Raw genomic sequence first — 72,089 nt, 5'->3', positions numbered from 1 at the left:
GAAGTTTTGGTCTTAGGAGACTCGGACCTTCTGGTGCACTAGATTCAAGGAGAATGGGAGACACAGGATTTAAAGCTTATACCGTATCAACAATGTTTGCATAATCTTTGTCGACGGTTTCGATCAACAGAATTCAGGCATATTCCAAGGATCCATAATGAGGTTGTCGATGCTTTGGCTACCTTGGCGTCAATGTTGCACCATTCGGACAAAGCTTATGTTGACCCTCCGCATATTCAAGTTCATGATCAGCATGCTTACTGTAATATGGTTGAGGAAGAACTTGATGGTGAACCATGGTTCCATGATATCAGGGAGTACATTAGAATGGGGGTATATCCGATACAAGCCACAGGTGATCAGAAAAGAACAATTCGACGTTTGGCTAGTGGATTTTTCTTGAGCGGGGGAATTTTGTACAAAAGAACTCCAGATCTTGGGCTGCTGAGGTGCATCGATGCGAAGCAAGCCACGACTATCATGACCGAGGTACATTCCCGAGTTTGTGGGCCGTATATGAGTGAGTATGTTTTGGCAAAGAAGATTCTTTGAGCAGGGTATTATTGGCTTGCCATGGAATGAAATTGCATCAGCTTTGTGCGCAAGTATAATCAATGCCATGTACATAGAGACTTGATTCATTCTCTGCCATCTGAGTTGCACACAATGTCCGCGTCGTGGACCTTTGTTGCTTAGGGCATGGATGTCATTAGACCAATTGAGCTTGTGGCATCAAACGGACACAGGTTCATTCTAGTGGCCATTGACTATTTCACTAAGTGGGTTGAAGCTAAAACTTACAAATCTGTGACCAAGAAGGCAGTGGTCGACTTTGTTTATTCAAATATCATTTGTCAGTTCGGGATCCCAAAGGTAATCATCACAGATAATGGTGCTAATCTTAACAGTCATTTGATGAAAGAAATGCCAACAGTTCAAGATTACGCGTCGAAATTCCACTCCGTATCACCCCCAAAGCGAATGGAGCAATCGAGGCAGCCAATAAGAACATAAAGAAGATACTTCAGAAAATGGTGCAAGGTTCCAGGCAATGGCATGAGAAGTTTCCCTTTGCTTTGCTGGGTTATCGCACTAGTGTTCGCACTTTAGTAGGTGCAACCCCTTATTTATTGGTATATGGCAATGAAGCAGTGATACCCGCAGAAGTTGAAATCACATCTCTTCGGATTGTTGTTGATAGGTCAAAACCTGCTTGGAGCAATTAAGTCTGATTGACGAGAAAAGGCTGGCAGCAGTGTGTCATGGCCAGTTGTATCAAAAAAGAATGGCAAGAGCATACAACAAGAAGGTGCGTCATCGGAAATTTGAAGTGGGTCAGCAAGTATTGAAATGCATCCTTCCACATCAGGCTAAAGCAAAAGGCAAGTTCGCCCCAAATTGGCTGGGGCCGTTCATCGTAATAAGAGTGTTGTCCAATGGTGCTTTGTATTTAACAGATATAGAGGGCAAATGTGTAGATATGACTATCAATTCTGATTCAGTCAAAAGATATTATGTATGATTTCTTTGGTTTAAATTGTGTTTGTTTGTACTTGGCATGTTGTGAAGATTAGAATGACAAAGCCATTTTATTTTGCTATCTAAACACTTTACCCTTTGTTACCCCTTTGAGCCTTATTTTTTTTCTTTCATACCCCTCTTTTAGAATCAGTACCAAAGTTTAGAAACACGGACACAAAAGGTAAATAAAGAAGGAAAAGAGGAAAATATAAGAGAAAAAGAGAAAGAAAAGAATGAAAAGAGAAAAAAAAGAAAAAAAAAAGAAAAGAAAAAAAGAAAGAAAGAGAAAAGATAAAAGTAACAACAATAAAGCAATTCCTATGACATGAACTACGTTCGACCTGATTCCTTTTAAGGATACGTAGGCAGCCTCACAGTTCGATCCCATCTAAATAAAAATTCAAAAGCCCCGAGGCAAAGAAACTGGGGCAGAAGTTGTGGTTATGTAAAAGATCTGATTCCAAAAGTTGTAATTGTAAACCCACTCAATTTGTTTTGAGCCTTTATCCTTTCTTTTTAACCCCATCCAATAGCCCACATTACGGTCCAAAAAAATATCTTCCGACCAATATTTGAGAGTGCCAAGTCAAGCGAGACAGAGGTATGATTCACACCAGGGGCAACACTCTGTGCTGCACAAAGGAAAATGAATAAATGAGAGAGTCTTATTGGTGAAAAACCTCATGGGAACCCTAGGGCGACAGAAAGATGAGAGAAGTCAAAATGAGAGAGTCTTATTGGTGAAAACCTTCACGGGCACCGTAAGGCGACAGTGAGTTGAGAGTTGAACAAATGAGAGAGGTTTGTTGGTGAAAACCCTTCAGGGCACCGCAAGCCGAACAAGGTTAGTGACTTCGCGAAGAGATTGGGTTATGAAGATCCCGGGGCATAAAGTATGACAACTGAAAGGTGATTGGCTGAACGGGCTGGGTTGATTAATCTGAAATGCATGTCATGATCATTGGTGTCAGCCGCCTCACTCAGATAAGTTTCTTTTTCTTTTCTCCCTCAAACCGTCATCTTGTTTCAAGTTCTCTTATTTATTTCTTTACCCTCGAAGTCATTGCATTTCATTTCTTTTGGGCTTATTTATCTAAGGCTTTTCCAATGTCAGCCTTGTTTAAGCAAGTAAGAAGGGATTTCAAAGCTTACTACTAACTTCCAAATTGCACAAAGCGAAGTGCGGCCAAAGCATACCAGAAATAGCATGATGCAAAAGTGAAAAATAAGGTGTTAATGAGAGTTCAAGTGGTCGAGTGGTTTGTGAATTTTGTGGAAGATACAAAGGTTCAAATTGGAAGGACAGAAATGTAAAATACCAGGTTGGGTGTAGAGCACCCGGGTCATTCAGGGTCCTGTGGTTAAGATTCAGTCAGAAAGTCAAACAATTCTTGGCTAGTTCAAAGCAGCCAGTTAGAACAAAGCACGTCAATGGAAAGGCCCCCTAGCTTCAGCAAGAATGCCACAAACTAACCACCATATTTTTGAAACTGATAAGTTTTCTTTGATTGAAACAGGGGCAAGAAATCTCGGTTGTTCCGGAGGAACCCTTCGTAAGGAAAGCATGTACAGGAAAGGTTCGACCGTAAATTCTCAAGGCCCTCCTGTATAATGGGATTTAATTTAAAAAGTTCTCAGGACCCTCATGGATAATGGGACCTAGTTAAATTTCAAGACCTTCATAGATAATAAGATTTAGCGTAAGTTCTACCTTTAGAAAATATAATTTAGCTTTAAAGTTGTCACTCTTAAGATGAGATTTAATTTGAAATTTTCAGGGCCCTCCTGGATGATGGGATTTGGCTTTTGAATTCTTAGAGCTCTTTTGGGTAACATGATTCGATTAACACTCACAGACGTGCCCAGATACCAAACTAGGGTAGAAAAGTTTCTTTTGTTTTGTCTATTTTGCTGTAATCAGGTGCCCACCTAGAGAACAAGGGAATACAGTTCGAGTTTTGGCAATCAGGTGCCCATTTGGGGAATAAGAGAATACAGTTCATATTTTGGCAATCAAGCGCCCACCTGGAGAACAAGGGAATACAGTTCAAGTTTTTGGCAATCAGGCGCCCACCTGGAGAACAAGGGAATACAGTTCGAGTTTTGGCAATCAGGCGCCCACCTGGAGAACAAGAAAATATAGTTCAAGTTTTGGCAATCAGGCGCCCACCTGGAGAACAAGGGAATGTAGTTCAAGTTTTGGCAATCAGGCGCCCACCTGGAGAACAAGGGAATAAAGTACAAGTTTAGGCAATCAGGCGCCCACTTGGAGAACAAGGGAATACAGTTAAAGTTTTAGTAATCAATTGCCCACCTAGAGAACAAGGGAATACAATTAAAGTTTTGGTAATCAGGCGCCCACCTGGAGAACAAGGGAATACAGTAGAGTTTTGGCAATCAGGTGCCTACCTGGTGAACAGGGGAATACAGTTCAAGTTTTGGCAATCAGGCGCCCACCTGGAGAACAAGGGAATGTAGTTCAAGTTTTGGCAATCAGGCGCCCACCTGGAGAACAAGGGAATAAAGTACAAGTTTAGGCAATCAGGCGCCCACTTGGAGAACAAGGGAATACAGTTAAAGTTTTGGTAATCAGGCTCCCACCTGGAGAACAAGGGAATACGGTTAAAGTTTTGGCAATCAGGCACCTACTTGGAGAACAAGGGAATACAGTTAAAGTCTTGGTAATCAGGCACCCACCTGGAGAATAAGGGAATACAGTTCAAGTTTTGGTAATCAGGTACCCACCAGGAAAATAAGGGAACTCATTTCAGAACTCAATTCGCATTAGCAACAACAGAGATTCGCCTTGAGAGTGCAGGTCAACAGCAAGATGCACAACAAAATTGTAGAAGCAGCAAGACCAAGTTTGAAGATGGTAGATAGGATTCTTGTAATTCATAGATCATAGTTTAGCCTAGCTTTTTTTCATTTTTGACTTGGTGTAATAAGGAGCTCAGCAAGCAGTAGCATCAGCAGCAACAGTGAAATCACAGCTTTCCAGTAGTCCCAGCTACCGAAACTTCCCGAACTACACTGACATAACTCCTTTATAGCCAAGGATATGCAGGCAACCTCAGAAGCAAGGTTCGGCCAGATCTTTCAAAAATGCTTCCCACAAAGTATTCAAGCGGGAAAAAATCACTCATATCCGCTCACTTTATCTTTGCCAGAAAACCCTTTGTGTTTTCGAGCAAAGAGGGGCTGTTGTGAGCACGTGATTTTTGCTCTATATGAAATACTCCTACAAATTAAAAAATAATTCCCAATTATTTGCAATTTTGTAGGATTTTGTGTTAATTGTTTGCATTTTGTGCATGTTTACTTTTATTAAAAGCATGAAAAATATAAAAAAAATATTATGTATTGCATTTAGGTTTTGTCTTTACATTTTTTAGGATTAATTAGTTAATTATTTGTTCTATCAAAATTGAAATTACAAAAAATAGTCCATCGTTGCATTTTTATCTTAATTTTAGAATAATAGTTTTTCTCTTTGATTTAGGATTAAGGAATTTTTATAATTGTTTTATGAAATTGATTAGTTTTACAACCTAGATTAATTCTGGAAAAGCTGTGGTTGCTTTATTGTTACTGTTTTTGCTCATATATTGGCTGATCTCCTCACGTTTGGTCTTGCTTTGGTGTCCAAGTATCTCTTGGACCTTAAATGGCATGTAATTGCCCTTAAAATGTGTAACCAAATGTGGAAATTGAATGGCATATTGTTGTCGGATGAGATTTGTTCACATGTTCTCTTTTAAGTTTATGTAGTCTTTGTAGTAGTATTAACTTTATTTTATGCGTTTCTTCTTTTCTTTGTCACTATTTTCTTCTTCTGAATTCTGTCTTTAGATCTATTTAGAGTCTCAGATCCAGTATGACAGTTTGTGACTTGGCTAAGGGTCTTCATGCTTGTGTAGTAGTTCTAGTTTTTTTTTATGTTGAAGTGCCATGGTGATGAGTATATTCTTTTGTGTCTGATTTTCATCTTTTCATTTAATTGATCTAAAATGCTAAGCTAAGGTTCTGTTCTTAGTTAGAATCATGTCTTTCATGAAAAGGATTGTATGGCTAAGTATTATGCGACTAGTTGGGGACTTCAATTAATATGGTGTTAATACTGCCTATTAATTAGCATTTGTAATATGTAGTTAAGCATCTTGATTTCCCAGAATTTGTGTAAAGGTTTTTTTTTTTATTTTTAGTTATAGTCACAAGGCCAACTAGCTCTAGAAATGAATTGGGCCAGGAGTTGGGCTTAGACGGATGGCCTAGCCAGGATCACCTTTGGCGTGATTTTTGGGCCTTTGTATTGCACGCTGGGCTCGATTTCAGGGCCCAAACCATGTTAGCAATTATGTTTTCTTTAAGCTTTACAATGTTCATGATCAAACAGTTCATTGGTCCTCCCACAGATTTAATTAACAATAGCGTGGAATTGGGCTTGGCACTTAGCGGTCCACTGGGGGCTGAGCAACATTCTGCCTCAGTTTCGTTCTTGGGCTTATTTTCTTTAAATAGTTATGGGCCCAAGGCCAGCCTTAATTCTAGCATGATTAAATTCTGAACTTTCTTTTAGGCTGCTTTAGTTAAACATAACTCCTAAAAATAAAGTGAAGCGAGCCATCCTAATTAAATCACTTATGGCCCTCACAAATATTATAACTTAGGTACTAAAATAAATCTCGTAGTCTGCTTTAGGCACGCAATTAAATTATTACAACTACGGGTACAGTTCCCGTGACGTGGTTGTGATACCTAATTTCAAATTAGATTAAAGTAGGAGCATCTTTAGTTGGCCTTCTAAAAAATACAAATCTTTTCCTTTAAAAAATAAATTTGAGGTGCGCCATACACAAATAAAATCCTATAATTTATGGCCCTCACGTAAATACAAGAATAGTATGAAAAATGCCTCGTACTCTCGTAGTTTGCTTTAGGCCCGTTAATTAAATAACTGTCATAGCTACGGGTACGATTCCCGTGACGCAGTCGTGATGCTTAATTTCTAAAAACTGGGGTAGATTTATGTGACCCGGCCACCATATATTTTTAATAAAATAAACACGTTGTGGATCGTGGGTACGGTTCCCGTGACATGATTCGCAAACGTGTAATCAATAATTAGTTGTATAACAATTGGATTATTAAAAGCGATTTTAAAAAAGAGTTTTAAAATGCACATAGGTTTCAAATATGTTTTAAAATCAAATAAATAGGCCAATAATAATAGTTGAGCGACCGTGCTAAAACCACAGAACCCGGGAATACCTAACACCTTCTCCCGGGTTAACAGAATTCCTTACCCGGATTTTTGTATTCGCAGATTGTAAAACAGAGTCAAACTTTCCTCGATTCGGAATTTTAAACCGGTGACTTGGGACACCAATAAACTATCTCAAGTGGCGACTCTGAATTTTAAATAAAATAATCTCATTTCGATTGTCACTTAAATTGGGAAAAACTCCTTTAAACCCTCCCCGGGGTGTGGAAAATCAAGTGATTTGGAGCTTTGAAGCCTGAGTAAAAGCCTAAGGAATTAAGCCGGGATCGTATTCGGGGATCAGTGGATGATAGTTAAAAACGAAACGAAGAATCGAGGGGGCATACGGTACATTGTCTAGTAAAATATACATAACTTTTCGCTCAGAATTCCGTTTGGGCTTCACAGTATATTGTTGGAAAGCTATTTGAAAGAACTACAACTTTCATGTTTTGCATTTTTGCAAATTCTCAATAACGTGCCGTATGGGATGCCGCAGGGTGCAGCGCAGCAGTGTAAAAACTGGTCTGACAAGAAAAATGCAAGGTTGCTGATAATCTTCACTAGCACGTCGCAGGATGCGGCGCGCCTATACAAATTTTACAGAGCCGGAGTCCTATTTTGTGTAGGAAAGGGTGTTTCGTCTGGGCCTGACCCTACTTGGTATAAATACAAATAAAAACACTATTTTGAGGATTTTTTGGACGGAGCTTAGACCTAGGGACGCCACTTTTGAGAGAGTATACACACAAGATCCATCGGGGAGTAAGAATATCTCAGATTTCTTCATCTTCACATAGTATTTTCAATTATCCAAACTTATGAAATTGTTTGCTAATATCATGAGTGGCTAAAAAACCCATTGTTCTGGGGTTATGATTGAGCCATGAATATTGTTATTTAACGTTGACTTAAACTTGATTACAATTCACTAATATATGGTTGTTTCTTCAATTCTGTGATTAATTGCTTAATTGTCTGACCAGCAGTTAGGTTCTATTTACTATCTATGCTATGCTTGGGAAAGCCATGTTTAGATTAAAGAAGAATTGAAGAGAGAACTCTTTGAGGGGGGGAGGGGGTTGTGGTTAGGATAGGAATATACCTAGTCACGGTGCTTAATTAAATATCATAGTCTTAATGCATTCTTGATAGATTAATTTTATAGGAATATAGGCGTTAATCTATTTTAAATAGGCGAGTAGTACTTCGGGAGAAGGCTATGAGAGCAATTATCGATTAATTAGCAACCATGAGTGAATTATATGATAAGAAGAGTTAACGAGAATACAATAAGATTGGTGAATCGATCACAACCCTAGAATATTTGTCTCCATTGAATACATAACAATCATTCTACTGTTTGTGAATTTAGTCATTACTTAGAATTATAATTTAGTATAATCACATTCTTGAACTTGATTTTGGCTTGACTAAATAACAATTTTGGTAATTTAGTGTGTAGTTGATACAAGTCTCTGTGGGTTCGACACTTGACTTATCATTTTATTACTTGTACGACCACGTATACTTGCGTGTGCGTTAGGGAGAAACAAGTTTTTGGCGCCGTTGCCGGGGACTTGAATATTAACTACTTTCTAGTTTTTTCTTTAATTGTTTATTTCGTCGATTCTAACATTACTTGATTGTTGCTCGGATCTCAGGAACTTTGATTGAATGCGCAGGGTCAAAAGCCAGGACCGACTTCAAGGCTTTGATCCTGAACCTGAGAGAACATTTCAAAGGAGATTGAGGGAAGCAAGGGACACGAATAATATTCAAGCACTTGTTCAATTTCCTGGGAACATGGCAGAGGAGTAACACATGGTTGTTCAGGAGGTGGTGATGCCCAGCATTGTCAATGTCACCTCTAGTATTGTGAAGCCTAGAATCACTGGGCACTTTGTGCTGAAACAAAGCATGATCCAGCTACTTCATGCAAATGGGCAGTTTATGGGTCTTCCACACGAGGATCCACAATAGCTCCAAATCACTTGAATTCCTTAGGCTAATTCCTTAGGCTTTTACTCAGACTTCAAAGCTCCAAATCACTTGAATTCATTCCATAACGCCTACATAGATCGGAATCACTCCTACAAGGCATAAAACACATATTTAATGCAAACACTAGCGATTAAACTCAAACTCAATTAAAGTGCAGTAAATTAAAGTGTAATAAGCGACTAAAATAAATAATCATAGCCTATCATCACACTGCGTTCGCGGGCCTTGATTCTCCTCTTTTATCATTTGATGTACTTTTAGTTGTTTTCCTTTAGACCTTGTAGTGATTTGTATTTCGAGTAGACGCTCATGTATTGTATCACTTTGGGATTTTCTATATTTCAAACAGTTTTTTTTCTTTTATGTTAAATGCTTTCTGTTAATGTTTTCAAACTTATTGCTATTGTGTTGAGTTTTGTTGAGTGAGGCTTGCCTAGTTCCACGATAGGCGTCATCACGATGGTTGAGTTTGGATCGTGACAATATATCCCAAATTAAATTGAGAATGACATAAAATGTCATTGTTCATAAACTTACATTAATTTGTACAACCTGAATTTGGCACATTAAAAGAGGAAGGGACCGGAGGAGGAAAAAAGAGAGGTCAAGTTTATATGAAGTTCTAGTCTAGGAAATGAATTTACAGAATCTTGAATCAATTTACTGAATAAAAGGGACACAGTAAATTGAGAAAAAAAACATGAACAAGGAGGAAAGATTGAAGAATTATGTGGATAAAACTTACAGATGGAAATGAAGTAGGCTAAAAAGAAGGGAAGATTTGGAGCAATGGTAAAGCTGTTTCCGTCTAATCTATAGGTCACAGGTTCGAGCCGTAGAAACAGCAATTACTGCTTGCATTAGAATAGGCTGTCTACATTACACCCCTAAGGGTGCGGCCCGACCCTATGTGAATGCGGGATGCCTTATGCATTTGACTGCCCTAATAAAAACTAGAATACTCAGACAAGAGTTCATCCAATAAATCTGTTCCCAAATCTTCAAATATGAATACAATATTATCTTCCTTATTTACTTGTTTCTTTTTCCCTTTCTTGATTGAAGCAGTTGTACTACCACTACTACTACTTCTCTTTTTGTGTTTCTCCTTTAAGGCTGCTGCTGGTGACAATCCATTTTTCAAGAAATTACATTCTGTTTCTTGTAACATTTTCCTAACTCTTTCAACAGGGAAATTTAGGCAAGTTGATGGACCTCTCATTGACAAAGCAACTTGGTCATAAGCCATTGCTGCTTCTTCTGCACTATTGAATGTCCCAAGCCAAACCCTAATTCCATTTCTTGTTGAATCCCTAATTTCAGCTGCATATTTTCCCCATGGCCTTGTTCTAACACCTATGTAGTGTTTTTCGGCATTTTGAGGTCGTTTTGAACTGAAGTCATTTTTCTTAATTTCCTTCAAGGAAATTTTACTCGAGGAAGCATCCTCGAGTGACGATAATTCAACTTCAACTTCCCCAGCGACGCAAATATTTGAAGCATGTTTTTCGTCTTGAATCTTCACATCCATTTTTTTAAGAGCTTTTTGTGCTATTATTTGATCTCTTTGTTGTTGATATTTACAAGATGTATTAAAGAATATGAGTGGAGATACTATATACTTATATATGTGTGTCTTCCCATGATTACCAACCTAAAAGGGAAGTGTACATTTACAAACTTAATTAAAAGAATTGTTATAATGGGAGAGGCAATTATTGGATTAAACAAGAGAGCAAGTTGGGGGAAATTATTTGACAAGTTGGGATAATTCAATGGCAAAAGTACAATTAGATTGAGGAGCTTTTGGGGATATGTTGTCCGCAAGCAAGATCATGAAAAAGATTTGCAATTGGTCGCTTTTATTAATCAAAAAAGAAATATATTCGCAGCCGATATATGCACCTCTCGTTCTACGTATATACGGTTCAACAGTTTAACTCACAAAGAAATAAAATTGGAAATAACATATATGATCGATAATTACACATGAAAGTCAAAATAGTATTGAAATGTTCTTGAAAACTAAAATCATTCTTTTATCTAAATTCCTACTCTTTAACTATATATATATATATATATATATATATATATATATATATATATATATATATATATATATATATATATATATATATATATATATATATATATATATATATATATATATATATATATATATATATATATATATATATATATATATATATATATATATATATATATATATATATATATATATATATATATATATCCCCAATTTTCATTTCCCCCTAATTATATTTATATTATTTAATTAGAAATGCAAACAATTAAATGTTCTGCTTAAGCTCCAAACACTAACAGTATAGGTCACTGGAAGATTCAATGCTGAAAACAAATATATATGTGTTGAAATTCATTAAAATTGCAACAAATATTTGATATGAACTTTCTGTTTTAAAAATATAATAAATTCACTGCTAAGTAATTTAAAGATTGAACCATAAAATTTAAATCTTGAATTACCTATGTATATCACCCAATTAATTTTGTCACTATCGATACAAGAATATCTAGTACAAATAACAGTTGAAACAGTTTATTGTCGTTAAGTGCATGAACCAGATATTCTGTAATTGTTTTATGTTCCGTAGTATACTCCAATTAAGAAATCTGGGTAAATAAAAACATTAACTCAAGTGTGCATATTTTCTATTTCCGTTATGACTTTTGACATTTTAATTATTAGTTTGTCCTTTCATTATCGATCAAAAGTAAGCGAAAAATTTAATAATAATAATATTATTACAAGGAAACATTTGGTGGGGGACCTCACATCTGGGTTTTGTCTTTTTCCGTCGGCTGGAAACCCCACTTAGAATAAACATAAATTAAAATGGATAAGCTACAAGTTTAGGGGTGTACAAAGAAACCGATAAATCGCATCAACCCGATAATTCGAGTCAAATCGAGAAAAAAAACCCGACTATGATTTGGTTTGATTTGGTTTAGTGTTGGAAAAAAAATCCCGACCATAATTGATTTGGTTTGGTTTTAACTAAATAAAGTCAAACCGAAACCAAACCAATCCGACATTACATATATAGAAATTTTAAATATATTTAATATATAAATATACTTATTGTGATGTAATTATAAATATTTCTTAAAAATTTTCATAATTTTATCTTTTAAGGTATTATTTCAAGGTTGAACTTAGAACATTTGAATGTTCCAATAAGTTTATAGACAGTAACATTAGTAAACTAAATAATGCTAATAAAAGCCTAAACCAAAATCAAATCAATACTAATGCTAACAAAAGACATTCAATTCAATACTATGAACGGGAATGTATTGAATATCTATATTTTGTTTTGCAATAATTTAGATAAAAATGCATAACCTATTTTTATTTTTTCTTTGGCATTTAGTCATGTAATTAATACTCTCTTATTAGTCTACTTATTTTGTCATGACTTAGTACTTTTAGATTATGTTTATTTTTATTATGGTTTTTTAATTAGCAATATTTATATTACATAATTTTATTGTCTTTATTGTTGAATATTCTAGGATAATGCCATGACACATCTCATATTTTGTATTATTTTCTTGGAAAATACTTTATATAGTTGTATCTTACTAGAATTAAAGAAATATTTTGAGCACAATTTATATGTTTTGTTCTACGAAGATTTTACCGGAAAAAAACCCGAAAAAACCCGAATAACCTAAAAACCCGAGAAAACCCGAGAGTGAAAAACCCGAGTTTTATTGGTTTGGTTTGGTTTGGTCTTTAGATTTAATAATCTGACACAATTGGTTTGGTTTGGTAATTGTAAAATCCGAACCAACCCGACCTACGTACACCTCTAGCTACAACTAGCTTCTAATTTTCTTTTTCTTTTTTCCCGTTGCCATTTTTTATAAAATTTCTTATTATAGGAGACAATGAGAACTAAAACATCGTACGCCATGATGATTTTTCGTAGTCTTTTATTATTATTTTCCTTTAGATGGCCAGCCTCATATTCTTTTGTTTGCGATCTCATCCTCTTCTGTTGGTAGTAGCAGAACTTCTGTTAAACCACTCAGGACAGTCACCTACAATAATAAGTCTATCTATGTAACATTATAGAGAAACATTCGACTTTACGTGTCTGCTGAACGGTCCCGTAGTAGCTAGACGAATGACTGAAGTAGTGGCGGATCCAACAATGTTGCAGAGAGTGTTTAGGGTTTAATATATTTTTATGAAAAAGTAATTTTTAGTTTATTTACATTATATAATTTTTTATATACTCTTTCTGATAAAATGTATTCAACTAAATGTCCTTCTTTCTATGTGGCTACGCCATTGGAATGAAGGCGGTGATGAATATTTTTTTCCCTTCTAATTCTGAGAAACTATACAGGGTTAAAAGTATCGACTTTGCATTGTAAGGAGGTAATAATATAATTTGAGAGCGAGTTGTATTGGAGTTGTTTTATTACACTGTGAAATTGAGTCATGCAAATGAGATCTGAACCTAATTTCTTAGAGAAGAAGAAAGAAGAGAAGAAGCTCTGCTATTCGTTATAGAAGAATTGAGCTGAAACCCAGCTATATACAATGTAAGCACGTGATTTTTGCTCCACGAACAATCACTCCAAAAGAAATCAAAAATAATAAATGGCATTGCGGTACAATTTTAACGTGACATGTGCTGGTAGTCATTTGTGTTTCTGTCCATTTTTTCATTGAATCTTAACAAACAAAATACAAAATATGTATGTCATGGTAATTAAGCCATAGTTCGGTCATTAAAAGAAAATTCACAAAATATGCATCTTTTATTCTAGGATGTGATTTAACCTATTTAAATATTTTAATATGTGTGTGATAAATGTGTTAAGTGTTAATTAATGGGTGTTTTAAATTTTGTTTTATTTTTAATTGTGTTTAAAATTAGAAAACAAAAGAATTAGTGCAAATTGTTTAGAAATCGGAGTGGGCCTATTTTTATTCTGAATTTTGAGGCCCAAAATCAATTGCATCTGACCCAGTCCAAACCAGGCCTCAGGCAAACCCCCCCAAACGACGCTGTATAAAGGCGTTTGATCTGAGCCGTCCGTCCAGGCCAATCCAACGGCCCAGGACCCCCTTCAGCAACCCGTTTCCAAACCCGACCCAGTAACCGGTTCAACCTAAGCCCTCACTTAAACCAAACGACCCCGTTTCTACACCAAACGACCCCGTCTCGTCCATCACCAGTAGATCCAAGTCGTTGAGATCACTTGATCTAACGGCCCTGATCTATCTCCCCCTTCCATATATAAACCCTCCATCACACCCCACGCCCCCTATCCAAACACCCCCGGTTCCATCGTCCCCAAGAGCCCAACCCTAATGTCCCAAACCCTAGCCGCCCCCCTTCACCTTCCCCGTAAAGCCGGCGGCAAGGACGCCGGTGACCACCCCCTTAACACCCCTGATGCATCTCACCACCCCAAACCCAAATCTGCTACCCCTAGCCTCGAATCACCCTCCATCATCTCGAATCTTGATTTAAAGATTCGAGACCAAACCCCGATCTACACCAAACCAACCCAAACTCACACTGGACAACCCCCTGACCTCCCTCGTGACCAAACCAAGCTTGGTTTGGTTCGATTCTACCCACAAATCCTAAAATCCCAAATCTGAAGATTCAAACTCTGGGATACAAGAACCTGGGGAATCTGGTCAGTTTCATGGGGATTTTGGGACCTAATAGGCCTTAATCAAGGTGTTCTCGGTCGAGAACACCCCGATTAAGGTTTGTTCGGCCTCAAATGGTCAAAACTGGTTCAGGTCTGGTCCGTTCTTGGTTAAAGCTCCAACAGTAAGTTTTCCTTTTCCTTTTAGTTTTGTTTGAGTATTGTCTAAATTTGTTAGCATGTTTTGTTGTAGTTGTTTGTTGTTTCTGGTATTTTTGTTTAATTTTCTTCCGTCTTTGTAAAGACCTTTTATTTGGTCATTTGTTCTTCTGTGTATATGTGAATACGTCTTGTGATATATATACTCGATGAGATTAGTCGTCGAATAGATAGTTCGCATGGCCTCCCAGTGATTGTGCGAAGTTGTCTGAAGCCATTCGGGACCCTGTACGTGTTGTTTATGTGATCGACTAGTTATTTCTTGTCATAATTAGTATAGTCGATTTGATAAACGTCGTCGATTAGTTTCTTATAACTGAAGGTTCAAATATTCTAATTCATACAACTTCACATGAGTGAACGAACCTGTTGTTGTTAATTGATTGCTTGACATTGTTTGAAAGTAGTTTGTAACTGCATTATAAACAATTAAAAGACTCAGGCTAGGGCAGTTTTGAATTTGAACTTTCAGAAGTTCAAAATGCCCTGATGCTGCAATGGTTTAGGACAGTAATAATCAGGGCTTAACAAGGGTAGTTTGGGTGTAAAAAAGAACATAAATGATTAGTTTAAATAAGCTGACAAATAGGGTACTGGATTAGGATTAAAATAACGTAATAGTGGGGAGCCAAACTTGTTAGCATGGGGCTGATTGAATAAAAAAGGGGTTGCCCATTCTTTTGGGTAGAAAATACAGGCTGAAGGCCTGTCGAATGGATGGGCATAGGGAATACTTTTAGTTTAAAAAGAAGTTATGGGCAGGAAGGAGGAAAAGGGTTCAAGGCAGCTTAATGCTTGCCATTTCTGCCTATAAATAGGACGGTTTCAGAACATGAAAGGGGCTGGATATTTTTTCTTCAGAGAGGTTTTGTGAGTTACAAAAACTGAAGAGAAAGAAAGAAACAAAAAGAAATTTTCAGAATATTGTAACCAAACACTGTCTGAAAACTGCTTAGGAGTTCAAGTTGGCCAAGCTGTCTTTGCTAATTGTTGTTGGTTATTTGCCGAGCTGTTTGTGATTGTTGAACTGCTGGTGCTGTTACATTGAATATTCTGGTTCTCTGTTGGTTCATCATTCTGTTTCTGGGACTGCTTGTTTGTTGCTCGATCACTTGTGAGCTTCATCATTGTTGGGCTGGTTGTTTTTGCTGTGTTGTTGTTATGTATCTGCTGTTGCTGTGTTTGTTGCATACTACTCAGTTGATCATTCTCCTTCTTCTTTTGTTTTCCTATCAGGTACACAACTAATACACTACCAATGTAGTTTGAAAGTCGAGCATGAATACAAAAGAGAAGAGTTGAAGATGTTATTTTATACATAGCCTGTTATATTAAATACCATGTGATGTATAATAGTTTACGTTTTGCCTAGATACTGGAGTTAGCCTTCCTATATAATGAATGCAAATGTGGGGTAACTTAATGTCGTATTGTGCGTGTAGGCTGATAGTCAGCAGGATTGACAGTATAGTAGGCTATATTTTAGAAGTTAGCTATGTTTGTGATTAGCATGTCCTTTAATGCATGTCAAGTATGAAACTATCCATTGTTAGTTAATTTCATTTCCTTTTGATAAATTGCCTCCTTATAATTGGCAAACCATTGCTTTAAAACAAACAGCGCAAGTCTGCACTTCTCAACCTCACGAAGGTTGAGCCCCAAATCGAACGAACCCAGCAGGCTTTCATCGGAAAAGCAGTGTCCCAGGCCCAGCCGATATTGTGTGGGTTGGGTTTGGGCCCATAATGTTCGATCAGTTGTCTGTGTGCATAGCCATGTTTTATTATTCTGCAAAGGCATTCGGAATCTCGTTATAAATAACCTGCAAGCATGTAATTGAGTAAGGTCATTTTACTTTCAATTAGTAGAGACAAATGCGACAAGAAACATAGCCGCTATAGGATATCCTTCTAAAAAATAAAGATGAGATGAGCCTCGACAAATAAAAATGCACAAGCTGCGGGGCCCTCGTTAAATGTATATATAAAAGTACTTAGTTTCCAGGACGGGCCGTTTAGAAAATCTCACGGCCTTCCTAGAAATAATAATACGCTAATCTTTAGGCGCGTGTTTAATAATTTACTTTCTTAAACATGGGTGTGCATTTCATGCGACCCAAATCCAAATCCCAAAACGTCGAATAAAAATATGTTCCGGATTGTGGGTGCATTTCATGTGACGCAGTCCAAAGACATGTTTTAAGCGATGTTCACATTCTTAATAATAATAATAATTATGAAAGCGGTAAAAAGTTAAAATTTGCACATAAGTTCATATTTGTATAAAATCAGATAATCAAGCCGAATATAACAGTTGAGCGACCGTGCTAGAACCACGAAACTCGGGAATGCCTAACACCTTCTCCCGGGTTAACAGAATTCTTTATCCGGATTTTTGGTATGCAGACTGTAATATAGAGTCATTCTTTTCCTCGATTCGAGATTAAAATTGGTGACTTGGGACACCCTAAATCTCCCAAGTGGCGACTCTAAAATAAACTAATCCCGTTTCGATTGTCCTTTAATTGGAAAAAACTCCCTTGTACCCTCGCGGGTATGTAAAAAGGAGGTGTGACAGCTCTGGCGACTCCGCTGGGGACTTAATGACCCAGAACCACTGGTTCATGGTTAGAAATTCGAGCTTAAATAAATTGTTATATTCAGCTTTATCTGATTTTGTTACATGATCTATGCTCAATATGCTAACTAACTGCTTTTACCGCTTTGATATTTTGTGAACTGTATATAAATTGTGCCGAAACCCATATCCTCTCTGAGTCTTCTAAATCATGAAGAAGGGTGTACTTCGTACGACTTCTTTTCTGTATAGTGTCAAATCCCAATTTAGAACGAGGTTCGGACAAGTTGCTAAGCCGTTGAAGCTTCTGTATTCCCAGTACACTGCCCCCCTCGGCTCGAGCTGTCTGCTCGGGTAAGCCAGGTCTAGAACAAACACCCAGGTTCTGAACCTAGAATAACTCAACTTCATGATGGATTCCTAGTAGGAACGCTTATTTGCATCATGTGCATTTTTGACTTAGGGGACTCAACACAGGGGTTGGGTCCGTCTAGGAATAGCAACCTGAAACAGAAAAGGCCATCCTGAGGCATCCTGCTCACTGCTTGTGCATTTATTTGCTTCGAACATGCATGATGACCGGTTTTGAATGTTGGGAAATAATAATAAAAAATGACAAAGTTCAAATAGAAGAGAAAATGGGTATATTTATTTTAATAGTTTGTTTTACTAAAAACAAAGGAAAAGAGAAAAGAGAAAAATAGCAAGCTGAGAATGAGGAATGAGTTTTTATTTTAATTTTCTTTATTTTCAAAAAAAAAACTATTTAGTTTATTACCCAAACTACGTCGGTTTGATTCTCACCGGATGTGGGATACGTAGGCAACCCTCATCGGGTCCAACTCCCTTTTTCATTTTACCAATAATGATATATAATAAAGTATATATGTATATATATATATATATATATACACATGTATATATATACATATATTGTTTTTTTTTTCAAAGATTTTTTGTTTGGAATCAAAATAAAGATTTTTGCTTTCGCCTAAAAAACACCTTAATAAATGTGCAGGATGAGCACAGAGCAAAATGAACCGTTCTCTGCCCTCAGCGAGTCCCTCTACAACTCCACATGTGGTGGAATGACTTGGAAGCCGATAGCAAAGGGATAGTGGGAAGAGTATTGGGAGGTTTTGTCAATTTGTTGAGTGTTAGGCCGAGGACAGATATTCTTGATGCTCTAATACCATTTTGGGACCCAACCCGCAATGTATTCCTCTTTGTTGACTTTGAACTTTCACCAACACTTGAGGAAGTCGCCGGATATGTGGGATTGAATGAGAGGTTAAGAGGGCAATATTTACTTTCGCCGAGGCCAGTATCTCCGCATGCGTTTCTGGATATACTAAGCATCAGTCGGAAGATACAACATGATGATTTATCGAGAGGATGTTGTGATCTCCATTTCTTGTATCAGCGGTACGGAGCTCCGCAAGGTTTCGAGGAACCAAACCTTGGACTAACTCATGGCGGGAACAGAAACAAATGGGAAGCAAGACGTACTTTGGCTTTCATCACAGCGTTCTTGGGAGTCATGGTCTGTCCAAGGAAGGATAAAAAGATAGAGATAGGCCTTATAGGGATGGCCGACATTGCAATCAAAAGAACCGACAGTACTGTGGTTCCTTTGATTTTGTCCGAAATCTACCGAGCTTTGACTATATGCCGAGAAGGAGGCACGTTCTTCCAAGGTTGCAATCTGTTACTTCAGTTATGGATGCAAGAACACCTCCATCACTGAGTAGGATACATGAACCACAGGTTGACCGAGAGGAATTGTATCATCGGCTTCGAGAAGCGCATGACAGGCGCCAGATTTCCTGAAGGTGTCGAAGCATGGTTTACACGGTTAAGGTCAACAACAGCTGACCAAATTGAATGGGCATTCGGTTGGTTGATTGATACTGAGGTGATCTACATGTCGGCTGAAGAATGTCATGTTCTCTTAATGGGACTTCGCAGCATCCAGCCATATGCTCCTCATCGGGTATTACGACAGCTGGGCAGGTTTCAAGTAATCCCTACTGATGAAGATCTGAGCAAGCATGCCTTGGAGATGAGCCTGGGAGTCATATTTCCCGAGGGGAAGATTAGAAAGCTGTGGCACGAATGTAGATTCTTGGAACCTAAGACCATGGTGCGAGAACTAGCTAAAGGTGAGGTAGACCCAAAGTACGATGCTTGGTCCGAAAGAAGGTTTCAGATTCGGCAAAGACCTGCTAAAAGAGCCCACGTCCAACAATTCACAGATGATTCACAGGAGCAATGGGGATGGTTAAAAAGGGAGGAAGGTTACCGGGTTGAAATCGGGAAGCTAAAGCAACAAGTTGAAAGGCTTGTATTTGAGAACAACATGCAAGTCGCCTCGGAGCAGGCTGAAAGAAACAAGCTAGCCCAAGAGAACCAAACCCTGAAGGCCCGCCTTCGCCAAGCCAGTAAGAGTAACGTTGACCGATAGAAGCGTCGCTCCGACGAAAGATTGATAGCAAGTTTGAGAAATCAGGTCGTCCAAAGCCAAGAAGAATTAGAACAATTAGAAGCTTGCATAGCAAGGATGAAGGTCAGATGGGCAAAATACACAATGGCCCGGAAGCAGCGTCTGCAACAGGTCATAAGGGATTATGAAATGAGCATCGGGATATTAAGGGAAACGAACTCCACTCTACATGATCGGATCGTCAAACAAGCACGAGACGCTCAGACCGACAGGAGACATTGTTACGATGCAATGGCCTGCATGGAAAGGCAAATGGAGCTGTTCCAGGATAGACTTGCCAACAATGCTCAAGCACTGGGATTAAAGAACCGGCAAATAGAGCAATTATTCGCTGAAAGGGACAACATTCGAGGAAGGATCGACGAGATTGGGCACTACATCTACATGAGATGCCTAGCATGCGAGCAAATGCCTCGGAAATCCCTCCTTGATTCCATCATGGGCTGCGTCCACCGGATCATGAATGAATTGAAAAGCTTGCAGAGAGACCTCACACCTAGAGCCGCGAAAAGGCCGTATGATGCCTCGCGGGCCCTTAAGTTGGAAAATTAATCTTTGGTCAAGTCCTATTTATTTGGCTTTGTTGCTTTCCCATATGTTGTTTTCTTTTCTTTTAGTCAAACCAAGTTAAAAACTGTGGGGTCTGTACTGTTGCTACTTTTGTTTGAAGTAATGTGTAATAGCAAATTTTGATAATGAAATTAAGTGACTCCAGAAGAATTTTTTGTGTCTTTACTTTGTGGCAGAACTACGCCTGGTCTGATTCGCGCGGGGACGTGATACGTAGGCAATCCCCATAAGATTCGACCGCTTTTAATAAAGAAAGAAAGAAAAAGAGAAAAGGAAAATACAAAAATAAAATAAAATACAGGGTTTCCCAAAGTACTTTAAAAAAGTACAAATGAGCAAGTCGGGATGACGCATGTTGTTCGAAGCAAAGCATGTAGAAACGGTTAACTGCCTAGGAGAATTACATCCTCTATGCGTTATGATCAAATCTGTTAAGCTCTAACGCTAACAAAGTTTGTTGTTGTCTGAATCCAGACAGTTAGTTGTTAAAGAATTCTGGCAACACACCCTTACCAAACCAGATCCAAAGGACCGGTAGCAATAAGCATGACTACTTCAGAGAATAGTAACGAGGAAGAAAGGCCGATGAGCCAATTGTTAAAAGAAGCAATGGAAAGGATTGAAAGGATGGGACTAGAGATGAATGCAATGCAGCTGGATTTAGCCAAAGCACAAAAGAGCCCTAAGCCACTGGGGCACATGCCGGAATACTCTCACTCCGGCCCTTCCACAAGCCTCCCAAATCCCCGTTATCATCAAGAAAGGATCCCTCATGATTCCCAAGCTCCACCACCCCATCAACCTCTCCCAACACCAAAGAACGACCAGTGAGCCATTGTTTCAGGCTCACGATACGCAATACTATCCCCTTGAGCCTACCTTTCACGCCCCCGAACCACAGGCCTACAATCTGCACCTGGAGATACCAGCAGAGATTGAAAATCCGGTTAAAGCCCCTGAACAGGATGAGGTATTGAGGAAGTTCAAAAGCCTGGAGCAGTCCTTCAAGAACCTGCATGGATTGGGCAACCAAGTCAGCGTGGCTTACAAAGATCTATGCCCTTTCCTCGGACGTCCAACTCCCGGCTGGGTTCAAGATGCCTAAGTTTGATTATATGAAGGGCACGGTGATCCCATGGCACATTTGCGGGGATTCTGTAGCAAAATGAGAGGGGCAGGTGGCAAAGATGAGCTGCTGATAGCTTATTTCGGCCAAAGTCTGAGCGGATCTGCACTAGAATGGTATACCAGGAAGGATTCCAGTAGATGGTACACTTGGGATGATCTGGCGCAGGCTTTCGCGGGTCATTTCCAATACAATCTCGAGATAGTCCCCGACCGTCTCACATTGTTGAGGACCGGGAAGAAGCCCAGGGAATGTTTTCGCTAGTACGGGTTCCGTTAAAGAGAGCAAGCAGCCAGAGTCGATCCTCCCATGAGAGAGGGAGAGATGGTGGACTACTTCTTGCAAACATTGGATCCAACCTACTTTGGTCACTTGGTGACGACAGTTGGAAAATCCTTCAACGAGGTAGTGAAGATAGGGGTCATGATAGAAGAAGGTCTGAGGTCTGACAAAATCTTGAATTATTCGGCACTCAAGGACACGACCCAGGCTATTCAGAGTGGCACGGGAGGTGCGCTGGGAAGAAGAAAGAAAGAAGAAATTGCCACGATCGAGGCAGGCAGTTGGTCCAGGGCTGGCAAGCCACACTACAACCAACCCAGACCTCATAGGCCAAACTACCCATACAACCCACCACAACATTGCTATCCACCTCGAGAACCACATTATTCCGTACACCAGGCCCAGACATACACTCAGCCTCCGGTTCGCCTGCAATGGCGCGCGCCGGCTCCCCAGAACATATATGCACCACCACAAAACACCTATCCTCTACCGAGGGCGTATAGAAACCCTTCAGGGGCAGGCTTTCGGGGAAATCCAGATGCTAGGAATGACAGGCTGCGGAAACACAGAACTTTCACGGAGTTGGGAGAAACCTACACCGCTTTGTTCCACAAATTGAGGCAACTGGGTTTGGTTAGTCCTGTCCAGACTCGAGAACCAAATCCCCCACCCCAGAATTTGGATCGATCAATAAGTTGTGAATACTGCTCAGGGATGTTGGGGCATGATACCGAAAAGTGTTGGAAATTGAGGCATGCCATACAGGATCTTATTGACACCAATAAGATCGAGGTCCAGACACCGTAGGCTCCTAACATCAACCAGAACCCACTGCCAGCGCACCATGAAGCTCACATGATCGAGTTGGTGTATGAGGGAAGAGAGTTGAGAAAACCTTCACAGACAGTTATGATGATCCAGGCCGCTCCAAAAGAAGGATCGACCAGTGAAGGAACCGGGGTACAGTCGCAGAAAGAAGGCGTCAAGCCAGTAGTGATATTGGGAAAGAGCCCGTCCGCCGTAACAAGCAAACCCGAGCCAAACAAGTTGGTAATATCAGGGACTCCACCTACCCCTGCAGTTGTGTTAAAAGGGGTATACAGGGAAATGGTCACCATAAAGCCTGTAATTCAGTTACCGATGATTGATAGCAAGGCTGTGCCTTGGAAATACGAGAAGGCAGTGGTGATGTACAAAGGAAAACAGGTGGAGGAAGTTAGTTGTGAAGCGCAAGGGCTGACTCGATCAGGTCGGTGTTTTGCTCCGATGGAGCTAAGAAGAACCAACCCAGCTGCAACCAAGAAACCTATGTCCGAAGAAGAGGCTGAGGAGTTCCTGAGGAAGATGAAAGTGCAGGACTACTCCGTGGTCGAACAGCTGAGGAAAACACCTGCCCAGATCTCGCTGCTGTCATTACTAATCCATTCTGAGGAGCATCGTCGGGCCTTGATGAAGATATTAAACGAAGCTCACGTGCCCAATGAGATTTCGGTAAACCACCTGGAAACCATTGCCAACAAGATTTTCGAGGTGAATAGGGTAACATTCTCAGATGATGACCTGCCGATGGAAGGTACGGAGCATAATAAAGCTCTCTACCTAACTGTTAAATGTGAAAACTCGGTAGTTACTCGGGTATTGGTGGATAACGGTTCAAGTGCCAATATTTGTCCATTATCCACCCTGAACCAGTTAAAGATCGACCACGGAAGAATCCACAAGAATAGCATCTGTGTCCGAGGATTTGACGGAAATGGAACATCCACTGTAGGGGATGTTGTACTTGAATTGACCATCGGTCCAGTCCTGTTCACCATGGAGTTCCAGGTGTTAGATGCCACAGTTTCTTACAATCTTCTGTTAGGAAGACCGTGAATTCATGCAGCCAAAGCAGTGCCCTCCACCCTACATCAGATGGTGAAGTTCGAGTGGGATAGGCAGGAGGTCGTACTACACGGCGAGGACACGACATGCACCATGGGTGGCGCCATTGTGCCTTTCATAGAGACCGATGATGACAAAGGTCCTTGGGTCTACCAGATTTTCGATACAGGGTCGGCAAACAAAATTGCTGAAGGAGAAATCATCCCGCACCCTAGGGTAGCTGCCGCGACAGTCATGATGGTCTCGGAAATGCTGGGTAATGGATTTGTGCCGGGAAAGGGCCTGGGAGTCGAGCTTCAGGGGATTATCCAACCTGTCTCCCTGCCTAAAAATCTGGAAACTTTCGGATTGGGGTTCAAACCAACCGCAGCAGATGTAAAGCAAGCGCGGAAAATGAAGAAGAAAGTCTGGTATTTTCCCAAACCCATGCCACGTCTTTCAAGATCGTTTGTTAGAGCAAGTGCCAAGGGGCCGCTAGTCCCAAAGATTCTAGGACCATTAATTGGTATGGATGGGGACCTAAATCAGAGTTTCAAGAGGTTATTCGCTGATGTCAGTATGGTAGAAGCTGGAGAAGGTTCCAGCAGAGCAGAGATACAGTTTGTGGGGCCTGAGGCCAAAACCAACAATTGGACGGTTACTCCTCTTCCTGTCCGAGGGGAGTCTTGGTAGTAGGCTTTGATTTATGTTTTGTTTGTTTTGTTTTGTTCGGATTATTCCAGGGTGTAATCCAAATTTTACTTTTGTTTTGTAAAAGTGTGAACCCTTTTATCCCGCAAGTTTAATAAAGTTCTCTTCTTTGGTCCCATTTTAATTTTGTTTTGTTCTTTTTCTTTCTGAACAGTTCTCTTTTTACTGGTTCTAATGACATGGCATGCACAGCGGATCTTCGACCTAGTCTAATAAATCAATCTGAATCCGACTCAATGATACAAGAGGTCGTTTGTGACGATGAATTCTGAATATGACGAAGATAAAGCCTTCGAAGAGATAAACCGAGAACTATGCCAATTTGAAGAAAAACCCAAACCTAACCTAAATGACACTGAGGTTGTGAATCTAGGAGACGCTGATAATGTCCGAGAAACTAAAATCAGCATCCATATTGAGCCAAATGTTAGGGAAGAGTTGATCAAAACACTCGTGGAATTCAAAGATGTTTTTGCATGGTCATATGATGATATGCCGGGATTAAGCACCAATCTAGTGGTTCACAAATTGCCCACTGACCCGGCATACCCTCCGATCAAGCAAAAGCTAAGGAAATTTAAAACAGAAATGAGTGTAAAGATCAAAGAAGAGGTGATTAAGCAGTTGCAGGCGAAGGTCATTCGGGTCACTCGATATCCCGAGTGGTTGGCCAATGTGGTACCAGTTCCAAAGAAGGACGGGAAAATCAGGGTGTGCGTCGACTACCGCAACCTCAACAAAGCAAGTCCCAAGGACAACTTTCCATTACCCAACATCCATATCTTGATCTATAATTGCGCTGGGCACGAGATCAGATCATTTGTGGATTGCTATGCGGGTTATCATCAGATCCTAATGGACGAAGAAGATGCGGAAAAGACAGCATTTATCACGCCATGGGGAACTTACTGCTATCGGGTAATGCCGTTCGGACTGAAGAATGTCGGGGCAACGTACATGCGAGCAATGACTGCTGTGTTTCATGACATGATACACAAAGAAATTGAGGTGTACGTCGATGATGTGATCATAAAGTCTTGGCGTCAGGAAGACCATGTAGCAGACCTAAGAAGATTCTTCCAAAGACTCCGAAGGTATGATATCAAGCTTAATCCGGCCAAATGCGCATTCGGGGTTCCATCAGGAAAGTTGTTAGGATTCATCGTCAGTCGACGGGGGATTGAGTTAGACCCATCCAAAATCGAATCCATCCGAGATTTGCCACCGCCAAAGAACAAAATATAAGTAATGAGTTTGCTGGGTAGACTCAATTACATCAGCAGGTTCATCGCTCAACTCACAGCAACTTGTGAGCCCATATTTCGGCTGCTGAAAAAGGATGTTGCGGTAAGTTGGACGGTAGAGTGTCAAGAGGCTTTCGACCAAATCAAAGGGTATCTGTCTAATCCACCCGTATTGGTCCCGCCTAAGCCAGGGAAGCCCTTAATTCTTTATCTGACGGTCCTGGAAAATTCATTTGGTTGTGTACTGGGGCAACATGATGACACAGGAAGGAAGGAGCAGGCCATCTACTATCTTAGCAAGAAATTCACAGTATATGAAGTCAAGTACACTCAACTCGAGAAAACATGTTGTGCCCTAACTTGGGTAGCTCAGAAGTTGAAACACTACCTGTCCTCGTATACTGCTTATCTCATATCCCGTTTGGACCCATTGAAGTATATCTTTCAGAAACCTATGCCCACAGGGAGGTTGGCAAAATGGCAAATTCTGCTCACAGAGTTCGATATCATCTATGTGACAAGGACAGCCATGAAAGCCCAAGCACTGGCCGACCATCTGGCAGAGAATCCCGTTGATGAAAAATACGAACCTTTAAGAACGTATTTTCCTGACGAAGAAGTGATGCATACAAGTGAGCTGGAGTTACCCGAGGAACCAGGTTGGAAGCTTTTCTTCGATGGAGCCGCAAACGCGAAGGGGGTTGGAATAGGAGCAGTACTCATTTCTGAAACAGGACGCCATTATCCTGTTATGGCTCAACTACGCTTCTATTGCACCAATAATATGGCCGAGTATGAAGCTTGCATTTTGGGTCTGCGATTGGCTGCGGACATGGATGTCCAAGACGTTTTGGTCTTGGGAGACTCGGACCTCTTGGTACATCAGATTAAGGGTGAATGGGAAACACGGGATTTGAAACTCATACCATATCGACAATGCTTGTACGATCTGAGCAAGCGATTTCGATCGGTGAAGTTCAAACATATCCCGAGAGTTCATAACGAGGTTGCGGATGCGTTGGCCACCTTAGCATCAATGATGCATCACCCTGACAAAATGTATGTTGACCCTCTGCACATCCAGGTTCATGATCAGCACGCTTATTGCAACGCGGTGGAAAAAGAGGCAGATGGCGAGCCCTGGTTTCATGATATCAAGGAATACCTCAGAATGGGGATATATCCGGAACAGGCCACTGGAGACCAAAAAAGAGCCCTTCGGCATTTGTCGAATGGTTTCTTCCTCAGCGGAGGAGTTTTGTACAAAAGAACCCTGAATTTGGGATTGTTGAGATGTATAGATACCGGTCAAGCCACGACGTTATGGCAGAGGTACATGCCGGAGTTTGCGGGCCACATATGAGCGGATATGTATTGGCAAGGAAGATCCTTCGAGCAGGGTATTATTGGCTCACCATGGAGCATGACTGTATCTCTTTCGTGAGAAAATGCCATCAGTGTCAGATACATGGAGATCTGATTCATTCTCCGCCAACAAAGTTACATACGATGTTGGCACCCTGGCCGTTTGTGGCATGGGGCATGGATGTCATTGGACCTATCGAGCCGGCAGCATCCAACGGTCATAGGTTCATTCTAGTAACCATTGACTACTTCACCAAATGGGTTGAGGCTAAAACCTTCAAGTCGGTAACTAAAAAGGCAGTGGTGGATTTTGTGCACTCCCATATCATCTGCAGATTTGGGATCCCAAAAGTAATCATCACGGATAACGGTGCGAATCTTAACAGCAGCCTGATGAGAGAGGTATGCCAACAATTCAAGATTACACACCGCAATTCCACCCCATATCGTCCCAAGGCGAATGGAGCGGTCGAAGCAGCCAATAAGAACATCAAGAAGATACTGCGAAAGATGGTGGAAGGGTCCAGACAATGGCACGAGAGATTACCCTTTGCTTTGTTGGGTTACCGCACTACCGTCCGGACTTCCATAGGTGCAACTCCTTATTTGTTGGTGTACGGAACTGAGGCCGTAATACCAGCAGAAGTCGAAATTCCGTCCCTCCGGATTGTCGCTGAAGCCGAGATTGATGATAATGAATGGGTTAGAGCTCGATTGGAATAGTTGAGCTTGATAGACGAGAAAAGATTGGCAGCAGTATGCCATGGCCAGCTGTATCAGAAGAGAATGGCAAGAACATATAATAAGAAGGTACGCCCCAGGAAGTTTGAAGTAGGGCAGCAGGTATTAAAGAGGATCCTCCCGCATCAGGTCGAAGCAAAAGGCAAGTTCGCCCCAAATTGGCAAGGGCCTTATATCGTGACCAGAGTGTTGTCCAATGGTGCGTTGTGTTTGACGGATATCGAGGGAAGATGTGTTGACATGGCTATCAATTCAGATGCAGTCAAGAGATATTATGCGTAATTTCTTTGATTATGGCAATTATTGGTTCGTTTGTTTGTACTTGGTACTTATTGGATAATGAAATGACGGAGGCAGTTCTTTCTTCTATCCAAATACTTTTTACCCTTGTTTCCCCATTTTGAGCCTTAAATTATTCTTTCATACCCCTCTTTTGGAATCACTAACGGAAAAGATATGAAAAAGAGAAAGAAGAAGAAAAGAAAATTTTTAAAAGAAAAAAAAAGAGATAAAAATCACAAGAAAAACAAAACCGTGGAAACTACGTTCGACCTGATTCCTCAAAGAGGATACGTAGGCGCCTCACGGCTCGGTCATAGTGTGTATCATAGTGTACATAGTGTACGTAGTGTGCATAGTATACACAAGTACGCATAATAGGCACAGTGTGCGAACGCACATAGTTCAACATAGAGTAGAAATAAAATCCCCCAAGCAAGAAAACTGGGGCAGAGGTTATGTTTTAAAAAGTCCAACAAAAGGTTTGATTCCAAAAGTTATAGATGATCACCCATCAAAGTTATTTCATTTTTGATAGCCTTTCTTTAGCCCCACACCAAAACCAACATCGACGTCCAAAAGACCTCCCGATCAATATCCAAGAGGTGCCAAGTCAGGAAAATAAAGCCGAGAATAATACACTGATCCCCGGCGAAGAAGAGGATCATAAAACTGGAAATGAATTGATAGTCCAAAGGAATCTCCAAAGAGAGGGTCATATCAACAGCACTCCAATTCCCCGCTGGAAGAAATAAAATGAGAGAGTCTTATCGGTGAAAACCTTCACAGGCACCATAAGGCGACGAAAGATGAGAGATATAAAACGAGAGAGTCTTATCGGTGAAAACCTTCACAGGAACCATAAGGCGCCGGGAGCCGAGAGAAAAGAAAGAGTCTCATTAGTGAAAACCCCTCAAAGGGCACTATAAGGCGACAAGGCAGATTAGCAAAAGGGTCCGCGTTCGCAAAGAAATGGACGCTCATTTATCCCCAGCAAGTAAGACCATCAGGCAAGATGATTGATACAAATAGACTAGGTCGGGAATCTATGGTGCACGTCATGATCATAAGGACCAGTCATGTCATCCAGATAAGTTTTTGGTTCAGAAAGATTTTTCTCCTTTTCTACCTTTTTCTTTCTAAAAAATTGGTTTTGAAAAAGATCTTTCAAAGTTTACTACCAGAGACTGAAGGGGTCCAAAATCAAAATACGAAAGGGATAGGCCAAAAACCAAGAATAAGACAAAAGGCGTCGAATTGCATCGAAAGAAGGGGGACGTAAAAAGAGCGAAAAATGACGGGTGAAGGACTCGTGGACCAAGTTCCGAGAAGGTTTCCCCGCAGAACGTCGATAAATCACGGACCCAAGTCCGAAGTGGTCAAACTCCACAGGAAAGGGAAATTGATCTGATGCAAGATAACAGTCCCAAAGGTTATCCCCAGGCAGTAAAGTTCTATGCCTTGCAATTCCGGAAGGAAGTAAACTCTTAAGGGAGTGGTTTCGGGAGGGAAGCAGACTCCCACAGATGGTTCTGTAAAGAGAAAAGCAAAAAGGGGGATAAATGGAAGACCATCCCCATCAGACGGGTCATCCCCAGCAAGCAACTTTGTCCGCCAACCAGTTGTGGGGGCACAAAGCCAGAAAAGAGAAAGAGAGAAAAAATCATCTCCCAGCGGAAAGACAACGCTGCCCACCATGATTAAAACTAACTAAATCCTTTTGTCTGTTGCAGGAATATAAAGGTTGATGATGGCAGCAAGACGCAACGCCAGGGAAATCACCAAAACCGAGGCAGAAAATTTTCTGCCGTTGTCAAAATTTTCTCGGAAGGACGAGGAAAAAATTCAATACATTTCTGTTCTAGGTCTCCCACCAGTAAAATGCGGGAATACATTCTGTTCTAGGTCGCCCACCAGTAAAATGCGGGAATACATTCTGTTCTAGGTCAGCCACCAGTAAAATGCGGGAATACTTTCTGTTCTAGGTCGCCCACCAGTAAAATGCGGGAATACATTCTGTTCTAGGTCGCCCACCAGTAAAATGCGGGAATACATTCTGTTCTAGGTCGCCCACCAGTAAAATGCGGGAATACATTCTGTTCTAGGTCGCCCACCAGTAAAATGCGGGAATACATTCTGTTCTAGGTCGCCCACCAGTAAAATGCGGGAATACATTCTGTTCTAGGTCGCCCACCAGTAAAATGCGGGAATACTTTCTGTTCTAGGTCGCCCACCAGTAAAATACGGGAATACATTCTGTTCTAGGTCGCCCACCAGTAAAATGCGGGAATACTTTCTGTTCTAGGTCGCCCACCAGTAAAATGCGGGAATACTTTATGTTCTAGGTCGCCCACCAGTAAAATGCGGGAATACATTTATGTTCTAGGTCGCCCACCAGTAAAATGCGGGAATACTTTCTGTTCTAGGTCGCCCACCAGTAAAATGCGGGAATACTTTCTGTTCTAGGTCGCCCACCAGTAAAATGCGGGAATACTTTCTGTTCTAGGTCGCCCACCAGTAAAATGCGGGAATACTTTCTGTTCTAGGTCGCCCACCAGTAAAATGCGGGAATACTTTCTGTTCTAGGTCGCCCACCAGTAAAATGCGGGAATACTTTCTGTTCTAGGTCGCCCACCAGTAAAATGCGGGAATACATTCATGTTCTAGGTCGCCCACCAGTAAAATGCGGGAATACTTTCTGTTCTAGGTCGCCCACCAGTAAAATGCGGGAATACTTTCTGTTCTAGGTCGCCCACCAGTAAAATGCGGGAATACATTCTGTTCTAGGTCGCCCACCAGTAAAATGCGGGAATACTTTCTGTTCTAGGTCGCCCACCAGTAAAATGCGGGAATACTTTCTGTTCTAGGTCGCCCACCAGTAAAATGCGGGAATACATTTATGTTCTAGGTCGCACACCAGTAAAATGCGGGAATATTTCATGTTCTAGGTCGCCCACCAGTATAATGCGGGCATACATTTCATAATTTTGCATTCAGACACCCACCTGTATAACAAGAGGAATACTTTTTAGTCTTATACTGCAGATTTTGGAATCAGTAACCCCATCAGAAGGCGGAAGGTTACAGCAGGAATGCCCAGCAGGAAATAATAAAAACCCCCAGCACCGGAAGCAGAAGGTTGTAAACTCAAGTGCATGCGTCAAAAGGAAGAAAGGACGCGTTTTGAAATAAGCGGCTTGTGAGCATTAGACCATGCCCAGCATAATAAATTTGATGAAGAGAGCCGTACCACCAGAGGAACCATTGAAAAGCTTAAATGAAGAAGGCCATGTCCCCAGCGGACCAAGCAAAATGATGAAAACTGGTACTCAGAAGAGCAAAGGGCCAGTACCATCCCTCAAGTTCACAAAATAAAAGCATCGGAGGAAAACGCAAGCCGACAAGAAAGCAAGGCGATAAGAAAAAGTTAAAGATAGATGAGATCTTATGATCCATAGTCTAGCCTAGCTTCTTGTTTTTCCTTTTAGAACAATGTAACAAGGAGATCGGTAAGCGGTAACATCCTACAGCAGCATGTAACAGCACACAACAACAGCGAGCATGACAATTACCCGGTAGTCCCAGCTACCAAAGCTTCCCGAACTACATTGACCTGATTCCTGTTCAGCCCAAGATATGTAGGAAACATCGGAAGCAAAGGTTCGGTCAAATCTTTTTCAAAAAATGCTTCACACGGAGTACTCGGACGAGCAAAAATCGCCCGCTTTGTCTTTGCGCAAAAACCCTTCGTGTCTTCGGGCAAAGAGGGGCAGCTGTAAGCACGTGATTTTTGCTCCATGAACAATCACTCCAAAAGAAATCAAAAATAATAAATGGCATCGCGGTACAATTTTCACGTGACATGTGGTGGTAGTCATTTATGTTTCTGTCTATTTTTTCATTGAATCTTAACAAACAAAATACAAAATATGTATGTCATGGTAATTAAGCCATAGTTCGGTCATTAAAAGAAAATTCACAAAATATGCATCTTTTATTCTAGGATGTGATTTAACCTTTTTAAATATTTTAATATGTGTGTGATAAATGTGTTAAGTGTTAATTAATGGGTGTTTTAAATTTTGTTTTATTTTTAATTGTGTTTAAAATTAGAAAACAAAAGAATTAGTGCAAATTGTTTAGAAATCGGAGTGGGCCTATTTTTATTCTGAATTTTGAGGCCCAAAATCAATTGCATCTGACCCAGTCCAAACCAGGCCTCAGGCAAACCCCCCCAAACGACGCCGTATAAAGGCGTTTGATCTGAGCCGTCCATCCAGGCCAATCCAACGGCCCAGGACCCCCTTCAGCAACCTATTTCCAAACCCGACCCAGTAACCGGTTCAACCCAACCCCTCACTTAAACTAAACGACCCCGTTTCTATACCAAACGACCCCGTCTCGTCCATCACTAGTAGATCCAAGCCGTTGAGATCACTTGATCTAACGGCCCTGATCTATCTCCCCCTTCCGTATATAAACCCTCCATCACACCCCACGCCCCCCTATCCAAACACCCCCGGTTCCATCGTCCCCAAGAGCCCAACCTTAATGTCCCAAACCCTAGCCGCCCCCCTTCACCTTCCCCGTAAAGCCGGCGACAAGGACACCGGTGACCACCCCCTTAACACCCCTGATGCATCTCACCACCCCAAACTCAAATCTGCTACCCCCTAGCCTCGAATCACCCTCCATCATCTCGAATCTTGATTTGAAGATTCGAGACCAAACCCCGATCTACACCAAACCAACCCAAACTCACACTGGACAACCCCCTGACCTCCCTCGTGACCAAACCAAGCTTGGTTTGGTCCGAATCTACCCACAAATCCTAAAATCCCAAATCTGAAGATTCAAACTCTGGATACAAGAACCTGGGGAATCCGGTCAGTTTCATGGGGATTTTGGGACCTAATAGGCCTTAATCAAGGTGTTCTCGGTCGAGAACACCCCTATTAAGGTTTGTTCGGCCTCAAATGGTCAAAACTGGTTCAGGTCTGGTCCGTTCTTGGTTAAAGCTCCAACAGTAAGTTTTCCTTTTCCTTTTAGTTTGGTTTGAGTATTGTCTAAATTTGTTAGCATGTTTTGTTGTAGTTGTTTGTTGTTTTTGGTATTTTTGTTTAATTTTCTTCCGTCTTTGTAAAGACCTTTTACTTGGTCATTTGTTCTTCTGTGTATATGTGAATACGTCTTGTGATATATATGCTCGATGAGATTAGTCATCGAATAGATAGTTCGCATGGCCTCCCAGTGATTGTGCGAAGTTGTCTGAAGCCATTCGGGACCCTGTTCGTGTTGTTTATGTGATTGACTAGTTATTTCTTGTCATAATTAGTATAGTCGATTTGATAAACGTCATCGATTAGTTTCCTATAACTGAAGGTTCAAATATTCTAATTCATACAACTTCACATGAGTGAACGAACCTGTTGTTGTTAATTGATTGTTTGACATTGTTTGAAAGTAGTTTGTAACTGCATTATAAACAATTAAAAGACTCAGGCTAGGGCAGTTTTGAATTTGAACTTTCAGAAGTTCAAAATGCCCTGATGCTGCAATGGTTTAGGACAGTAATAATCAGGGCTTAACAAGGGTAGTTTGGGTGTAAAAAGGAACAGAAATGATTAGTTTAAATGAGTTGACAAATAGGGTACTGGATTAGGATTAAAATAACGTAATAGTGGGGAGCCAAACTTGTTAGCATGGGGCTGATTGAATAAAAAAGTGGTTGCCCATGCTTTTGGGCAGAAAATACAGGCTGAAGGCCTGTCGAATGGATGGGCATGGGGAATACTTTTAGTTTAAAAAGAAGTTATGGGCAGGAAGGAGGAAAAAGGTTCAAGGCAGCTTAATGCTTGGCATTTCTGCCTATAAATAGGACGGTTTCAGAACATGAAAGGGGCTGGATATTTTTTCTTCAGAGAGGTTTTGTGAGTTACAAAAACTGAAGAGAAAGAAAGAAACAAAAAGAAATTTTCAGAATATTGTAACCAAACACTGTCTGAAAACTGCTTAGGAGTTCAAGTTGGCCAAGTTGTCTTTGCTAATTGTTGTTGGTTATTTGCCGAGTTGTTTGTGATTGTTGAACTGCTGGTGCTGTTACATTGAATATTCTGGTTCTCTGTTGGTTCATCATTCTGTTTCTGGGACTGCTTGTTTGTTGCTCGATCACTTGTGAGCTTCATCAATGTTGGGCTGGTTGTTGTTGCTGTGTTGTTGCTATGTATCTGCTGTTGCTATGTTTATTGCATATTACTCAGTTGATCATTCTCCTTCTTCTTTTGTTTTCCTACCAGGTACACGACTAATACACTACCAATGTAGTTTGAAAGTCGAGCATGAATACAAAAGAGAAGAGTTGAAGATGTTATTTTATACATAGCCTGTTATATTAAATACTATGTGATGTATAATAGTTTATGTTTTGCCTAGATACTGGAGTTAGCCTTCCTACATAATGAATGCAAATGTGGGGTAACTTAATGTCGTATTGTGCGTGTAGGCTGATAGTCAGCAGGATTGACAGTATAGTAGGCTATATTTTAGAAGTTAGCTATGTTTGTGATTAGCATGTTCTTTAATGCATGTCAAGTATGAAACTATCCATTGTTAGTTAATTTCATTTCCTTTTGATAAATTGCCTCCTTATAATTGGTAAACCATTGCTTTAAAACAAACAGCGCAAGTCTGCACTTCTCAACCTCACGAAGGTTGAGCCCCAAATCGAACGAACCCAGCAGGCTTTCATTGGAAAAGCAGTGTCCCAGGCCCAGCCGATATTGTGTGGGTTGGGTTTGGGCCCATAATGTTCGATCAACTGTCCGTGTGCATAGCCATGTTTTCTTATTCTGCAAAGGCATTCGGAATCTCGTTATAAATAACCTGCAAGCATGTAATTGAGTAGGGTCATTTTACTTTCAATTAGTAGAGACAAATGCGACAAGAAACTTAGCCGTTATAGGATATCCTTCTAAAAAATAAAGATGAGATGAGCCTCGACAAATAAAAATGCACAAGCTGCGGGGCCCTCGTTAAATGTATATATAAAAGTACTTAGTTTCCAGGACGGACCGTTTAGAAAATCTCACGGCCTTCCCAGAAATAATAATACGCTAATCTTTAGGCGCGTGTTTAATAATTTACTTTCTTAAACATGGGTGTGCATTTCATGAGACCCAAATCCAAATCCCAAAACGTCGAATAAAAATATGTTCCGGATTGTGGGTGCATTTCATGTGACACAGTCCAAAGACATGTTTTAAGCGATGTTCATATTCTTAATAATAATAATTATTAAAGCGGTAAAAAGTTAAAATTTGCACATAAGTTCATATTTGTATAAAATCAGATAATCAAGCCGAATATAACAGTTGAGCGACCGTGCTAGAACCACGGAACTCGGGAATGCCTAACACCTTCTCCCGGGTTAACAGAATTCATTATCCGGATTTTTGGTACGCAGACTGTAATATAGAGTCATTCTTTTCCTCGATTCGGGATTAAAATTGGTGACTTGGGACACCCTAAATCTCCCAAGTGGCGACTCTGAAATAAACCAATCCCGTTTCGATTGTCCTTTAATTGGAAAAAACTCCCTTGTACCCTCGCGGGTATGTAAAAAGGAGGTGTGACATACAATGCCCTCACTTCTCACACGTGCACCTCACCGGCCTAACTAACTTATGTAACTAATTTCTTAACAGCTCATTAATTACACTCAACAGTTCATTAGTCTTTAACTGTTATGCTAACTACTCTGCTAACTGCTCTGCTGCTTCTCATTCTATTACTCCCCCTCAAGTTGGAGGGTGAAAGACATCGAGCACTCCTAGCTTGGACAGAAGAAGCTGATGCTAGCCAACTCCTAAACCTTAAGTGAGGAGGTCTGCAAGCTCAGCTTGTGTAGCAATGTATTTGGTTTCAATAAGCCCTTCTTTCACCTTTTCTTGGACAAAATGACAATCAATGTCTATATGCTTGGTGCGCTCATGAAATATTAGGATTGCTGCAATTTGGATAGTTGCTTTGCTATCACAATGAAGTTGGATTGGTTTGGAGATAGGCACACCTAAGTCTTGTAGCAATCCAGCTAACCATACAATTTCTGCCACACAGTAGCTGCCATGTTACGATACTCAACTTCTGTTGAGCTTCGACTAAGTGTGTGTTGCTTCTTTGACTTCTATGATATTAGAGAATCACCCAGCTTAATGACATATCATGTGACTGACCTTCTAGTGTTAGGACAAGCTGTCCATTTAAAATCACAATTGGTTGTCAACTGAGTGGCTGAGTTCTAGCTTAGAAAATCCCCTAAACCAGGACTACCATTGATGTATGTCACTACCCTTAATGCTGCTTCCTAGTGTGACCTCTTTGGCTGCTGCATGAATTGACTGAGTACCTGAACTGTGAAGCAAATATCTGGAAATGTGATGGGGAGGTAAATCAGTTTGCCCACCAAATTTTTGATAATTGCATATCTCTTTGATCAAAGGGTCATTAGCAACACCAGTCAATTTGTCAAACTCAACTGTGGTTAGTATGGTATTGGCTTCAAGTGGTGTTGTAGGTGGCTTTGCACCACTGAGTCCAATATTAGATATTAGTTCTAAGGAATACTTTCTCTGATTGAGAAGTATCCCTTTCTTTGATTTCAATTCCTAAGAAATATTTGAGTTCTCCATGATCTTTGACTTTGCAATTGATGTGTAAGGTCTGCTTGGCTTCTTCAATGAGGTCCTTATCACTCCCAGTAATGAGTGGATCATCAACATAGATTAAAATGATCACAATACACCCTTCTCTCTGTTTAGTGAACAAAGAGTGATAATGAGGACTTTATAGAGACTTTAAAAGCTTGCATACCCTATACTCCCCCTGCCTATGAAAACCTTGAGGCAAATCCATATAGACTTCTTCATATAAATCACCTTGAAGAAAAACATTATTAACATCCATTTGGTATAAAAATCAGTTCTTTGAAGTTGCCACACTAATGACTGTTCTAACTGTGACCATTTTTACAACCGGTGAGAAGGTTTCATGATAGTCTAGCCCTTCTCTTTGTGTGTACCCCTTTGCTACCAAGCGAGCTTTGTACTTGTCTATCTCCCCATTGGCCTTGTACTTAATTTTATATACCCACTTTGAGCCTATAGTCTTCTTTCCAGCAGGTAGTGGAACTAACTCCCAGGTCATGTTCCCTTCTAATGCATCAATCTCCTGCAGCATTGCTTAAATCCAATTGTGATCACTAGAGGCCTCCTTGAATGATCTGGGCTCTGATGGTATATAGAAGGACCCTAAGTAAGCTTTATATGAGAGGTTAAGATGAGTGTAGATCACATATTGGGATATAGGATAGGGACAATGTGCCTTTGGCCTGACAGTAGTGATGTAGTCACTACACCAAATTGGAGGTCTAATTGTTCTACTTTGTCTCCCATGTGTTTGTTCTTCAATAGAACCATGTTGCTCATGGTGTTGGTATGCTTCTGTTGTTAACTCAACTGGTTGAGTTGCAGAATTGATCAAATCCTATAGCTACAGGAGCTTCAAGTGTCTGTGGTTGATCCACTACATCATCTGAGTTCAGTGTTGTATCTGGGAGATTAGCATCATCTGTGTCCAGTGCTGCATCAGAAGGATCAGGTGAATCAATGGCTGAACTTTCCACTGCAGGTACTGCTTCTCCTGGTTCAGGTATTGGTTCTGCACTTGTAGGATGTTGTTCATGAGGACCTCCTGCATGTGGCAGAATTATACCTGCATTTGAGGTCTCTTTAAACAGAAAAATATCACCTAATACTTCTTGAGTCTCAGTTTTAAAAGGGAATAGTGATTCCTTGAACTGAACATCTCTGCTAACAAAAATTTGATGGTCTTCAAGATCATATAACTTGTAAGCTTTTTGAGTTTCTAAATATCCCACAAATACTGTCTTCCTAGCTCTTGATGTGAATTTGTCACCTCTAGTTAACCTGCTTGCATAGCAGAGACACCCAAACACTTTTAAATTAGATAGGTGAGGTAACTTACCGTGCAATAACTCAAATGGTATTTTTCCTTGCAGCACTGTGGATGACAATCTATTGATCAAGTACACAGCAGTTCTAACACAATCTCCCCAAAATTTTATAGGCATTGAACTTTGAAAGGTTAATGCTCGTGCCACCTCTAGTATCTATCTATGTTTCCTCTCCATAACTCTATTTTGCTGTAGAGTGTATGGACAACTGCTTTGATGAATCATACCATAGGAAGCTAGGAGCTCATTACATTTTGAGTTAAAGAACTCACTACCATTATCAGGTCTAAGGATTTTTATATTCTTATCAAACTGATTCTTTATTAAAGAAAAGAAGTTCTTCAATACTACAAACACTTCATATTTGGATTGAATCAGACATATCCAAGCGTATCTGCTGTAATCATCTACTATGGTAACACAGTAGTGCATTTTATCATATGTAGGTTTTCTGTATGGACCCCATACATCTAGATGCATCAATTGAAAAAGGCTACTTGATCTACTGTTGCTATTAGAAAATTTTAGTCTGCTTTGTTTTGCCAAGGGACAAATTTCACAGCATCCTAATAGTTCAGCATCTACTTTATTCTTAACATCTGCAATGTGTGGTATTACTCCAATAAAAGGATGCCCTAGTCTCCAATGCCACAGCTTTCTACCATTGTCCTCCTCATGAACTATTGCTCCTATTGCATGTTTTATTGCTTCTTATAATATGTACAATCCTTCCTTTTCTTTACCAATCCCCAGAACTTTCCCATTAAAGAGTCCCTGAAACATACAAAAATCAGGAAAAAACAAGGCCACACAAGAAAGTTATTTGGTTATCTTGGACACTGAAAGCAGATTAAACTTGAAATCTGGCACATGTAGAACATTCTCAAGCTTATAGCTTCCTAAAATCACTGCATCTCCTACACTTGTGATTTCTGCTCCACCACCAGTAGGTACTTGAACTCAACTACTATTTTGATCTCCCAGTATTCTAAAAGTAGTCAGTAACTCCTTATATGGTGTAATATAATGTGATGCCCTTATATCTATTATCCATTCACAAGCAAAGTTGTTGGATAATAGTGAGGTCATACTTGTCGTGCTACCTGCTATGTCATCTGCATTGTCACTGGATGTTGGCTTGTTTAGCATATTCAGTATCTGCTGGTATTGTTCTTCAGTTAAGAAGTAACCCTGAGCCTCTGATGAATTCATGTTTTTTCTTGCAACTGTAGAATTGGCAAAAGGTCTGAATCCACCAGATTGTGCCCCCTTCTTCTTGGTCTTAAAATCCTGTGGGTAACCAATAATTTTGTAACAATTTTCCTTCAAGTGTCACTTGTATCCACAATGCTCACAGATTACACCAGGCTTTTAGGCTTCAAAACTTGGTGTGTTCTTCCTGCTAACATTATCAATGGATCCTTTTTCACATCTATCACACCTAGTAACCTTTGGCTTTCCTCCTGAGACACTGTTGCATAGGGTTCATTTACTGACACTATAGGTCTCCTCGCTAGTAGATTACTCCTTCGAATACTGTAGGATTCATTAAGTCCCATAAGGAACTGCATCAACCTTTGTGGTATCAGGTGTACAGCATAAGGTAAAGATTCCTCACAATCACAAGAAGAAAGTGGAGCTAAGATATTTAATTCATCCCAACAATCCTTCATTTTAGAGTAATATAAAGTAACAAAGTAAGTGCCCAATCTTAAGGTAGCAATTTCAGTCCACAAATGAAATATCCTAGTCAAATTCGATCTATCACATCGCTCCTAAACTCACTCCATACCTTCTTAGCATTGGATGCATGCATGATACTAGCCATCAATTCTGTCGCGACTGTGCTTCATATCCATGATAGAATAATAGTGTTGCATTTCTCCCACTGCTCGGCCAATTCTCCTCTATACATACTGTCACACCTCCTTTTTTGCGCGCCCCGCCCCCAGGGGTATGATGCGCGGGTGGGGTTTTTCCAATTTAAGTGACAATATTCGAAATGGGATTATTTATTTAATTCAGAGTCGCCACTTGGGAAAGGTTTGGCTTTTGGTGTCCCAAGTCACCGGTTTATCTTGAATCCCAAATCGAGGAGATTTTCGACTTTTCCAAATGAAGTCTGCGAACCAGAAATTCTAAGTAAGGAATTCTGTTGACCCGAGGGAAGGTGTTAGGCACCCTCGAATCTCGTGGTTCTAGCACGGTCGCTTAAATTGTTATAATGGCTAAATATCTGATTTAAATACATGTTGTGACCTATGTGCTTTTATTAAGTTTTAATCGCCTTTATTATTGTCATTTATTTTACAGAATTGCAACGTCGTGAAAATGCGTCTCGAACCACGTCACAATCAATGCACCCGTGATTGTCGACACATTTGGACTTCATTGAGATTTGGATTTGGGTCACATCAATGTGCACCCGAACTTAAGAATGTGATTTAATTAAACCGCGCCAACAGAGTCTAACGCGTAATTATCTTTGTAGAAGGCCATGAAATTTATTAAATGGCCCATCCTGAATTCTAGATAATTATCAAGGTTATTTATTGAGGGCCCCGCGATTTACATCTCATTTGGCGAGGCTCGTCTCATTATTTTAGAAGGAACATCCTAAAACGGTTACATTTCTGATGTGTTTGTCTCTTAAAAATAGAAGAAAAGATGCGTGCTATTTTTAACTATGTGTTTGGCCCAAATCCGGATTTTAGCTAATCGTCCGATTAATTATTTACGGACTGAAGAAACATCGTACCTCATGAAAACATGCTTTGAACTTGATAAAAAAGAAATGTATATGGGATTGATGAAATGTTACGACTGTTACAAGAGCTCCCTAACTTTAACTTATTCAGACAAGATTAATTAAAATTGCTTGTTTAGGAAATGCGACTGGTGGTATTTGAAACTCATCCTGTAAACTGCTTCACGCAAACTGAAACTCAAGAGTTTGAAACTGTATTATCTTTAGCCAGATCTAAACAATCATTTGCCCTTAAATATTCGAAACATGCTTAAGTAGCGAGTTTGAGCTAACAATTGTATTAAAATGGCTACACATTTTTATGGATGGTATTTACATCTTATATACTACTAAACGAATAAAATGTCACAGTTTCAGATTGGCATAAACTTTAATTAAGTACAACCTTACTAATGTGTCTCTATTAGGCTAATCAGACCAAGAAACTACAAATCTTAACAACATTAAAAGGGAATTCATAAGCAATACAACAGGTGCTTCTAAATCCTTCAAATCTTTCGATTCATGCTTTCATTGTTACATCAAATGCGAGTCTTAGTATGTACCTGGATATTGGATACAACAGAAGGAGCAAGGGGTCAGTAGGGCAATAGAAGCGATACCAAACAGCAGCAGTAACAGCAGGTACCAATAGAACAACTCCCAGTGCAAGATACAGTTAGAACCGACAAGAAATGGTAGACAGGTAGCAGCAAACAATGCAGTAGGAATAATACTCCAAGACAGACCAACCCAGGGGAAACGAACAATATGAATCAACTAATGAACTCAGCTGATACTTGGAAGAAAACAGAATTGATTGATCAGGTTGAACAAGACTGGGAATCAGACAAACAAGACAGAAGTAATTTGCTGATTTTCTGCTTATCCCTTTTCCTATCTTCTTTCTTTTCAAGAATCCAATACCAGTCTGCAGTTTTGAACTTATACTTAAATTATCAGAAAGAGACCTTTTCCAGTTTTTTTTTTTTACTGTTTTTCCCCAGAAATTCAATTCTCAGAATTTCAGTTTAGGCTCCCCCTCTGTCTCTCTATGTATGTCTGTGTGTGTATACTTCTCAGTGTGTATTTCAGCTCTCTCTTTCAAAAATTCCTCACAGTCTGTCTATATTCTTTTCCCTTATAATTCTGTCTCCTCTCTATCTCCTAATCCTGTCCCTCTCTCTATCTTTGTGTGTATGTCTATCTCCAGCACTCTCCCCCTCCTCCTGTATCTCTAACCTCCCTTTATAAGCCTCAAACCCCCACCTTTATCAGCCTGTTGGATTAAATCAAATAACCCCTCCCATGTGCTCCCTTTTTCAGTTCCACTTTAGCTATTTAAGTATTAATCCCATGACATTCCCTTGGCAGGCTTTAACTTTTCATTTTATTATCTAAAAGCAAGTATGGGCATTAAAATATATCTGACAGCATATACTGTCAGATTGTTTAAACTTAAAAGCTTCTTAATGCAGAAAAACAGGCTGTGCACAAGGCACATGAGGTGCACCAATGCACATGCTGTGCACCAGTGCACATGCCTTCCAATTCAGGATTTAAACATAAACAATCCCTTTTTTACATTGACTGATCCAAATCAAACAGCTATAAGTAAACAAAACTGGCTCTGAATTGATTTCAACAAATGTTCAACAGAAGCAAATCGATTTACTATGCTCAGGCAGTTGAAATTAATTGACGACACATGTCGACTCGACTATATTAGTATGAACATACACAATCGCAGCCAAAAATCAAACATTTAAACAGTATTGATACATGGTTCGCATTATACTGACTAAACAGGAATACACTAGGGGAGTCAACTAACCAGTCCAAACTCGAAAATCAGCTACTTGCACAAACAAATACACAATGCCTTATCAGAATAGGAGGGGAGAATTTAGACAAACAAAACAGAGGTTCAGTAGTTGAAGCACAGTTGATAGAGGTCAAGGACATAAACAGCAAACGAACAGACCCTTACAACGAACAAACAAACCAAAACAACTAAGAAAAGAAAGAAAACTCACCTTAAACCGCAAAAAGATCAAAACCTTAACTCGGACTTGGCCAAGCCTTTCTTAAGGCTGAACGGACTTTAAACGAAGTGTTTCTCAGACGAGAAACACTTGGATTAAAGTCCATTAGACCTTAACCTCTTTGGTTCGAACGGATATGGACCAGTGACGAAGAACCCACAAATTCCAAAAACTCAGATCTGGGGTTCACGCTTTCCTGATCAGATTCGGACCAAACCAAGTATGGTTTGGTCACGAGGGGGGTCTGGGGAGTGTCTGGTACGAAACTGGGGTTGGTTGGGTTAGATCGAGTTTTGACTCGAATCTTCGAATGAAGATTCGAGGACCTGGGGGGTGATTCGAACCACATGGTTAGCAGATCCATGTTCAGGATGGCAAGGGGGTTTTAGGGTGTTAAGGGGAAGGTCACCGGCGTTCAGGCCGCCGGGTTTCTGGTGAAAGTGTGCAGGGGCGGCTAGGGTTTGAAGGAGATGGGTTTGGGTGAAGACGACGAGGCCGGGGTATTGGATAGGGGGGTAGGGTAAGGATTCGGGCTTATATAGTTAGTGGGTGGGTCGATCTCAACCGTTAGATCAATCTAGATCTACGGTTTGGATCTGATGGTCTTAAGTGAAACGGTGTCGTTTCAAATGTTGAGGGTTTGGGTTTGGTCCGGGTGTAAACGGGTCGGGTTTGTTGATGGGTTATGGGGATTGATCTTGGCCGTTGATCACTCTGAGATCAACGGCCCAGATCAGGCACGACTCAAACGACGTCGTTTGGACATCCTGGGCATCAGGTGACCTGGGCTGGGCAGGCCTGGGTCTTGGGCTGTTTGTTTGGGCCAATTTTGTTAAAATTGGCCCAAGTCCGGAAGGGGTCTTTTCTTTATTTTTTTTTATTTTTTTTTTATTTTTTTTTTTCTGATTTATTTTAAAACAAAGCTAAGCCAAAAAATCAAATTAAAATTAAATACACACTCAAATACAATTATTTGCACACATACTAAAATACTTCAAAACCGGTAAAGTCAAACCAAATAAAATCACGGACGAAAATGCCTATTCACGATTTTCTATTTAACGACCGAATTACGGTTTGAATTACGCAGGACACATATATATTTTTTGAATTTTATTTTAATAAAGTAAATAAATAAGAATGGGCCAAAATCACAAATAAATCCACAAGGTGCCGCACAGAAATCCGAAATTGTACAGCGGGGCCAATTATATATTTTTTTATTTCTTTTTGGAGCGATTGTCGTGTGAAGCAAAAATCACGTGCTCACAGCTGCCCCTCTTTGTTCGGAAACACGAAGGGTTTTCGTGCAAAGATCAAGTGAGCGTGTATGAGCGATTTTTGCCTATAGACCACTCCGTATGAAACATTTTTTGAAAGATCTGACCGAATCTTGCTTCAAAGATTTCCTACATATCCTGGGCTAAACAGGAATCAGGTCAATGTAGTTCGAGAAATTTTGGTAGCTGGGGCTACCATGGGACTGCAATGCTTGCCGCTACTGCTGCTGCTGTTGTCACTGCTACGTCACTGACCGCCTTATTACAACCAAGCGAAAATTGGAAACTGAACTAACTACTTTTATGCATGTCAACTGCTAGTTACAAGATTCCTATCTATGATTCTTTTACGACTTGATCTTGGGTCTTAGCTGATTCTGCTTGTAGACTCTGATCTGAAACTTGATGCTTGCGAGTTGCGGCGACTTGTTTTTTAATCTCCAGGATACCGAATAAAATGTGACCGGCAGAGGTCAGGACCTTAGTCAAATGTTGGAGTTGATTTGCTTTCCCTTTACTCTGATATCTCGGGATATCTCTTTTTTGTCTTTTTCTTCTTTGATTCCGAAATGGGATTTATCTCTGGGTCATTTCGATCCATGTGGCTCGAGGTCAGACCTGCGGGAGAAAAGAAACAAACAAACGAAATTTTCTGCCCCAGTTTCACTAGGAAAATTTCGTTACTTATTCACCAGGAAGTTCATAAATTTGATGAAAGAGGATATGCGTGCTCAGTTCAGGGTTGGAGCCCTAATATCGACTAGCTGGGGAAAGGTTCAGTGTAGGGTTTAAAACCCTTACGCCAAACAAAGGAAGAATTCAGTTTAGGGTTTAAAACCCTAATGCTGCCTAAAAGGAAAAAAGTTCAGTTTAGGGTTTAAAACCCTAATGCTGACTAAAAAGGAAAATTCAGTTTAGGGTTTAAAACCCTAATGCTGATTGGCTGGAAAAGCTCAGTTTAGAGTTTAGAACTCTAATGCTGGCTGAAAGGAAAAAGTTCAGTTTAGGGTTTAAAACCCTAATGCAGACTGAAAGGAAAAAGTTCAGTTTAGGGTTTAAAACCCTAATGCTGATTGGCTGGAAAAGCTCAGTTTAGAGTTTAGAACTCTAATGCTGGCTAAAGGAAAATTCAGTTTAGGGTTTAAAACCCTAATGCTGATTGCATGGAAAAGCTCAGTTTAGAGTTTAAAACTCTAATGCTGGCTAAAAGGAAAAGTTCAGTTTAGGGTTTAAAACCCTAATGCTGACTAAAGGAAAATTCAGTTTAGGGTTTAAAACCCTAATGCTGATTGCATGGAAAAGCTCAGTTTAGAGTTTAAAACTCTAATGCTGGCTAAAAGGAAAAGTTCAGTTTAGGGTTTAAAACCCTAATGCTGACTAAAGGAAAATTCAGTTTAGGGTTTAAAACCCTAATGCTGATTGCATGGAAAAGCTCAGTTTAGAGTTTAAAACTCTAATGCTGGCTAAAAGGAAAAGTTCAGTTTAGGGTTTAAAACCCTAATGCTGACTAAAGGAAAATTCAGTTTAGGGTTTAAAACCCTAATGCTGATTGCATGGAAAAGCTCAGTTTAGAGTTTAAAACTCTAATGCTGGCTAAAAGGAAAAGTTCAGTTTAGGGTTTAAAACCCTAATGCTGACTAAAGGAAAATTCAGTTTAGGGTTTAAAACCCTAATGCTGATTGGCTAGGGGCAAAGTTCGAGAATACTAAACGACCTTTTTTTTTTTTTTTTTTTTGAACTTTCTTGTTTTAGTAGAAGATACAAGGGAGTTTCGTGGAAACTTACCTTTCGAGTGAATTCCTTATTGCCAAAATATTTCTTGTACCCATGTACCTTCTTCTTTGGGCGACACCTGCTCCTTGCACGGTTGTCTTGGATCATACCTGTTTCAACTTTTCAAACAAAGGACAATTGTTAGTTCGGAAATGACGGTCGGTTTGGTGACCTCGATCGTTCCCGGTTGCTTTGTTGCGTCTTTATTTCTGTTGTGAAGTCCCGCCATTGATTTGATTCATATGCCGAAACCCTTTAGACCGCTCAGGCTTGTATTTCCAGATTCTGTGATGATTTGCCTCGTAAGGCTCTCTTTTTTTTTGTGTCCCGTTTTGCTTGGAGATTCTCAACGAGGATTTTATTGGAGGTATTTTGTGGGGATTTGTACAAAAGGGAAGCTTTGTGGGGAATATTTACAAAGTGGATTCTTCGTGTGGATTTTTGTACAATGGGCATGCTGGGGATTTATTTCAAAGTGGGATTTGGGATTTGTTGGGGTAAGCTTGCTGGGGAATATTTACAAAAGGACTTGCTGGGATGTGCTGAGGAGATTCCATTTTTTTTTTTTTTTTTTTATTGAGGAGATTCTGTGGGAGATTGTACAAGACTCTGTTGGGATTTGTACAGGGGGAGACTCTGTGGGGATTTGTCCGAAGGTGGACTTGCTGGGGAAGATTTCAAGATTTCTCTCTTTTTCCTTTACTCCGGCACACCATCAAATGTCATGATCCATCATGTTTGGGTAATTATATCAACGAGATGAGGTGCTTTCCTTCATGAGACGGGATTCCGTGCAGACAAACCATGCCACCTACTCTTTCCGGTGCATCCTGAACTCTGGGTTAAAATGCAAAAAGGGATTCGAAAAGAAACAAAGCAGGGGAAAACAAATCAGAAAAGGAATACCCTTTTCGGGACGAGAAAGACTTATCTGAGGGAGATAACGCTGGCTTTAAATGACATGACATGCCTTTTGGACTGGACGTCTGACCTTCTAAGAGCTTGCGTTTTCCTGAACCAGAACGGACCTGTGATTCCAAACTGGTGGGACTCTGCCGAGACTTTCTTGGGGTGGCGTCATTCTTTTCGGCCAACAGCGCCCTTTGCGGGTTTTCGCTGGCTGACCTCTCTCATTTCTCTTCCTGTCGTCGCTTGATAGCACTCTTTGCGAGTTTTTACTAAACAAGCTCTCTCATTTTGGTTTCTCTTCTCCCGTCGCCTCGTGGTGCCCGAAGGTTTTCACCGCCGAGACTCTCTCATTTTATTTCTCTCAACTCAGGGTGTGCTGGTTTCCTTTTGTGATGCTTATTGGTTTCCCACCATCTTTGGTAATTGATTTGAAGGCTTGTACCTGGTAAAGAGAGGTAGCTGATACTAAACTTCTTAAGTGTCTGACATGCCCCGGTTTTCAATTTCAGGGTGAATGGGATTTTGTTGTTGGTGTGACTGAACCTCAGGGAGAGGCTGCCTACGTATCCTTTCGGAATCAAGTCAAACGTAGTTCAGGCCTCAATCAATGTTTTTTTTTTTTTTTTTTTTTTTTTTTAACGGCTCAAAAGGTGGTAGCGAGAATTGGGCAGTGTTTGGGGAGTAGTGGGGAATAAACACCTTTGCCCTTTTCAATGTGTCAGGACCACTTGGAGTAGGATCTAGACGTAGTACCTCTTGACTGCATCTGCATTCACCGCTGTGTCAGGGTCATTTCCTTTGATATCACCTAAATACAATGCTCCTCTTGGCAATATTTTCCTTACGATGTATGGGCCTTTCCAATTTGGGGCAAACTTTCCTTTTGCTTCTTCATGATGCGGCAGAATACGCCTCAGTACCAATTGTCCTACTTCGAAATTCCGAGGTCGGACTTTCTTGTTGTAAGCACGGGCCATCCTTCGTTGGTATAACTGTCCGTGACAAACTGCAGCCATCCGCTTTTCATCAATCAACGTCAATTGCTCTAACCGAGTCTTAACCCACTCGCTGTCCTCGATTTCTGCTTCGACAATGATTCGAAGTGAAGGAATCTCTACCTCTGCCGGTATTACGGCCTCGGTCCCATAAACCAAAAGATAAGGAGTCGCTCCCACCGATGTGCGCACCGTAGTGCGATACCCCAATAACGCAAAAGGTAACTGCTCATGCCACTGTCGGGAACTTTGTATTGTTTTCCTCAAAATCTTCTTGATGTTTTTATTTGCAGCTTCTACAGCACCATTGGCTTTTGGCCGATAAGGAGTGGAATTCCTGTGTGTTATCTTGAATTGCTCGCACACATCTCCCATCAAGTGACTGTTCAAGTTTGCTGCATTATCTGTAATGATAGTCGCAGGAATACCGAAGCGACAGATAAGATTTGAGTGTACAAAATCCACTACAGCTTTCTTGGTGACCGACTTGAGAGTGACAGCCTCTACCCACTTTGTGAAGTAATCGATGGCAACCAGTATAAACCTGTGTCCATTCGAAGCCTTTGGTTCAATTGGTCCAATGACGTCCATGCCCCAAGCGACAAATGGCCAAGGTGCGGACATGGGATGCAGTTCTGTGGGAGGTGCATGAATCAAATTACCGTGCACCTGACACTGATGACACTTCCGGACAAAGCTAAAGCAATCCTTTTCCATGGTCATCCAGTAATAACCTGCTCTAAGGATCTTCTTCGCTAAGACATACCCGTTCATGTGAGGTCCACACACACCTGCGTGTACTTCGTGCATGATTTTTCTCGCTTCCTCGATACCGACACATCTTAAGAGATTGAGGTCCGGAGTCCTCTTATATAACAATTCACTGCTCAAAAAGAAACCACTTGCATGTCGCCTAATGGTCCTCTTTTGATCTCCAGTTGCATGCTCGGGGTATTCTTGTGTCTTCAAGAATCTCTTGATGTCATGGTACCAAGGCTGCGTATTCGATCCCGTCTCGATTACACTGCAGTAACCGTGTCTTTCCTTGATTTGGATTTCCAAAGGATCGACGTGGGCGTCGCCCGGGTAGGGTAGCATAGAAGCCAGAGTAGCAAGTGCATCTGCCAGTTCATTGTGAAACCTCGGAATATACCTGAATTCTATTGAGTTAAAGCGCTTGCTGAGGTCCTCCACATGTTGTCGGTATGGGATAAGTTTGACATCCCGAGTTTCCCATTCGCCTTGAACTTGCCGGATGATCAGGTCAGAATCTCCCATAATCAGTAAGTCTTTGACATCCTGATCGATTGCCATATGTATGCCCATAATGCAGGCTTCATATTCAGCTGTATTATTTGTGCAGAAGAAACGAAGTCTAGCCATGGCGGGATAATGCTGACCGGCAGGTGAGATCAAAATTGCCCCGATCCCTATACCCTTGGTATTCACGGCTCCGTCAAAGAACATCTTCCAAACATGAGCTTCCTCCGAGATCGCTTCTACGGTGTTTACCTCTTCATCTGGAAAATAGGTATCCAATGGCTGGTATTCCTCATCGACCGGGTTTTCGGCCAAATGATCTGCTAACGCCTGGGCTTTCATTGCCGTGCGAGTGATATAAACTATGTCGAACTCCGTAAGCAAGATTTGCCATTTAGCCAGTCTCCCAGTAGGCATTGGTTTCTGAAATATATATTTCAAGGGATCCAACCTGCTTATGAGGAATGTAGTGTGGGCTTGGAGATAATGCCTCAGCTTTTGAGCAACCCATGTGAGAGCGCAGCATGTCTTCTCCAACAGAGTGTATTTGGCCTCGTAGCTGGTGAATTTCTTGCTCAGGTAGTAGATCGCCTGTTCCCTTTTCCCGGTCACATCGTGTTGCCCCAGGACGCAGCCAAAGGAGTTCTCCAAGACTGTCAGATACAAGAAAAGTGGCCTCCCTGGTTCGGGAGGGACCAAGACTGGGGGATTCGAAAGGTACTCTTTGACTTTATCAAAGGCTTCTTGACACTCCGTTGTCCACTTAATCGCCGCATCCTTTCTTAACAACTTGAATATGGGCTCACACGTGCTTGTCAGCTGGGCAATAAACCGACTGATGTAGTTCAGCCTGCCTAAAAGACTCATCACGTCTTTCTTCGTTCTTGGGGGAGGTAGATCTTTGATAGATTTTATCTTAGTCGGATCTAGCTCGATACCTCTCCTGCTTACGATGAAACCCAAAAGTTTACCTGACGGAACTCCGAAAGCGCATTTTGCTGGATTTAGCTTCAAGTCATACTTCCTTAGTCTCTCGAAGAATTTCCTCAAGTCTTGGATGTGATTATCCTGTGTCCTGGACTTGACTATTACATCGTCCACGTACACCTCTATTTCCTGATGCATCATGTCATGGAAAATGGCGGTCATGGCCCTCATGTAAGTAGCCCCAGCATTCTTTAAACCAAACGGCATGACCCGATAACAGTAGGTGCCCCAAGGCGTGGTGAAGGCAGTTTTCTCGGCATCCTCTTCATCCATCAATACCTGATGATACCCAGCGTAACAATCTACGAAAGACTGTATCTCGTGCTTGGCGCAATTATCAACGAGGATGTGGATGTTGGGCAGCGGGAAATTATCTTTAGGACTTGCTCTGTTCAGATCTCGGTAATCTACACATACTCGAGTTTTCCCGTCCTTTTTCGGTACTGGAACCACATTCGCCAACCATGTTGTATATTGGACTACTCGGATCACTCCTGTTTTCAGTTGCTTGGTGATCTCCTCTTTAATTTTGTCACTGACCTCGGTTTTGAACTTTCGTTGCTTTTGTTGAACCGGAGGACAATCAGGATGAATCGGCAATTTGTGAACCACTAGATCGACACCTAGTCCCGGCATGTCATCATATGACCAAGCAAACACGTCTTTAAATTCAAGAAGAAGTTGAATTATCGCCTCTCGCGTTTTCTTGTCCGTGTGAATGCTTATCTTGGTCTCCCGGATTTCTTCCGGGGTTCCTAAATTTACCGGTTCAGTGTCATTCAGATTTGGCTTAGGTTTATTCTCGAAATATTCCAACTCTCGGTTTATCTCCCTAAAAGCCTCTTCCGCATCATATTCTGGTTCTGGATCCATTAATTCGCAGTTAAATAGCTCATTGTGATCCGGGCGTGAAGTCCGCAAGCATGTCATATTTAAAGCCGCATTATTAGGACTGAAAAGGAAGATAAGAGGAAAAGTAATAAAATCAGAACGAAAGAAAGAAAGGAAAGCAATGAAGATTTTTTTTCATTTTCTTTGGAAAATTGGAAGACAACAACGTTTACAACTAGGAATTCGGAATAACAAATGAAAAGAAGAAAACGTTCAAGTTATGTCCCGGGGATAACTTGTGATACAGGAAAGGTGGCAGGACAAGTCTACCCGGACTTCCGTCTAGTTGGGAATGGCGTGATCTCCCAGTTTTGGAGCTTGGCGTTTGGCCCCATGTATATCATCTCAGCAGTGCTCGTGCCTTCGCCTGGTTGAACCATGTGGACCTCGTAGAGCATTTCCCTCATTGCCCCACATATTCCCTCGATTTCCTCAACTGTGAAGACCTCATCTTCTTCTTCTTCAGTGTACCCTGGCCTGACAAAAGTCGCATGTAAATCCGGCAGTGGTTGAGGCAACTTCCAGCCCTCATTTCTCCTTTTCTTTGCCCATTTTTCGTCTGCTGGAGTAGGTTTGAAACCTAGTCCAAAAGGTTTCTTGATGACTGGTAAAGTAATGGGTTCCGTCATTCCCTGAAGGGTTCGTCCAAGCCCCTTCCCTGGCCTAAATCCGTGTCGGATCATCTCTTTGGCCACCATAACCGAAGCGTTAGACAAGAAAGGCTGGGGGCAAGGTACTCCCTCTTCGTGCTGCTCTGCCAATACCACCTCGAAAGCTTGATAGACCGTATGCTCACTCCCTTCTCTTGGTTCAAGATACGGGATAGATGGGTCCCGATAAATGGCATGTTCATCTTCTCCATGGACCACGATCTCTTGGTCTTCATACTCGAACTTCACCATCTGGTGAAGAGTAGAAGGCACGGCTCCTGCCGCATGGATCCAAGGCCTGCCAAGGAGGAAATTGTAAGATGTGTCCATGTCGATCACTTGGAAAGTGACTCGAGATTCGACTGGTCCTATGACCAGCAACAGGTCTATTTCTCCCATGGTGTCTCTCTTGATACCATCGAAAGCTCTCACGCAGACGTTGTTGGGTCGAATTCTTCCGGTCTCAATTTCCATTCTTTGCAGCGTGGAGAGCGGGCAGATGTCAACACCTGATCCCCCATCCAGCATCACCCGCTTGACATAGTAGTCCTCACATTTGACTGTTAAATGCAATGCCTTGTTGTGTGCTGCTCCTTCCGGGGGTAGATCGTTCTTGCTGAAGGAGATTTGGTTGACGGCGAAGAATCTTTCGGTCATCCGCTCTAGTTGCTCCACCGAGGTTTCGACCGGTACGTATGCTTCATTCAGGGTTTTCAGCAGGATCTTTTGATGCTCGGTTGACCTCATTAATAGTGACAGCATGGACACCTGCTCAGGGTGCTTGCGCAGCTGGTCTATCACTTCATAATCCGGCATCTTCATCTGCTTGAAGAACACTTCCGCTTCTTCAACACTCACAGGCTCCTTTGGAGGGAAGCGCCTTTGTGTGGCGTTGTTCAGTTCTTGGGTATTTGAGTACCCTCCAACGAAAGTATTTTCTGGAAGTTCTTCCATGACCTCCTTACCTTTGTATGTTACCAAAGTCTTTTGATAATTCCACGGTACTGTGGACGGGTTGGTCATTGGCTTTTGTGGCACGCGTCCGATAACCACTGGCTCATTCAGCCGAGGTGGTTGAATCGTCCCCCGGACCACATAGGCCCCTTTGGCACATACATAGGTTTTGTCTTTTTGATCCCGAAGTTCTGCGTCTTCTTGGCTTGACCTCGCGGTATGTAAAGAACTCCACCCTTTGCCGGTACCACTTTCTTTTCCACCTTCTTTTCAGGCTTGCTTTCTGCAGCCTTGGCCTCCTCCCCCCTTTCTGATTTCTGGTCTGTTTCAGGCCTCCTCGCTGTGTCGACAATGGCAATTATGGCTTTCAAGGCAGGGTCGAACTCTTTGTCTTCACAAATCATGCCGATCAGCGGCCCATTATTGTGAGCGGGCAATGGATTGTTAGTTACATTTGGGATCTCTTCGTCCCTTAGCACTATCTTCCCCTGCTCTATCAAATTTTCGACCACTCTTTTCAATGACCAGCAGTCGTTTGTATCATGACCCTCGGCCCCTGAATGATAGGCGCATCTGACTCCGGCTTTGTAAGAAGGAGATGTCGGGTTTTGCCTTGTTTGAGGGATGGGTTGTAGGAAACCCAACTGAACCAACTTTGGGAACAAAGTCGAGTATGGCTCACCGATGGGCGTGAAAGTCCGCCGTCGAGGTGGCTCTTGGGAGCGGTAGTTATTTTGAGGGGGTTGTGGGTTATAGTGGTTGCGGTAAGGAGGCTGATTTCTGGGAGGTGGAGCTGGGCCTCGGCTGGCTTGTTGTGGTGAATGGTTATAAGGTTGGGCATTCATGACCATATAAGGTTGATGAGCATATGCCGCATTTGAGTGGGGGTAGTAGTGTTGTGAGGCCCTTTCCGGAAAATGGGGCCTGTGATGACGATACTCCCTTGCTTCAGAGGCTGCCATAGCCGTTTCTTCCTTCTTCTTCCCCCTTGTCGTTCCTCCAGACCCACTTTGGATGGCCTGAGAGGTTGCCCTTAGGGCTGCTTGACTCAGAATCCGACCCGTTTTCAGCCCATTCTCTACCATTTCTCCTATCTTGATTGCTTCCGCGAATGGCTTACCCATGGCCGACATCATGTTTTGGAAATAGTCAGACTCTTGAGCCTGGAGAAAGGTAGTGACCATTTCCACTTCATCCATGGGAGGCTTCACTCTCGACGCCTGTTCACGCCACTTAATAGCATACTCTCTAAAACTTTCCGACGGCTTCTTCTTCAAATTCGACAGAGAGTTTCGGTCTGGCGCAATGTCGATGTTATACTGGAATTGCTTTACAAAATCTCTGGCGAGATCATCCCATATATGCCATCGGGACATTTCCTGATCCATATACCATTCCGAAGCTATCCCTACTAAGCTTTCCCCAAAATATGCCATGAGCAGTTCTTCTTTTCCGCCGGCTCCCCGCAATTGGTTGCAGTATTTCTTAAGATGTGCAATGGGGTCACCGTGCCCATCATATTTCTCGAATTTGGGGGTCTTGAAACCCGTTGGCAGGTGCACGTGAGGGAACATGCATAGATCGGCGTAAGAGACGCTCTTTTGTCCACTCAACCCTTGCATACTCTTCAAACTTTGTTCAAGGCTTCTCATTCTCTTAGCAATCTCATTTTGTTCTGCAATCCTGGGGTTCTGATCCTGTCCCGGTGCGAGTTCGCACTGAGGCGGTAGAGGATTATTGTTGGTAGCGAACCTGGTTGGTTCCATTGAGAACGATGGTGCTTGGAATGTAAAAGAGGATGCGTCAAAGCTTGGCTTGTATGTGGCAGGCTGTGCCGTAGCTGGGCAAGGTGATGCAGTAAAGATGTTCATGCTTGCATCAGTGGCCGACATTCGGGGATGAGGCTCAGAAGGTGATCCTGTGGAGAGAGCGGAGTTGGCTGGGTACCCGAATGGGGTAGCAGGGTAATTTATGGGGACATTAGAAGTCCCACCTGACCTGGAGAATAATTCAGGGAATCCGGGGACGACACTTGGCGGCTCTTTCCCATTGCTCCAGTCGTCCAGCATTTCCAACATGCGGAGCCGTAGGATTCTATTTTCTTCCGCAGTTGCGGATTCAGGCGTAAGGACGGCTGAGATTGAGCTCTCCTCAGAGACGGGGACTGTTTGCAATGGAATTTCCGAAGACATTTCCACACTTCCTTTTGACCTGGTGAAGTAAGTGTGAGTATTGCTTCTAGTCCTAACAACAGGTAGTTGAGCACCTCTCCTTGATCTCGTGAAGTATGAATGCGAGGCCAGACTTTCACCAAACCAAACGTCTTTTCAAAAACCCTGGATATGCTCAATGACAAACGCACGGTTAATTTGCAGCAAATAACAGATAGTTAGTCTCACGTAGGGCATGATGCACCTATACAATTAAGTGGATTACTATATGTCTGCTACGAGAGCATGCGTCATTCCGGTATTTTTCCTTTTATTTCCCCCCCCCCCTTCCCCCTTTTTTTCATTTATTTTTCTTTTATATATTTTTTTTTTTTTTTAGCGAAATAAAATGCGATCGGATCCGATGAGGATTGCCTACGTATCACGATACTCACGTGAATCAGATCATTACGTAGTTCGAAAACACAAATGAGCATGAAAGAAGCAAATTCTTTATTATTGAAGCAGTCTATTACAAACTACATTTTGCAAAAGAAAAAGCAAACTTTGAAAATAAACCTAGACTCAAAAAAATAGACTAAAAATCACCCTGATGAAAAAAAAACAGGCAGAAGATGCTAAGATACAGATTTGACCTATGAATGCATTATGGTTTTAAAAATTGGTTTCCGCGGGGCGTCGTTCGGCCTCGCCGCGGTCCTAGGCGTGAGATCCCTCTCAAGTTGCTCTAGCTCGTGCATAGTCTGCTTGACATAAACCATTACTGCCGAGAGGAAGGTAACACTAGACATGTTCTCACATCGTAGACATCGTCTGGTGATGGCGTGGGCAACGGCTTTGATCCTATCTCTGGTTTGCTTCTTCTCTACAAGCAGGTGCTTTATCTGATCGCTGCATATCTTGAAGACTTGAACATCTTGCACGTGTTGATGCTTCAATCGCCGTACTTCCAATTTCATATGGGCTATTGTGTCATACCAGTATCTGCTTTCCATTTGGAAATCCTTGGCCTGACTAGCTGCTTTGATTTCAAGTGCTGCCATCTCTCTCTTTATTTTAGCAATAGTCTTCTCGTGGTCGCCTTCCAATTGATTCAGGTGTCTGCGATGTTTATCTGCTCTTGTATCCCACTGTGCCTTGAGCTCTGCTATGATGTTTTCAGATTTCTCCAAACCATCTCGCCATTCCCTGATTTCACCTTTTAGCCCTTTTATCAGCTGCTCGTCCGATCGACGCCTTGGTTGTCTATCTGCATCCAACCTTATCTGTTTGATCTGGGCTCTGAGCATTTCATTTTCTTGAATCAACCTGTTCCGTTCTCCCAGATCGGTAGCAACTTGCATGTTGTGTTCATATTTCAATTTTTCCACTTGTTGCTTTAACCCGCTGATTTCGGTGCAATAGCCTCTTTCTTTTGCTAACCAATCCCACTGCTTTTGTGATGATTCGGTAAAATTCCGGATGTGGGGTCTCTTAGCGGGCCTTTCGTGCTCGAGTTCCCTTCTGTACCATGCAAGGTAACCTGGCGCCGTTTCTCCTTTGGCTTGATCCCGCACGCAAGTATCTGATTTCAAATATTGACCCTCATTCCAGATTTGGCGAATCTTTGCTTCTGGGAACTGTCCGTTAGGACTTATCTCGATTGCTTGAGTGCTTAGATCTTCCTCACGAGGTACTGTCTGGCATTTTCCGAACTGTCTTAAAACTCGGCCGGGTGCGTAAGGTTGAATGCTCTTAAGCCCCATTAGCAAGAAATGAGTTTTAGTTGCTGACATATATAAGACCTCATCAACGGGCAACCATCCCAACTTCCATTGTATTTGGCTGGCAGTAAGAGCTTGAAAGAACGAGGTCCAAGCCAGGACTCCTTCGGGCAAACTGATCTCTTTGGCTCTTGCGTAAGATTCTTCTATGCGGGTCTTATCCGGGGAACCACGACTCAAAATCTCGGAATGATGGCAAAGGTGCTCGGTCATCCATATCTGCAGGAGCAAGTTACAACCTTCGAAGAAATTTCCCCCAGCTTTACAAGCTGTGAGAGCTCGAAAGATGTCGGATACCACCATAGGCGCGAGAGTACTGTCACTTTGCGTGAGTAAAGTGCTGACGACCCCCGATATCTTCAAATCAATGTTTCCATCTTTCCTGGGAAATACCAGAAGTCCCAGAAACGTTATCATGAACGCCACCCGTCTGTGCTCGTCCCACTTCTGACGAACTCCTTTGCTGCACAGTTTGTTGATTGGATTATTGAATCCCCCCTCGTGACCGTATCTATCATATATGAAGCATGGAGTACAGAATCCGGCTGCTAGATCCGGGTTGTGGACTGTTCTAGGTATTTTCAATGAATCCAGGAACCGATGTACTGTGACGACTCTTGGGGCGACCAAGTATTTTTCCCTCAGCGGAAGTTCAGTATTCCCGATGTATCCGGCCATTTCTTCTAAAGTTGGGGTGAGCTCAAAATCAGGGAAATGGAAAACATTGTGCGCCGGGTCCCAATAGGTAACCAAAGCTCTTATGATATCTCCCCGAGGCTGGATTTCCAACAGACCCACAAGACCTTTCAGATTTTTCTTAACCTCATTTTGCCCTTCAACACCTAGATCATTCCACCATAGCCGTAACTTGATAGGGATTTTGGTCATTATTGAAAAATGTTCATTTTGCATCGTGCTCATCCTGCACATTTATTAAGGTGATTTTAACAAAAATGACTGACTCAAAATATTTTACAGAGGGGACCAAGCTTTGAACACGGCCTTTAAGCACTTCGGGGACGAAGATTTTAAGGCTGTGTGGGTCTAAAAATGCTAAGCAAAACCCAAAAGTGGCTATTTATGCAAAGTCAGCCTTCCGGCGTCCCCTTTCGGGACCATTCGGCTATTCATGTCAAAACAGCATCACCTGACTTATTTATGACTCTTTAAAAATTTGAAACATATATTTTTTGATTTTGGCTATTTTAGCAAAATGGGGGTTGAACCCGACGAGGGTTGCCTACGTATCTCACATCCGGTGAGAATCAAACCGGCGTAGTTCGGGGATACCGCGAATAGAGAGAATTAAATAAACCTAAAAATCAGAAATAAGTATTATTTTTTTTATTATTCTTGAAGAAAGATAAAGACTAAAGAAAAAATAATTTTTTTTTGCAATATTTGGACTATCAGTCTGAATTTATAAAAGGGTATTACAAGAGAAAATTTTTTTGAATTATGAGTTTTCCATTTTTTTTTTTACTTTTAAAAATAAATACCATTTCTTTTTTTTTATTTTGAAAGCGAAAGAATTTTTTTTTTATATATACCCCCTTTTTTAATAATTCAAACTAAGAAGACAAATTTTGTTTTTATTCTTTCTTTTTCTTTTTTTTTTTAAAACAATTCCGGTGAGGTTTTGACAATATTTGAACATTGGTTTTATTTTTCCAAAATAAGTAATTATCCTTCCACGTTGCTATTTTCCTCTTTTTTTTAGAAACCGGTCAGCATGCGGAACCGAAGCAAATAAATGCACAAAACAAATAGGATGCAGCAGGGTGGTCTTTTCAATTCAGGTTGCCTGTCCTAGACGGACCCAACCCCTGTGTTGAGCCCCCTAAGTCAAATGCAACATAATGCAAATAAACGTTCCTACTAGGGATCCGGCATGAAGTTTCGTTATACTAGGTTTAAACCTTGGTATTTGTTCTAGACTGTGTACCCGAGCGGACCAACTCGAGTCGAGGAGGGGCTACGTACCGGGGACCCGCGAGATCGTCCGGCTTTGTAACTTGTCCGTCCTCTTTCTTATTTTAGGTATTGACATTAACAGAATAGGGAGTCTCGACCAGCGAGCTTCTCCCCGGAGGTAAGAAGAGAAGGGTTTCGGCACAGTTTATATACAGTTCAGATAATATCAAAGCGGTAAAAGACAGCATTTAGCACATTATGCAAAAACATGTAATAAAGATCAGATAATAAAGCCAAATATAACAATTATCCTAAGCTCGAATTCTTGAACCCTGAACCAGTGGTTCTGGGTCCACTTTTCCCCAGCAGAGTCGCCAGAGCTGTCACACCTCCTTTTTTGCGCGCCCCGCCCCCAGGGGTATGATGCGCGGGTGGGGTTTTTCCAATTTAAGTGACAATATTCGAAATGGGATTATTTATTTAATTCAGAGTCGCCACTTGGGAAAGGTTTGGCTTTTGGTGTCCCAAGTCACCGGTTTATCTTGAATCCCAAATCGAGGAGATTTTCGACTTTTCCAAATGAAGTCTGCGAACCAGAAATTCTAAGTAAGGAATTCTGTTGACCCGAGGGAAGGTGTTAGGCACCCTCGAATCCCGTGGTTTTAGCACGGTCGCTTAAATTGTTATAATGGCTAAATATCTGATTTAAATACATGTTGTGACCTATGTGCTTTTATTAAGTTTTAATCGCCTTTATTATTGTCATTTATTTTACAGAATTGCAACGTCGTGAAAATGCGTCTCGAACCACGTCACAATCAATGCACCCGTGATTGTCGACACATTTGGACTTCATTGAGATTTGGATTTGGGTCACATCAATGTGCACCCGAACTTAAGAATGTGATTTAATTAAACCGCGCCAACAGAGTCTAACGCGTAATTATCTTTGTAGAAGGCCATGAAATTTATTAAATGGCCCATCCTGAATTCTAGATAATTATCAAGGTTATTTATTGAGGGCCCCGCGATTTACATCTCATTTGGCGAGGCTCGTCTCATTATTTTAGAAGGAACATCCTAAAACGGTTACATTTCTGATGTGTTTGTCTCTTAAAAATAGAAGAAAAGATGCGTGCTATTTTTAACTATGTGTTTGGCCCAAATCCGGATTTTAGCTAATCGTCCGATTAATTATTTACGGACTGAAGAAACATCGTACCTCATGAAAACATGCTTTGAACTTGATAAAAAAGAAATGTATATGGGATTGATGAAATGTTACGACTGTTACAAGAGCTCCCTAACTTTAACTTATTCAGACAAGATTAATTAAAATTGCTTGTTTAGGAAATGCGACTGGTGGTATTTGAAACTCATCCTGTAAACTGCTTCACGCAAACTGAAACTCAAGAGTTTGAAACTGTATTATCTTTAGCCAGATCTAAACAATCATTTGCCCTTAAATATTCGAAACATGCTTAAGTAGCGAGTTTGAGCTAACAATTGTATTAAAATGGCTACACATTTTTATGGATGGTATTTACATCTTATATACTACTAAACGAATAAAATGTCACAGTTTCAGATTGGCATAAACTTTAATTAAGTACAACCTTACTAATGTGTCTCTATTAGGCTAATCAGACCAAGAAACTACAAATCTTAACAACATTAAAAGGGAATTCATAAGCAATATAACAGGTGCTTCTAAATCCTTCAAATCTTTCGATTCATGCTTTCATTGTTACATCAAATGCGAGTCTTAGTATGTACCTGGATATTGGATACAACAGAAGGAGCAAGGGGTCAGTAGGGCAATAGAAGCGATACCAAACAGCAGCAGTAACAGCAGGTACCAATAGAACAACTCCCAGTGCAAGATACAGTTAGAACCGACAAGAAATGGTAGACAGGTAGCAGCAAACAATGCAGTAGGAATAATACTCCAAGACAGACCAACCCAGGGGAAACGAACAATATGAATCAACTAATGAACTCAGCTGATACTTGGAAGAAAACAGAATTGATTGATCAGGTTGAACAAGACTGGGAATCAGACAAACAAGACAGAAGTAATTTGCTGATTTTCTGCTTATCCCTTTTCCTATCTTCTTTCTTTTCAAGAATCCAATACCAGTCTGCAGTTTTGAACTTATACTTAAATTATCAGAAAGAGACCTTTTCCAGTTTTTTTTTTTTACTGTTTTTCCCCAGAAATTCAATTCTCAGAATTTCAGTTTAGGCTCCCCCTCTGTCTCTCTATGTATGTCTGTGTGTGTATACTTCTCAGTGTGTATTTCAGCTCTCTCTTTCAAAAATTCCTCACAGTCTGTCTATATTCTTTTCCCTTATAATTCTGTCTCCTCTCTATCTCCTAATCCTGTCCCTCTCTCTATCTTTGTGTGTATGTCTATCTCCAGCACTCTCCCCCTCCTCCTGTATCTCTAACCTCCCTTTATAAGCCTCAAACCCCCACCTTTATCAGCCTGTTGGATTAAATCAAATAACCCCTCCCATGTGCTCCCTTTTTCAGTTCCACTTTAGCTATTTAAGTATTAATCCCATGACATTCCCTTGGCAGGCTTTAACTTTTCATTTTATTATCTAAAAGCAAGTATGGGCATTAAAATATATCTGACAGCATATACTGTCAGATTGTTTAAACTTAAAAGCTTCTTAATGCAGAAAAACAGGCTGTGCACAAGGCACATGAGGTGCACCAATGCACATGCTGTGCACCAGTGCACATGCCTTCCAATTCAGGATTTAAACATAAACAATCCCTTTTTTACATTGACTGATCCAAATCAAACAGCTATAAGTAAACAAAACTGGCTCTGAATTGATTTCAACAAATGTTCAACAGAAGCAAATCGATTTACTATGCTCAGGCAGTTGAAATTAATTGACGACACATGTCGACTCGACTATATTAGTATGAACATACACAATCGCAGCCAAAAATCAAACATTTAAACAGTATTGATACATGGTTCGCATTATACTGACTAAACAGGAATACACTAGGGGAGTCAACTAACCAGTCCAAACTCGAAAATCAGCTACTTGCACAAACAAATACACAATGCCTTATCAGAATAGGAGGGGAGAATTTAGACAAACAAAACAGAGGTTCAGTAGTTGAAGCACAGTTGATAGAGGTCAAGGACATAAACAGCAAACGAACAGACCCTTACAACGAACAAACAAACCAAAACAACTAAGAAAAGAAAGAAAACTCACCTTAAACCGCAAAAAGATCAAAACCTTAACTCGGACTTGGCCAAGCCTTTCTTAAGGCTGAACGGACTTTAAACGAAGTGTTTCTCAGACGAGAAACACTTGGATTAAAGTCCATTAGACCTTAACCTCTTTGGTTCGAACGGATATGGACCAGTGACGAAGAACCCACAAATTCCAAAAACTCAGATCTGGGGTTCACGCTTTCCTGATCAGATTCGGACCAAACCAAGTATGGTTTGGTCACGAGGGGGGTATGGGGAGTGTCTGGTACGAAACTGGGGTTGGTTGGGTTAGATCGAGTTTTGACTCGAATCTTCGAATGAAGATTCGAGGACCTGGGGGGTGATTCGAACCACATGGTTAGCAGATCCATGTTCAGGATGGCAAGGGGGTTTTAGGGTGTTAAGGGGAAGGTCACCGGCGTTCAGGCCGCCGGGTTTCTGGTGAAAGTGTGCAGGGGCGGCTAGGGTTTGAAGGAGATGGGTTTGGGTGAAGACGACGAGGCCGGGGTATTGGATAGGGGGGTAGGGTAAGGATTCGGGCTTATATAGTTAGTGGGTGGGTCGATCTCAACCGTTAGATCAATCTAGATCTACGGTTTGGATCTGATGGTCTTAAGTGAAACGGTGTCGTTTCAAATGTTGAGGGTTTGGGTTTGGTCCGGGTGTAAACGGGTCGGGTTTGTTGATGGGTTATGGGGATTGATCTTGGCCGTTGATCACTCTGAGATCAACGGCCCAGATCAGGCACGACTCAAACGACGTCGTTTGGACATCCTGGGCATCAGGTGACCTGGGCTGGGCAGGCCTGGGTCTTGGGCTGTTTGTTTGGGCCAATTTTGTTAAAATTGGCCCAAGTCCGGAAGGGGTCTTTTCTTTATTTTTTTTTTATTTTTTATTTTTTTCTTTTCTGATTTATTTTAAAACAAAGCTAAGCCAAAAAATCAAATTAAAATTAAATACACACTCAAATACAATTATTTGCACACATACTAAAATACTTCAAAACCGGTAAAGTCAAACCAAATAAAATCACGGACGAAAATGCCTATTCACGATTTTCTATTTAACGACCGAATTACGGTTTGAATTACGCAGGACACATATATATTTTTTGAATTTTATTTTAATAAAGTAAATAAATAAGAATGGGCCAAAATCACAAATAAATCCACAAGGTGCCGCACAGAAATCCGAAATTGTACAGCGGGGCCAATTATATATATTTTTTTTATTTCTTTTTGGAGCGATTGTCGTGTGAAGCAAAAATCACGTGCTCACACATACTTTTGATACAGGTTCCATCCACAAAACCTAATTTTCCTTTGCCTCGAAGAGCAAATTTCATTGCTCTGCTCCATAAAGCGTAATTATTTGGCCCTGTGAGTTTGAGCGGAACTAGGACTAGTCCAGGCGCATCTCCAGCTTGAAGATACAGCGGATGATTGTGGTCAAGTGAAGTAACCACATTTCCTGCCATTTTTACTGAGATCTGAGCTTCCCGTTCTTCTACAACTCACAAAATTGCACAAATTTGTGCTTCGTGTTCTCTGCGAATCTCGAATTTACAGAGAGCATGAATCGTTGTCAAGTTACCCGCTCTGATACCATATGAAATTGAGCCATGCAAATGAGATCTTAACCTAATTTCTTAGAGAAGAAGAAAGAAGAGAAGAAGCTTTGTTATTCGTTATAGAAGAAATGAGCCGAAACCTAGCTATATACAATTCCCTCACTTCTCACACGTGCACCTCACGTGCCTAACTAACTTGTGTAACTAATTTCTTAACATCTCATTAATCACATTCAACAGGTCATTAGCCTTAACTGCTCTGTTGCTTCTCATTCTATTCTACACCAGTATAACATTAAAAGTGTAGTGTACTAATTAATTACACGATTTACACCTCTTATGGAAGTGGAAGTCTATGTATTGAATAGAGAAATACTTGATTGATATTTAAAAATAGTAACATCTTATATATTGTGTAGGGTTTTTCATTTACGTCCTTTTCTGAACAAAATCATAATCTCAAAAGATAGTAAATCTTGATCGACTAGCTAAGTGGACAAATGGAAAGAGACAATGTTGCTATATATATATACTAAAGAATTTCACTGTTATCGTATTAGTTGTGCACCAAGTGCATATGTAACCAATGTCTTTTTTTGGTTTCCTCGGTAATCGTATTGGGGCCCGACTAAATTCTGATTTGCATCGAGGAGTTCCACGTAAAATGCTCTCTAATAAAGACAACTTCATACCCAAAACTCGAACCCAAGACCCTTGGTTAAGGATGAAAGAGTACTTACTGCACCACCACAAATGTTGTGGGTTATGAAACCAATGTAAATACATGTGGGATGGGTTGATATACATCCCTCTCTAAAAGACATTAATTACATAGAAATAGTTAATCTATACCATAATTTTATCGAATTTAGTTATAGTTATGCCTTCATTAGGTGACTTAACTGTACATGACAATACTGTGTACAATTCTCCAGATGAATAAAAGTTAAATTCTTTTTTAGTTTGGAAATACATTATTCACAAATGTGGTTACTATAAGAATGGATCTGCAAAGAGGCAGATCTGGTGCTTCATTTTGATGTGACAAATAGATCAGATGCATGATGACTAAGAACTGTCAAAATGGTTTAGCCCAATCCAGTCTAGCCAACCCAAGCCTCATAGGCTATGAAATTTGATGGGCTAAGACGGACGGACCCGCTTTCAAAAGAGTCTTAAAATAAGGGAGAAATTCAAAAATAACCAGATTTACAACTGGTCGTTCAAAAATAGCCAAGTTTCAAAAGTAATCGAAATTTAGCCACTTTATATGTAAAGATAAATCTGAGCGAAAACACTGTTCAAAACCCGAAAAATATGCCAGTATATTATACTGGAGTTCCAGCATAAGTATGCTTAAACTCCAGCATATTATACTGGAGTTCCAGGATAAGTATGTTGGAACTCCAGCATAATATGATAGAGTTACAGCATAAGTACGCTAGAACTCCAGCATAATATACTGGAGTTCCAGCAAGTATAATTGTCCAGTATAATATACTGGAGTTTGGAGCACCGGTGCTCCAGTCTCCAGTATATTATACTGGAGTCAGCAAAGTATACTGGTCCAGCATAATATGCTGGAGTTCATACACAGGTGCACCGAACTTCACTATATTATGCTGAACCGGTCTCTGTTGCAGCAAAATAGTGGCTATTTTTCATTGACTTCGTAAACTCTGGCTATTTTTGAATGACCAGTCCGAAAACTGACTATACAGTGCTATTTTTACTTAAAATAACCAGCTCAACCCAGTCTTAAGTGGGCCGCGAGCTAGGACGGGCTAGGCCTTTATCTTTTTTGGGAAAATGATACTATATACCGCTCTCAAAATAATAGATAAAAAAATATTTTTTTTGTATATAAATACATTATGTATGTTATATACAAAAATTATACAAATTTTATATACTTTTCGGCTACCGAATGTAAATATAGTTTCTGGCATGGGTTACAAGTGAAAAAAGTCCTATCTTTTTCAATCTTTCTTTTTTTTGAAAGATTTTTTTAATCTATGTTCGAACCTAAAATTCTGCAAAATTTGTTAATATTTTTAATATATGGTGATGTATAACTAAGTAAAAATTGTAAAGGCATAAATTTTAAAAGACAATATGTCAATATTACACACAGGTTCATAGTATTCGAGAAAGTCAACCTTAATTGCTAACACGGATTTAGCTGTTAATAAAATTTTAAAGCTGTTAAACTAATGTATAGTTCTTCTTATACATCTTACCAAACGACTCATAACAATGTAAAGAATATTTTTATATTTAGTATATTCAACTTGCTATTATAATTTACCTGCCTTATTTTTCATATTATAATTATTAATTTCACTTTAAGTGCATATTGACATAAAGTTCCTTATGTAGATTGAAATTTGAAACTAAAATGTGTCTCCCATCTTGTATATAGTTGAACTAGTGAATTTTATATCTCACCATAAATATTTGCATTGTTGGTTCAACGTTTTAAATTTTTTTTTTTCGGTTTACACCAAGTTGAACCAAATATTTTCTGTTTTTTTCTTTTTTAAATGATTTTTATTTGCAGTTGAGGTCGGCGATTGTAATTCCTGACACAACTGCCTATAAATAGACACCACGTGTGCATTGTTCAAGAATTCAGTTTTAACAAGATAATTTCCTCTCGTTTCCCGCTCGAAATCTCTCCCAAATTTCTTAATTTAATCTTATTGGGAATAAACCCCGTAAAAATAGTATTCACGGTATTAGTGATAAACGCAGAACACTAAGTTATGGTTAAATCAGCAAGAATAGAAATGCAGCAATAATGACACCAAGATTTTACGTGGAAACCCTTCTGAATAAGGGAAAAAACCACGGCCAAGAAGAGCAACTGATATCACTATAGCGAGGAATTTTACACTGTGTAGTAACGAGTAAAAAATACTCCTAAGACCACTACACCCTCAAAAGAAATAAACACTCTTTTGCTTTTTCCACCTCACTACAATATCTCTCACACTCTATTTTTCTTCACAAACTATTTTCTTATAGTTTATGGAATATCTTAGCTCTCTCTTTTCTCTCTTTGTTGGTGTGTAGAAATGAGAGTTAAAGCTCTCCTTTTATAGCCAAAACCTCACTCTCTAAAGCCTACAATATTTGACAATTTACACACCCTTTTCACAATTTCAACAAGGTTGGCTACCAAACCAAACCAAGTCAATAAAATTGGCTACCAAATTATACAAATTCAACAAGGTTGGCTACCAAACCAAACCAAGTCAACAAAATTGGCTACCAAATCATTTGAATGAGATGGACACCATATCAATCTCCCCCTCCAGTCTCATTCATCTAGAGGAGGTAGCACTATCTTCTAGTTTGAGTGCATGCCGACAAGTTCTTTGCATAGCTCGAACTTGTCTCTTGGTACCACCTTGGTCAACATATCTGCAGGATTTTCACTCATGTGAATCTTTTTGACTTGAAGTGATTCGTTCTCCACTTGCTCACGAATCCAATGATATCTGACGTCAATGTATTTTGTTCTCGCATGGTACATGGAATTTTTGCTCAGGTCTATTGCACTCTGACTGTCGCAATAGACAACATACTCCATCTGTCGCAATCCAAGTTCTTGAAGAAATCTCTTGAGCCATATCATCTCTTTGCCAGCTTCAGTAACCGCAATATACTCCGCTTCAGTTGTAGATAGTGCGACACACTTCTGCAACTTCGACTGCCATGATATAGCTCCCCCTGAAAAAGTAAACAAATATCCAGTAGTGGATTTTCTGTTATCAAGGTCACCTGCCATATCAGAACCTGTATAGCCCTTCAAAATTGGATTTGATCCTCCAAAACATAAGCATTCACGTGAGCTTCCTCTTAGATACCTGAGTATCCACTTTACAGCTTCGCAATGCTCTTTTCCTGGATTTTCGAGAAATCTGCTAACAACACCGACTGCATGAGCAATATCTGGCCGAGTGCATACCATTGCATACATCAAACTTCCAATGGCAGAGGAATAAGGAATCTTGGCCATTCTCTCTTTTTCCTCCGTTATTGTTGGACACATCTTCTTGCTCAACTTCAGATGACCAGGAAGAGGTGTGCGAACCAACTTAGCACTTTTCATATTGAAGCGCTCCAGTACACGTTTTATGTACTTCTCCTATGACAAGTAAAGCTTCCTTTCGTTTCTCGAACGAGTAATTCTCATGCCCAAAATCTGCTTAGCATGACCCAAGTCTTTCATTTCAAAAGACTTATTCAACTGTTTCTTCGACTCGTCAATCTTAGAAGAATTCCTGCCCACAATCAACATATCATCCACATATAGCAAGAGGATGATAAAATCGTCATCAGAAAATCTTTGTTCAAACACACAGTGATCTGAAGAAGTCTTTTTGTAGTCTTGCTCCCATAATAGACTCAAACTTCTTGTACTACTGTCTGGGAGCTTGCTTCAATCCATATAGACTCTTCTTAAGTTTGCATACAAGATTTTCTTTTCCTTTTGCCTTGAAGCCTTCAGGTTGTTCCATATAAATCTCCTCTTCTAAGTCACCGTGAAGAAAAGCAGTCTTCACATCCATCTGCTCAATCTCCAAATCAAGACTGACAGTCAAACCAAGAACTGTCCGAATGGAGGACATTTTTACGACAGGAGAAAATATTTCGTCAAAGTCAATACCTTTCCTTTGACCAAATCCCTTGACAACCAATCTAGCTTTGTATCTGGGCTTCAAACTATGTTCTTCAGCTTTAACTTTGAACACCCACTTGTTCTTCAAAGCTCTCATGCCCTTAGGCAATTTCACCAACTCATAAGTATGGTTCTCATGCAGAGATTTCATCTCATCTTGCATGGCTTCAATCCATTGATCTTTGTGCTCATCTTCTTTGGCCTCCGCATAACATTCAGGTTCTCCCCCATCAGTGAGTAATACATATTCATTGGGTGAATAACGGGAGGAAGGAGTACGAGGTCTAGAAGACCTCATGAGTGGAATATCTAACTCGTCCACAACTTCGTGAGTAGGAGCATCTACCTCATCAACATTAGCATTGTTATCCCCATCACCATCAATATGTTGATCTGGAATATGGTTCTGGGCATCACCATCATTATTGAGCCCACCAGCGTCATCCCCATTTGTATGAGGAACTTGATCAAGATTAACTAAACCTTCAGAACTTGAAGATTTTAACTTCTCCGCTTTGTTAATATCTTCAATGGTTTGATCCTCCACGAAGATAACATCACGGCTTCTCACAACCTTCTTCTCAATTGGATCATATAGCTTGTAACCAAACTCATCAAGGCCATAACCAATGAAGATGCACTGCCTTGTCTTGGCAGTTAATTTTGACCTCTCATCTTTAGGCACATGTACAAAAGCTTTGCAACAAAACACTTTCAAGTGGTCATAGGAGACATCCTTGCCATACCAAACTTTATTTGGAACATCACTTTGCAAAGCAACCGCAGGGGATAGATTAATAACATGTGCGGCGGTCAACAAAGCCTCACCCCAAAAGGAATTCGGCAACTTTGCTTCAGAAAGCAAACATCTGACTCTTTCCATCAATGTCCTGTTCATCCTTTCTGCTAAACCATTAAGCTGAGGAGTCTTTGGAGGAGTCTTCTGGTGTCTGATACCCTGTTGTTTGCAGTATTCGTCAAACGGTCCACAATATTCACCACCGTTATCAGTACGAATACACTTCAGCTTCTTTCCAGTTTCTCTTTCAACTGAAGCCTGAAACTGCTTAAAGACACCCAACACTTGGTCTTTAGTCTTCAAGATGTAGACCCAAAGTTTCCTGGAACAATCATCAATAAAGGTAGCAAAATAAAGTGCACCACCCAAAGTTCTTGTCTTCATTGAACCACATAAATCTGAATGCACCAACTCAAGCAACTCTGTCTTTCTTGAAGGAGGATGAGACTGGAAAGAAACTCTTTTTTGTTTTCCAACCAAGCAGTGCTCACATTTTTCTAATTTTGCACTTTCAAAATTTGACAACAATTTCTTCTTGGCCAGAACATTTAGTCCTTTCTCGTAATGTGGCTAAGCCTCTTATGCCATAACGTTGAAGAGTTATGGCTCTCAACGGCATTCACCATATCAACACAGGTAGAGGCCGTAGTCCAGTATAGACCACGACGCTTTTCCCCACGAGCCACAATCATGGAGCCCTTAGTGAGCTTCCACTTTCCAGCACCATTGGTACTGACATATCCCTAATCATCCAAAACACCAACAGAGATCAAGTGCAAACGAATATCAGGTGCATGCTTTACATTGTTTAAAACTAGTTTAGTTCCAATACTAGTTTCCAAAAAAATCGTTCCAATACCATCCACCCTAGATACAGTCTCATTACCCAGACTCGGAGTTCCAAAGTCACCCTGAGTATATGATGAGAAAAATTCCTTCCTTGATGTCACATGAGATGCGGCACCACTGTCCACAACCCAGCTTGACTCATCACAAGCAATATTTATCAGATCTGCATCAAGGACTGTAACAAGATCTTCTGTAGTGACGGTGGCCACACGATTGACATCTTCTTTTGTTCTTCGTTGTCTCTATTCTCCTTTTTCAAAATCCGGCAGAACTTCTTTGTGTGCCCTTTCTTCCCGCAATGATAGCACTCAATATCTTTAAGTCTGCTTCTGGATTTGCTTCTATTATGTTCTCTATTTTGAGAACCCCGATTCTTGTTTCTCCCCCTAGAGTCAGTCACTAAGACATCTGATGAGGAGGAACCCTGAGATTTTCTTCTCATCTCTTCATTTAGAAGGCTGCTCTTGGCAAGATCCATAGAGATCACACCATCCGGAGCAGAATTTGATAATGAAGTTCTAAAAATTTCCCAAGAATCTGGTAGGGAACCAAGTAGAAACAAGCCTTGAATTTCTTCATCAAATTTAATGCCCATAGCAGATAACTGGTTCATGATCCCCTGAAAATTATTCAGATGATCTGTCATCGCGGAACCATCGTGGTATTTTAAACCCAACATCTGCTTTATCAAAAACATCTTGTTGTTTCCAGATTTCCGAGCATACAAACTTTCAAGGTGATCCCATAGGGTCCGAGCATGTGTCTCCCTAGAAATATGGTTCAAAACATTATCGTCAACCCACTGTCTAATAAAGCCGCAAACATGCATGTGTAACAGATTCCACTCTTCATCTGATTTATTATCAGGCTTTACAGTGGCGAAGACAGGTTGATGAAATTTTTTGACATAGAGCAAATCTTCCATTTTGCCCTTCCAAATGGCATAAGTTGTGCCATTCAAGGTAACCATTCTACTAGTGTTGGCTTCCATCGTTTATCACAAATACAAATACTATTTATTAGGAGATCAAAGTAATTCTTTTCTGATGTGGAAGTTCAGACTGTGTTGCAACCACAGAGCATACTCAGATAGAACCTTGGCTCTGATACCACTTGTTGGGAATAAACCCCGTAAAAATAGTATTCACAGTATTAGTGATAAACACAGAACACTAAGTTATGGTTAAATCAGCAAGAATAGAAATGCAGCAATAATGACACCAAGATTTTACGTGGAAACCCTTCTGAATAAGGGAAAAAACCACGGCCAAGAAGAGCAACTGATATCACTATAGCGAGGAATTTTACACTGTGTAGTAACGAGTAAAAAATACTCCTAAGACCACTACACCCTCAAAAGAAATAAACACTCTTTTGCCTTTTTTCACCTCACTACAATATCTCTCACACTCTATTTTTCTTCACAAACTATTTTCTTATAGTTTATGGAATACCTTGCTCTCTCTTTTCTCTCTTTGTTGGTGTGTAGAAATGAGAGTTAAAGCTCTCCTTTTATAGCCAAAACCTCACTCTCTAAAGCCTACAATATTTGACAATTTACACATTTTTTTCACAATTTCAACAAGGTTGGCTACCAAACCAAACTAAGTCAATAAAATTGGCTACCAAATTATACAAATTCAACAAGGTTGGCTACCAAACCAAACCAAGTCAACAAAATTGGCTACCAAAACATTTGAATGAGATGGACACCATATCAAGTCTTCCTTCCAATTCTTCAGCCATTGACAGTTCCATCAATGGCTGAAGAAAATCCTGATCAGATTACAATGAAAAAGACATTATTTTACAAATTCATACCATCAAAAGCTGAAGAAGAAGCTAAGAATGCAAAGCTAACAATACCCAATGGATACCGACTCGTAAACTAATAGAGCTCAATAACCTCACCAGGTTGCTCCCCCTGCTCGGCAACCTCATCGATCGTACTTTCTGTACTTGTGGAATTGTTAGAAGTAGAAGTAATAGTAACAAGGTTAGGAATTATACCATTCTTCGCCTTTTCTGACATATCAGCAACAGTTCCAACTTCACTTTCTCAGAAGACTACATCTCTGCTTCTGATGACCTTCTTCTTTACAGGATCCTACAATCTCTACCCGAACTCTTCATCTCCATATCCGATAAATATGCAGGGAACAGATTTATCATCCAGCTTTGTTCTCTGTTCTTTTGGTATATGTGCAAAAGCTCTGCAACCGAACACCTTCAGATGCGAGTAGGACACCTTCTTGTTGGTCCAAACTCTCTCTGGGATGTCAAACGCCAACGGAACTGATGGACTCCTATTGATCAGGTAACAGGTTGTCTGAACTGCTTCACCCCAGAATGACTTAGGCAGTTTAGCCATTCTAAGCATGCTTCTCACCTTCTCCACAATGGTGCGGTTCATCCTCTCGGCTATGCCATTGTGCTGCGGGGTTGCAGGAACTGTCTTTTCATGTCTGATCCCATGACTTGAACAATATTTTTCAAATTCCCTTGAAGTCTAATCACCTCTATTGTCACTTTGGAGACGCTTTAGCTTTCGACCCGTCTCCCTTTCTACTAGAGCATGAAACTTCTGGAAAACTTAAAACACCTAATCTTTGGTTTTCAAAATATAAACCCAT

At 40.7% G+C, this 72,089-nt stretch overlaps 3 protein-coding genes across 3 annotated transcripts; all 3 read right to left on the bottom strand.

Annotated features, from left to right (window-relative positions):
• Nucleotides 1–9,294: 9,294 nt before the first annotated feature.
• On the bottom strand, nt 9,295–10,460 carry LOC107790013 (ethylene-responsive transcription factor 1B-like). Its single transcript, XM_016611898.2, has one exon. The coding sequence runs from the start codon at nt 10,317–10,319 to the stop codon at nt 9,732–9,734; it is 588 nt and encodes a 195-aa protein (XP_016467384.1). The 5' UTR covers nt 10,320–10,460; the 3' UTR covers nt 9,295–9,731.
• A 26,983-nt stretch (nt 10,461–37,443) lies between these two features.
• On the bottom strand, nt 37,444–39,638 carry LOC142166109 (uncharacterized). The gene is made up of 4 exons (XM_075224527.1): nt 39,351–39,638; nt 39,069–39,255; nt 38,321–38,654; nt 37,444–37,918 (listed from the first exon to the last, which is right to left on the bottom strand). The coding sequence occupies exons 1-4, from the start codon at nt 39,636–39,638 to the stop codon at nt 37,444–37,446; spliced, it is 1,284 nt and encodes a 427-aa protein (XP_075080628.1).
• Nucleotides 39,639–47,380: 7,742 nt separating this feature from the next.
• Nucleotides 47,381–70,447, bottom strand: LOC142166108 (uncharacterized). Its single transcript, XM_075224526.1, has 9 exons — nt 70,134–70,447; nt 69,675–69,974; nt 69,483–69,588; nt 69,231–69,350; nt 67,726–69,054; nt 67,095–67,274; nt 66,534–66,836; nt 60,267–60,444; nt 47,381–50,403 (listed from the first exon to the last, which is right to left on the bottom strand). Exons 1-9 carry the CDS (start codon nt 70,445–70,447, stop codon nt 47,459–47,461), a joined length of 5,775 nt encoding a protein of 1,924 aa, XP_075080627.1. The 3' UTR covers nt 47,381–47,458.
• Nucleotides 70,448–72,089: the final 1,642 nt, after the last annotated feature.

Source organism: Nicotiana tabacum, chromosome 11 (assembly GCF_000715075.1).
Source record: "Nicotiana tabacum cultivar K326 chromosome 11, ASM71507v2, whole genome shotgun sequence".
In the NCBI taxonomy this organism is placed as follows: domain Eukaryota; kingdom Viridiplantae; phylum Streptophyta; class Magnoliopsida; order Solanales; family Solanaceae; genus Nicotiana; species Nicotiana tabacum.
This window is presented reverse-complemented; position numbering and strand designations above follow the sequence as displayed.

What these genes read in the sequence shown, in the direction of transcription:
- LOC142166109 (XM_075224527.1), bottom strand. Translation starts at nt 39,638, where the DNA reads ATGAAGGATTGTTGGGATGAATTAAATATCTTAGCTCCACTTTCTTCT. An exon ending in CAATGCAGATGACATAGCAG is followed by an intron (nt 38,655 to 39,068) that starts GTAGCACGACAA and finishes AACATGCAATAG; the next exon opens with GAGCAATAGTTCATGAGGAG. An exon ending in ATTCAATCCAAATATGAAGT is followed by an intron (nt 37,919 to 38,320) that starts GTTTGTAGTATT and finishes CTATGCAAGCAG; the next exon opens with GTTAACTAGAGGTGACAAAT.
- LOC107790013 (XM_016611898.2), bottom strand. Translation starts at nt 10,319, where the DNA reads ATGGATGTGAAGATTCAAGACGAAAAACATGCTTCAAATATTTGCGTC.
- LOC142166108 (XM_075224526.1), bottom strand. Translation starts at nt 70,447, where the DNA reads ATGGAAGCCAACACTAGTAGAATGGTTACCTTGAATGGCACAACTTAT. An exon ending in GAAGTTTGATGTATGCAATG is followed by an intron (nt 66,837 to 67,094) that starts GTATGCACTCGG and finishes ATATCATGGCAG; the next exon opens with TCGAAGTTGCAGAAGTGTGT. An exon ending in CTGCAGATATGTTGACCAAG is followed by an intron (nt 60,445 to 66,533) that starts GTGGTACCAAGA and finishes TCAAAACTGCAG; the next exon opens with ACTGGTATTGGATTCTTGAA.